The following is a 72089-nucleotide window of genomic DNA, read 5'->3' on the forward strand; positions in this document are numbered from 1 at the left end:
CAGCGTGGGAGAATTCTCCTGCACTCAGCACTTCAGCGTGAGAATTTTCCCACGCTGTCAGTGACGTGCATGAGGTGAGCCGAGTTCATTGGACATGACCTCGGCTCATCTGGATGCCGTCACAGCGAGACAGTGAGGAGCGCAAGCATGCCTGCGCTTCTCAGTGTCTGCGGGATGACAGACTGGATGGCAGCGTTCTGCTGCGGTCCAGCCAGTCATATCGATGTAGCAGAGCTGAAGCTGTCGTGGGAACCATGGAAAGGTAAGGATGAGGTTGGTTTATTATTTTTCTTTTATTGCAGGAGATCGTTGGCTTCAGCTGGAATGGGTGTGATGGTAAGTATGGTTTAATTTAGAACAATAAAGAATTGTGTCTTTATTTCAATTAAAGGACTTTATTCTGGGTGTTGTGTTTTTTTTAAATACTTTACTAGAAATTCATGGCGGTCATGTCTAATACTGGCGTGACCCCATGAATTTTGGGCTTGGGGCCAGCTGATAATACCAAGCTGGCCCTAACCCCTTTATTACCCAGTGAGCCACCGCACCAGGGCCCTGGATGAGTTGGGTACAGCGCCAGAAGATGGCGCTTCTATGAACGCGCCATTTTCCGGGGTGGCTGCGGACTGCAATTTGTAGCGGGGGGGGCCCAGAAAGCTTGGGCCTCCCTGCGCTGCAGATTCCAGCCCCCAGCTGCCTAGTTGTACCTGGCTGGACACAAAAATAGGGCGAAGCCCCACGTACTTTTTTTTTTAATTATTTCATGAAATTCATGAAATAATTAAGAAAAAAAGGCCTTCCCTATATTGTTGTGTCCGGCCAGGTACAAATAGGCAGCTGGTGGTTGGGGGCAGCCCGTTCCTGCCTGCTGTACCTGGCTGGACACAAATATAGTGCGAAGCCCCACTTCAATTTTTTTTAATTATTTCATGAAATTCATGAAATAATTAAGAAAAAAAGGGCTTCCCTATATTGTTGTGTCCGGCCAGGTACAAATAGGCAGCTGGTGGATGGGGGCAGCCCGTTCCTGCCTGCTGTACCTGGCTGGACACAAATATAGTGCGAAGCCCCACTTCAATTTTTTTAAATTATTTCATGAAATTCATGAAATAATTTAAAAAAAATTGACGTGGGGCTTCGCCCTGTTTTTGTGTCCAGCCAGGTACAACTAGGCAGCTGGGGGCTGGAATCCGCAGCGCAGGGAGGCCCAAGCTTTCTGGGCCACCCCCGCTGCAAATTGCAGTCCGCAGCCACCCCGGAAAATGGCGCGTTCATAGAAGCGCCATCTTCTGGCGCTGTACCCAACTCATCCAGGGCCCTGATGCGGTGGCTCACTGGGTAATAAAGGGGTTAGGGCCAGCTTGGCATTATCAGCTGGCCCTAAGCCCGAAATTCATGGGGTCACGCCAATATTAGACATGACCACCATGAATTTCTAGTAAAGTATTTAAAAAAAACACAACACCCAGAAAAAAGTCCTTTAATTGAAATAAACACACAATTCTTTATTGTTCTAAATTAAACCATACTTACCATCACGCCCATTCCAGCTGAAGCCAACGATCTCCTGAAATAAAAGAAAAATAATAAAGCAACATCATCCTTACCTTTCCATGGTTCCCATGACAGCTTCAGCTCTGCTACATCGAGATGACAGCCTGGACCGCTGCAGAACGCTGCCATCCAGCCTGTCATCCCGCAGACACTGAGAAGCGCAGGCTTGCTTGCGCTCCACAGTGTCTCTCTGTGAGGGCATCCAGATGAGCCGAGTTAATGTCCAATGAACTCGGCTCACCTCATGCACGTCACTGACAGCGTGGGAAAATTCTCCTGCACTCAGCGCTTCAGTGTGGGAGAATTCTCACACTGAAGCGCTGAGTGCAGGAGAATTCTCCCACGCTGTCAGTGACGTGCAGGAGGTGAGCTGAGTTCATTGGACATGAGCTCACCTCATGCACGTCACTGACAGCGTGGGAAAATTCTCCTGCACTCAGCGCTTCAGCGGGAGAATTCTCACGCTGAAGCGCTGAGTGCAGGAGAATTCTCCCACGCTGTCAGTGACGTGCAGGAGGTGAGCTGAGTTCATTGGACATGAGCTCACCTTATGCACGTCACTGACAGCATGGGAGAATTCTCCTGCACTCACCGCTTCAGCTTGAGAATTTTCCCACGCTGTCAGTGACGTGCATGAGGTGAGCCGAGTTCATTGGACATGAACTCGGCTCATCTGGATGTCGTCACAGAGAGATGCTGAGCAGCGCAAGCAAGCCTGCGCTTCTCAGTGTCTGCGGGATGAGAGGCTGGATGGCAGCGTTCTGCTGCGGTCCAGCCTGTCATCTCGATGTAGCTGAGCTGAAGCTGTCGTGGGAACCATGGAAAGGTAAGGATGAGGTTGCTTTATTATTTTTCTTTTATTGCAGGAGATCGTTGGCTTCAGCTGGAATGGGCGTGACGGTAAGTATGGTTTAATTTAGAACAATAAAGGATTGTGTCTTTATTTCAATTAAAGGACTTTATTCTGGGTGTTTGTGCTTTTTTTAACTTTGACTATGGGGTTAGTAATGGGGGTGTCTTATAGACGCCTCTCCATTACTAACCTGGGCTTGATGTCAGCTGGCATTATAAGCTGACATCAACCCCAACCCTATTACCCCCTGCCACCGCACCAGGGCAGCGTGGAAGAGCGAGGCTAAGTGCCAGAATTGGCGCATCCTATGAATGCGCCATTTCTGGGGCGGCTGACGGCTGGTGTTTCTAGCCTGGGAGGGGGCCAATATTCATGGCTCCCTTCCTGGGCTATTAATATCAGCCCCCAGCTGTCTGCCTAGCCTTTGCTAGCTATTAAATTAGGGGGCACCCCACGTCATTTTTTTGGGGGGGTCCCCCATTTTAATAGCTAGTAAAGGCTATGTATTCAGCTGGGGGCTGATATTAGTAGCCTGGGAAGCTCCGTGGGTATTACCCCCTTCCCAGGCTTCAAACATCTGCCCCAGCCGTCTGCTTAACCTCCGCTAGAGCCTAAAATTAAGGGGAACCCCACGCCAATTTTTTTAATAATAAATCCTTTATTTTAATACTAAATGACAAGTACAGTAACCAACACTATCACTGTACTTCATATATATGTGACTGACATGTTTCTATCTATCTAATCTATGTGTGAAGCTCTATTCTGTCTGTTATAAATTGTCGGGTACCGCTGCTGAATTGCCGGCCGGCTTTCTTAAAGAGACGGTGCATGAAAACACTATTATTTTTTTTGATAAATCCTTTACGCTAAATGACAAGTACAGTAATCAACACTGTCACTGTACTTCATATATATGTGACTGACATGTTTCTATCTATCTAATCTATGTGTGAAGCTCTATTCTTTCGGTTCTAAATTGTCGGGTACAGGTGTATGCCGCTGCTGAATTGCCGGCTTTTCATGTTTCACTGTTGGCACTGTTCCCATCGATTTGGGCAATCACTGTAATGCCACAACCACCATGGCTGTGGCATTACAGTGAGTGGCAGACAATCCCTGCATGATTGGTGCTCTAAATAGCGCCAGACATGCAGGACACGCTTTTGGTGCACGAACAGTTATCGAACATAACCTCGAACAGCCGAATTTTTGCAAATCGTTCGGGTTCGTCGAACAACTCGAACACCGCCCAAAACAGCTCGAATTTGAGATTGGCGAACAGTTCTAGTCGAACACCGCTCATCTCTATTAATGACCAGTCCAAATTTTACAATTCTGACCAGTGTCACTTTATGAGGTAATAACTCTGGAACACATCCCACTGATTCTGAGATTTTTTTCTATGACATATTATACTTCGTGATAGTGGTAAAATTTATTTGATATGACTTGCGTATATTTGTGAAAAAATCGAAAACTTTACGAAAATTTTGAAAATTTCACAATTTTCTAACTTTGAATATTCATGCCCTTAACCACTTCGCGCCAGAGCCTGTTTTTGCCTTTGTGACCGGGCCAATTTTTTCAATTCTGACCACTGTCACTTTATGAGGTAATTACTCTGGAATGCTTCAACGTATTCCCCTGATTCTGAGACTGTTTTTTCGTGACATATTGTACTTCATGATAGTGGTAAAATTTCTTCCATATAACTTGCGTTTATTTGTGAAAAAATCGGAAATTTGGCGAAAATTTAGAAAATTTTGCAATTTTCAAACTTTGAATTTTCATGCCCTTAAATCAGAGAGATATGTCACACAAAATAGTTAATAAATAACATTTCCCACATGTCTACTTTACATCAGCACAATTTTGGAACCAAAATTTTTTTTTGTTAGGGAGCTATAAGGGTTAAAAGTTGACCAGCGATTTCTCATTTTTCCAACAAAATTTACAAAAACATTTTTTTAGGGACCACATCATATTTGAAGTCACTTTGAGGGGTCTTTATGACAGAAAATACCCAAAAGTGACACCATTCTAAAAACTGCACCCCTCAAGGTGCTCAAAACCACATTCAAGAACTTTATTAACCCTTCAGGTGCTTCACAGGAATTTTTGGAATGTGGAAAAAAAAAATTAACATTTAACTTTTTTCACAAATATGTTACTTTAGACCCAATTTTTTTTATTTTCACAGGGGTAACAGGAAAAATGGACCCCAAATTTTTTTGTGCAATTTCTCTTGAGCGTGCTGATACCCCATATGTGAGGGAAAACCACTGTTTGGGCGCACTGCAGGGTTCGGAAGGGAAGGAGCGCCATTAGACTTTTTGAATGTAAAATTTGTCTGAATAATTAGCAGACGCCATGTTGCGTTTGGAGAGCTCCTGTTGTGCCTAAACAGTGGAAACCCCCCACAAGTGACACCATTTTGGAAACTAGACCCCTTAGGGAACTTATCTAGATGTGTGGTGAGCACCTTGAACCCCAAGGTGCTTCACAGAAGTTTATAATATTGAGCTGTAAAAATAAAATTTTCACATTTTTCCCACAAAACCGTTTTTCATCCCTTAATTTTGCATTATCATAAGGGTAATAGGATAAATTGCACCATGAAATTTGTTGTGCAATTTCTCCTGAACACGCTGATACCCCATATGTGGAGGCAAATTACTGTTTGGGCGCATGGCAGGGTTTGAAAGGGAAGGAGCGCCATTTGACTTTTTGAATGTAAAATTTGTTTGAATAATTAGCAGACGCCATGTCGCATTTGGGGAGCCCCTAATGTGAGTAAACAGTGGAAACCCCCCACAAGTGCCACCATTTTGGAAACTAGACCCCTTAGGGAACTTATCTAGATGTGTGGTGAGCACCTCGCACCCCCAGCTGCTTCACAGAAGTTTATAATATTGAGCCGTAAAAATAAAATTTTCACATTTTTCCCACAAAACCGTTTTTCATCCCTTAATTTTGCATTATCATAAGGGTAATAGGATAAATTGCACCATGAAATTTGTTGTGCAATTTCTCCTGAACACGCTGATACCCCATATGTGGAGGCAAATTACTGTTTGGGCGCATGGCAGGGTTTGAAAGGGAAGGAGCGCCATTTGACTTTTTGAATGTAAAATTTGTTTGAATAATTAGCAGACGCCATGTCGCATTTGGGGAGCCCCTAATGTGACTAAACAGTGGAAACCCCCCACAAGTGCCACCATTTTGGAAACTAGACCCCTTAGGGAACTTATCTAGATGTGTGGTGAGCACCTCGCACCCCCAGCTGCTTCACAGAAGTTTATAATATTGAGCCGTGAAAATAAAATTTTCACATTTTTCCCATAAAAAATGTTTTTCATCCCCTAATTTTGCATTATCATAAGGATAACCGGAGAAATTGCACCATGAAATTTGTTGTACAATTTCTTCTGAGTACGCCGATACCCCATATGTGGGGGAAAACCACTGCTTTGGTGTACGGCAGGGTTCGGAAGAGAAAGGAGCGCTATGTTGGCTGGGATAGGCAGCAGACACCATGTCACATTTGAAGAGTCGCTGACATGCCAAAACAGCAGAAACCCCCACAAGTGACCCCATTTTGTAAACTACACCTCTCAAGGAATTCATCTAGGGAAGTAGTGAGTATTTTTTAATTTTTAAATTTATACCATTGGGCAGTGAAAAAATCATAATTATATTTTTACCACAAAAAAATGTTTTACCCTCAGATTTTACATTTTCACACAGGGCAATGGGTAAAAATGGTGCCGAAATGTGTCACACAATTTCTTCTAAAAGTGTCAATACCCCATATGTGGCTGTATCGTACCGCTTAGCCATACGGTGAGATCTGGGGGGGACGGAGTGCTATTTGACAATTGGAGAACAAATTATTGTAGAATAGGCATTTGGATTTGGGAGCACAAAATTTTCTGAATTTCTTTTGGGGGGCAAGGGTCATTTTGCTTTTCCAGAGCCTTTCTGCTACCAGTAACTTGGAAGTCCCTTATATTTTTAACAGATGACGGACCTGAGTGGGGACTAGCTTTTTTTGAGGACTGAGTTGAAGCTTTTATTGGGAACATTTTACGTAACATTTATCCGGCGCTCTAGGCTGAGCACTTACATCGGGGTTTCCATCTAAATTTCCAAGTGATGTAATTCAGATGAAACCCCTGCAGGATCCATTCACTGTAATGAGGCAGCAGAGTTACTCTGGACACTGTCTGGCCTCTGTGTAGCGGTGTCCTTTTTTTCAGAAGTGCACAAAACTGTGGCCAACCGCACTTTTATGCACGCCTAAAACAAATGACACAGTGGGATCCCAGGCTAGACGGCGTCCACAGTGGCCTATATCTGTCTCATTACAGGGAATCTTCCGTCTTGGGTTCCGGCTGAATCATGTATTTCAGAGATTTACACGGAAACTCTGGTGTAAGTGCTTAGCGCAGAGCACAGGATAAATGTGGGCAGAGCCTTACTGGGATCTTTGGGGACATAATAAACAAATCAGTAGCAGGTGAAGAATTGGTTTTATTTATTTTTTACGCCGTTCCTAGTGTGATATAACTGATTAGATTACTTTATTCTTCGGGTCGGTATGATTACAGAGATACCAGATTGATATCGGGTTTTTATGACTGACAGCTGTCACACACTAAAAGACGCTTTTTTTGCAAAATCTAGTTTTTGCATCACCATATTTTGAGAGCTATAATTTTTCCATATTTCGGCCGACAGAGTCATGTGATGGCTTGTTTTTTGCGGGACGAGTTGACATTTTTATTGGTACCATTTTTGGGGATGTGACATTTTTTGATCGCTTTCTATTACGTTTTTTGGGAGGTAAAATTAACAAAAACAAACAATTCAGGAATTGTTTTTTGAGGTTTTTTTTTATGCCGTTCTGCGTGTGGTAAAAGTGATCAGGCAGCGTTATTCTTCGGGTCAGTACGTTTACAGCGATACTACACTTACTGTATTTTTTTTATGTTTTGGCGCTTTTTCACAATAAAACTATTTTATAGAAAAAAATATTTTTTTTGCATTGCTTTATTCTGAGCGCTATAACTTTTTTATTTTTCGGCTGATGGAGCTGTATGGCGGCTTTTTTTTGCGTAACAAGATGACGTTTTCAGTGGTACAATTTTTATTTCTATTTTGTTTTTTGATCGCATTTTTTTCCACTTTTTGTTTGGCAATATGATGAAAAAGCATATTTTTTTGCTCTGTTTTTTATTTATTTTTATTACGGTGTGCACAGAAGGAGTTAATTAGTGTGACAGTTTTATAGCTCGGGTTGTTTCGGACGTGGCGATACCAAATATGTGTACTTTTTTTGGTTTTGTAAAAATATACGGATTTATTGGTTTAATATTTTATTTATTTATTTTTATTTATTTTGTGATTTTTTTATTAATAGTTTAAAAACTTTTTTTTTACTTTTTTTCACATTTTTTCTTAGTCCCTGTATGGGACATTAATTTTTATTTTTCTGATCTCTGATCTCATGTAATGTAATAGACATATATTACATTACATGAGATCTTCCCTGACTGTTTCAGTCAGAGTCTCCTGTCTGGCTACAGCTGCAGCTGAGCCAGACAGGACACCATATATGGCAGAGCTGGAGGCGGTCATGTGACCTCCAGCTGCCATAGCAACCCCAGGTCCTGGAAGGACTCGGAGGTCTTCGGAGAGGTAAGTTGACGACCCCCTCTCCTCCTGCTGTCTCCTATATGCCGCGATCACTATAGATCACAGCATATAGAAGACAGCTAAGGGTTAACATCACTGGGACCTGATCTAATCAGGTCCCGATGATGTTCCCTGTCAGAGCTAACGCTCTGCACCGGAATCGCAGCGCTTGCAGGACCCTGGGGGTCCTGAGCGCTGCGAGACCACCCACCGTTTTTAAACGTCGGCGCTGCACAGAGCCCGGCAAGCGCCGACGTTTATCTACAGTGGGCAGTCGGGAACCGGTTAAATCAGAGAGATATGTCACTCAAAATAGTTAATAAATAACATTTCCCACATATCTACTTTGTATCAGCACAATTTTGGATTCAAAATTTTTTTTTTGTTAGGAAGTTATAAGGGTTAAAAGTTGACCATCGATTTCTAATTTTTCCAACAAAATTTACAAAACCATTTTTTTAGCGACCACATCACATTTGAAGTGACTTTGAGGGGCCTTTATGACAGAAAATGTCAAAAAGTGACACCAATCTAAAAACTGCAGCCCTAAAGGTGCTGAAAACTGCTTTCAACAAGCTATTAACCCTTCAGGTGCTTCACGGGAATTTTTGGAATGTGGAAAAAAAAATGAACATTTAACTTTTTTTTGACAAAATTGTTACTTTACACCCAAATTTTTTTATTATCGCAAGGGTAACAGGAAAAAATGGACCCCAAAACTTGTGCAATTTCTCCTGAGCAGGCCGATGCACACAGAAGTTTATAACATTGAGTCTTAAAAATAAAATGTTCACATTTTTCCCACAAAAATGTTTTTCAGCCCCAAAATTTCATTTTCATAAGGGTAACAGAAGGAATTGCACCATACCATTTGTTGTGCAATTTCTCCTGAGTAAACTGATACCTCATATGTGGGGGAAAACCACTGTTTGGGGGCATGGCAGGGCTCAGAAGGGAAGGAGCACCATTTGATGCTTTGAATGTAAAATTTGCTTGAATAATTAGTGTGCACCATGTTGAATTTGGAGAGCCCCTGATGTGCCTAAACAGTAGAAATCCTTCACAATTTACGCCATTTTGGAAACTAGACCCCTCAGGGAACTTATTTAGATGTGTGGTGAGCATCTTGAACCCCCAAGTGCTTCACAGAAGTTTACAATGTGGAGCTACGAATATGAAAAAATCCCATTTTTCCCACAAAAATGTTTTTTTAACCCCATTTTTTTTCCAAAGGGGTAACAGGAGAAAATAGACCCCAACATTTTTTGTGCAATTTCTCCTGAGCACGCAGATACCCCATATGTTGAGAAAAACTATTGTTTGGTTGGACGGCAAGGCTCAGAAAGGAAAGAGTGACATTTTGGAACACAGACGTTGATGGAATCATCTGTCGATGTCATATCACATTTGGAATGCCTCTGATGTGCCTAAATAGTGGAAAAACCCTACAAGTGACCCGATTTTAGAAACTAGATCCCCACTGAATTTATTTAGATGTATGATGAGCACCTTGAACCCACAGGTGCTTCGCAGAATTTTACAATGTTAATCTGTAAAAATGAAAAAAATTTTGTTTTTTGGGGCTGCGATGAGCCATGGGGCGCTTTTCCAGAACCTTTGTGCTACCAGCAATGTGGAAGCCCCTATATTGCTGATAACAGGAGAGGGACCTGAGTAGGGACTAGTTTTTTTGTGGATTGAGTTAAAGCTTTTGTTTGGAACATTTTACATAACATTTTGGATTACAGTTATCCTGCTCTTTATGCTGAGCACTTATATCAGGGTTTCCATCTAAATTTCCGAGTGGCGTGATTCAGATGAACCCCGAGGGATCCATTCACTATAATGAGGCAGCAGAGTTACTCTCGACCCGTTTAGCCTCTGTTCAACATTGTCCTTTACAGAAGTGCACAAAACTGTGGGCGACGGCACTTTTATGCATGCCTAATAAAAAGACGGACGCTAACAGATCATAGGCCAGACGTCATCCACAGTGCCTACATCTGCCTCATTATAAGGAATCTTCCACTGGGAGTTCTGCCTGAATCACATATTTCAGAGATTTACACGGAAGTCCCAGTGTAAGCACAGAGCGCAGTATAAATTTGAGCCGAGCCTTACTGCGATCTTTGGGAGGAAGAGTGAACAAATCAACAGCAGATGAAGAATTGGTTTTATTTATTGATTAGGCGACTTTATTCTTCAGGTCTGTGTGATTATAGCGATACCAGATTTATAGCTGTTTTTATGTTTGGCAGTTGTCATACACTAAAAAATGGTTTTTATTTTCCATTTTCGGGCACGTGAAATTTTTGGATTGCTTTCTATTCTGATTTTTGGGGGGCAGAATGAACAAAAAACAGCAATTCAGGAATTGTTTTTTTTTATGTCGTTCCGCGTGTGGTAAAATTGATAAGGCAACTTTGTTCTTAGGGTCAGTAGGATTACTGTGATACAACATTTATAGCTTTTTTTATGTTTTGGCGCTTTTACACAATAAAAATTTTTTAGAGAAAAAATAATTATTTTTGCATCTCTTTATTCTGAGAGCTCTAACTGTTTTATTTTTCCAATCATGAAGCTGCTTGGCAGCTTGTTTTTTGATGACATTTTTAGCGGTACCATTTTTAATTACATTCATCTTTTTTATCACGTTTTATTCCACTTTTTGTTTCTTCGTATCGTTTTTTGCCTCGTTTTTTATTTATTTTTTTACGGTGTTCACTGAAGGAGTTAACTAGTGGGGCAGTTTTATAGGTTATGTCGTTCCAGATGTGGCGATACCAAATATGTCCACTTTTTTTTTTTTTCATAAAAATATTATTATTATTATGGGTACAATTTTTTTTTTATTTTGTTATTATTATTCGTGATTTTTAAAAAATATTTTACTTTTTTTTTTTACTTTTACATTTTGTCCCACAATGGGAATTTCACTAATTGCAATCAGATCGCTTTTACAGTATAGGGATGCAGCAGCATTCCCATACTATACAAGCTGTCAGTTCTGCACCGAGAGAAAGTTGCCAGATCATGCACTGCACATAATCTGGCAACTTTCCTAGCTCTGGTGACCCGGATGTCATCATGAAGACATCGAGTTACCATGGCAACGATCGGGACCCTGCAATGATGTCGCAGTGTCTCCAATCCAAAGGCAGAAGGGCTTTCTTCCTTCTACCTGCTCGGTAAATGCTGCGATCGCAGTGATTGCACCATTTAGTGGGTTAAAGTGCCGGGAGCAGTGAGGGCACCTCTCCTGGCACTGATGCCGGGTGTCAGCTTTCAGAATCAGCTGACACGAGGAGGCGATCGCGCGCGCAAAATCGCCGAGACGTATACATACGTACCATGTCGGTAAGTACCTGGCCACAGAGACATATGGATATGTCTCATGTCAGAAAGGGGTTAATAGTCCCCTTACGACACTTGAAGCAGCGATTGTCCGGTTGCCTGTGCTGTTGATAGCACAGCTTCAGCTCTGCCATGTATAGTAAATATCACGATCTCGTATAAAGGACGGCAATGGAGTATCGTGATGACCGGCACAGGAGTCTTGAATAGGGATATGGCCTTACACAGAGCCATGGAGTAAGTTTGTGTGGCGCATGTTGTAAAGGATAGTCAGGTAGCCGTGTCAGATCCAGGAGTTGTAGGAGGTACTAAATTGTCAGGTAAGACAGACATCAATAAACTTGATGAGGTAGGGAATAGAATAAATCAGGATGAAACACCAGAAGCACGGAACACAAGTAAAGCCAGAAAACACAAACATTGACTGGCAGTGGGAAATGTAACAGTGGGAAATGTATAGTAACAGCCCCACTCAGCAGGAAAAAAACCAAACTAACAGGATTAACCCCATAGCTCCTAGACTAGACAGAATCACAAGTCCCAGGAATAAAATAGGACTGATGCTGTCAAACATCACCCACAACAATGGCGCTGCGCAGCCTAGCTGCCGAAGCAGAAACTGACACAAATGTTACCGTAGGTTGTTCAAGTAGCATGAGCAACATGCGTCCTGGTATTATTGTGTTCAAAATGGCTCCTGGAACACTCCTGGTGAAAAGGCCATGCCATTAGTTACAATGTAATGTTGAGTAGTTATTGTACCTAGAATGAAGACTAGGCAGGTCCAGTTGCTGTACATTATGCCACCTCACACCATAATTCTGGGAGTAGGGCCAGTGCGACAAAAAGCTGAATTAAAGTAGTAGTTAATTTTTAAAATGATCAAATAAGTTTTCTGTTCGGGAGACCACTTGAATTCTCAGCCTTGTTTTATGAGTTTTCTCAATAGTGCACTAATTGTTGAATTTTTTTTTCTATTGCTGAAGCTGTGCATTCCGATAAAGGAAGAGATATTCACTGACTTCTGTTATGACTAAGAGTAGACACACCTGAAAAGCGTAGGCTCTTAGAACTGCAGCATTTTGCTGTGTGTGCTTTAAATCTTGACTGAATAAAGGATTGTAATGTTTACACTAGTTGCACTAGATTTCTAGTCCTACTCCTCTCTGAAGAGGATATTTACATACACCAGGTGCTAGAATTTTATTGACTTTTTGGATTTGCTACCATTGCTCTATGCTCCAGGAGCTTCCATGAACCGGACCTAAGGATCATAAAATAAGTAGACAGTTGCTCTGTTTAGTAGGTGGATAATGTCATTCATTGTTAGAGAGATGTCAGAAAAATCTCTGAATGGCAATATTTAGAATGTGCATATGAACCCTGAGGCCACGGCCCCACTATCAGTATTTGGTCAGCATTCTGTCAGTATTTTTTCACAGGAGTGGGTGATAAATGCAGAATTGATGACTTGTTTCTATTATACCTTTTCTCTGATTGTTCCTCACCTGGTTTTTTCTCCCACTCCTGAGAAGAAATACTGACCAAATACTAATATTGGGGCTGTGTCCTAAGACTTACCTTGTCAAGATTTTTTAGATTCGGAAGCACCATAATTAGGGAAACCTATGGTGTAGGTTTGGAGAGTCTTTGGAGTTCTGGAGCTCTTGTTTCACTATTTTTCTCTGATAAAATGGAATGTACAATCTTGATCAAATGTATAATAAAATGTACTTAAAACATTTTCATTTTCAAACTTTACCAAGTAAAGAACACAATCCATTAAACACATCTGTTGTGCACATACACAAACGTACACACACAAATATGTATATGATTTTTTGTCAGCATTTACAGTATGAATGTTTTGTAAAATGGTACTTTCACATGGTTCTGTGACACTGATCATGTCACTATAATTATTTTGAAAAGTTGGCTATCAGATGTTTTGAAGCATTCACAACCATAATTTGTTACTTTAAAATTTTTATCACAGATCGCAAATTTAACCCTAACTGATTTTGAAAGAAATCAAGATTTACTGCAAGATCTGTATTCCCAATAAAACCACTGTATTTGCAGTACCTTGCTATAACCACATAATATCACCATATTGTGATGGAATAATGCCATCATATTGATAATTACCAACACGAATGTACCAAGACCGATATTACCATCAATACTGCAATATAAGAGATAAATAATACCACCACATCATAATCATATGTTAGCAGTATACAGTAGTGATAATAACACCATACCGATTAACGAAAACTACTGTACTAAGAGCGATTTTACCACCATATGGTGAACATATAGTTGTAGATATTAATTCTGTATATATTGTACAAATATATTCAAATTATCACCGATGGCATTCTTGCTGATTGTTGTAATTCACTTTTCTTTGCAGAATGTAACACACAGACATCTTTGGCTCATTGCTTTTCCAACAGCCTTGTCACATTGCCCCACCACAACATACACCCCATATTAGTATAACCGGAGTCCTGGACAAAATTAATGTGTCCTGTGTTCCCTGTACAGTAATAGTATCCTCCTTTTGTGCCCAATACAGTAACAGTGCTCCCTATGTGCCCATAAGCAAAAATAATGCTCCAGCTGTGCTTCCACATAGTCACATAGTATTAGTGTTCTCCTTTGTGCCTTATGTTAATAATTATCCCCATGCTTCCTAATTTCATAGCTTCTTTTCAGTAGTAATGCCCTCTTGTGCCTCTTTATATATTTACAGCCACTTCAAATAGTAAAGCCGTCTGTATCTCTTTATTGTAATAATGCTCCCATTGTGCCTATTTTTAATAATTTCCCCCATTGTGCATCCTTATAATAATGCCTCCATTGTGTCTTCTCATAACAATGCCTTCAATTGTGCCTCCTTATTATTAAGAACCCTTGTGCCTTTTCATTGTCATAATGCCCCCCGTTTGCTTTATAATAGCACCTCAATTTTGTTTTACATTGTGCCTTTTTCTAATAATGCCCCCATTATGCCTTTTTAGAGTAATAGTAATGCCCCCTTATAGAAATATTGCTCGACTGCGCTTGTCAAAAAGAAAAATAAATCAATACTCACCTCACCCCACTCCCACACTGATCAGTGATGTGCTCCTCCTCACTGCAGCGTTTTGCAGGTTACAAAAAAGAAGTAGGTGAGTAGTAGAGCAAGGAGCTAATGACTCTCTGCCCTGACACAGTTCTTAATGGTATTTGTGTCCCAAAGTAGCAGACACTGTTAAAAATGTTGTGGGCTATGTGGTCCACTGCTGGACCAACCAATCTGGCATTTGCCAGATGGTAAGTCTAGCCCTGCTCAAGAAGAGAATGGCATTATGTTGAAGAATAGACTGGCTAAGCAATTTAGTCTAATTTCAATTGATAATATTAACAGGCAAATTGTAGGGAACCTTTTTTGACTTCACATTCATTTTTAATTTGTCCTAATTCTATTTTCATAACAGATAGCTGTAAATTTGTTGATCCTTTGGAAAACCAGAAGCTTCTAATATATAATAGATGATTAATATTAATCAGTTGAACAGAATGATCTTCCTGTACAGTGTAACCAATATCTTGTACACAAAAGGCTGAAATTCACATTTTTAAACTAGCTATACATAAAGTACTTTTGCAACAATTTTACATAGATTTTACTTTAGTGAAATAGTTATAGTGGCCTTTAAGAGGGTGTATTGATTACAGTGAAGTGAGTTATCGATGCCTAAAAATAAAGAGAACAATGAAACTGGTCAATATTCCAATGACCTTTATTCTGTAACATTTGTAGCTCAATATATCAGCCATGCTCATGGTTTAAAACGCAATTTTTGAACAATCAAAAAGTGTTGTGACTGTAAGATGCATTGTTAGAATCCAATATATAATAAAATAGGATAACAAGTCACTTTTCACAAAAAGAGGTAAAAAAGAATCTTTGAAATTGGTTGTTAAATGGGAAAAATAATTAAGGGACAAAGAATAGCTTATGTTTTACATTATTGTAAGTAATTAGAACACCAAGAGGCTGTTTGTACTGACTTTATAATGACAATTTACTTCTGACATGAAGACAAGGAGGTAAATAATTCACTATTTGTAGCCATAGACTAGACACTGTCTATTCTTTATCAAATATGTGTCTTCTATTGACCTTTACCGCCAAGCGTTGTCCTTTAACGTTTCTTGTAGACCCATGTTGTATAATATAACTAACTTCCTAAAGAGTCGTAACTCGTAAGTGGCAGTTCAGAAACTTAAGACCTAGAAAGAACAATACAATATCAGACAAACGAAATGTAAGATTTATGTCTATAGGTAGTAATTACTGCAGGAATTGTAAATACTTACAAAGAAATATATGCGTTAATAAGTTATACCATTTTACAGACTGATGTTTGCTCCAAACAGGACTGCTATTGGCAGGTTGTCCTTTTTGTACTTTTACAATGAACAGTCCCCTAACAATTGGTATATCTTTGATTTTTAATGAAGAAATGACTGCTAGCTGTCCAACTTCCCTGCAAAAATGATGCAGGGGATATAAAGTATTACAATATGACAATAAAAATCAAAAGTCTAAAGGCCGTCATACACATTAGATTAATTTGAGCCAAACGCACTGATATGTAAGGGTTCGACTGAGACTCTAGTATATATAGGAGCTCCAGGCAATTTATTGTCAGGGGAGATATCAATGGGGCATGTCTGATCGGAGTGAGTCAGACAATGACAAGTTGGGGCCATTGTGAAAGAAGTCAGTCCAGGCCTCTATTCTTTTATGGTGAAAAAACTATGGAATATATACTGTTTATAAATAACTATATAAATGAATGTGTATATATATATATATATATATATATATATATATATATATTCCATGGCTGAATGTGTTGGCACCTGTGATGAACCGCACCTCACAACCCTGACTGACATCACTATTACTTGGTGTGGGGATCACATGGCATTGGGATCACACAGTACGGTCTCCCCACTTTCACCAACATGATGTTCCGCACCACCTGGTGATATGTAAGGCCAGCTTGGTACAGTTTTAGACAGACACCTTCTGTCCTCTCTGGCACATGGAGGCACGTAAAGTGATAGAGGATGGTTCATGCAGCTGCTGGCATGGCACAACACTCACTCACAACCCTGACAGGCTGAGAGGACCCTTTCACTAGCACCAGTGAAACAGCCTTTCCAGCCTGGAAAGACTGCCACCAGTTCCTCGTTAGATATAAGCCTGTCCGTTAACGGGATTATATCAGGCTAGAAACTAGCCCCATGTAAAGTTAAACTGAGAACACAGACTTGTAGATTCATAGATCGAGATAAAAAAACAGCCCAAGGTTAAATTAGATATTAAATTGCCTTAAGGGCACTCTAGACAAAACAGTATATTCACAATGGTTATACATATACAATGGTCAGATATGCAAATACAGGTGGTAGTACGCAAGGTACGAGTAGATGAAACATGTCCATTACAGGGTTGATGTTAGGCCTTGGAGCTGGAAACATGAGGGATGTGGGGTGCCAGCTGTTTCCGGTTCCTTCAAACACGATGCACGTCGTGACTCGTGACGCCCCTCAGAAGTGAACAGTAATAAAAAGAAAGAGAAAAAGCCACATGGCCTCACACGAGCATTTAACCCCTTGGTTTGTCACTCCCTTTTCCACCCTCAGGATGGTTCTAGTCACCCCTCCCCTCGAGCTTTGGCAGCTGAAACGCTAAAACCTATGATGAATCATAACTTCTCCACGGAAAGTCATAGGGTAGCGGTTTTGGTGCCATCGGATCCGGCCAGGCTCCTGTTACACTTGGAAACCAAACACAGCTTTGCTACCTGGCTTCTATTAGCCATTCTACGTATCTCCCTACCCTGGGGTGCTAGAGCGGATCGAGACCCTAGCAGACATTCGGCCCATTCATGTGGTCTAAAAAATGTAACTGGGGTACAGCTAAGATATACGATAACTCCATAATCTCCTTAAATCTCCTTATGAAATTTCCATCTGGCTGTGGAATTTGAATGAAGCAGAAAGACAACCTGGACTCCCGGCAGGGGGTCATTCTGTTCTTTGTACAAGCTAAGTTGCTGGGGAAGGAGAGTTTTCCCTTTGAAGCTGATGAGGCTGGACCACCTCCTGAGCCAAGTGTCCTACTTCAGCTTCACATTTTGAAGTAGGATTGTAATCTCGGACCGAATATAATACAGTTGATTGGCATGACATTAAATTCACCCCATATTCTTCACAGCAACCTTGAAAATGTTCCAGAAAACGAAGAATTTCTCCCAGAAAATTATTGCAATTACACATGTTTTGATATACACGTTTATTTTCTTTGTATATATTAGAAAAACACAAAAAAAAAACAGAAAAAAGGCAAATTGGATATAATTTCACACAAAACTCCAAAAATAGGCTTGGCAAAATTTTTGGCACCCTCAACTTAATATTTGGTTGCACTCCCTTTGGAATAAATAACTACAATCAATCGCTTCCTATACCCATCAACATGCTTCTTAACCCCTTAAGCCCCAGAGCATTTTTCGTTTTTGCATTTTCGTTTTTGCTCCCCTTGTTCCCAGAGCCATAGCATTTTATTTTTTGGTCAATATGGCCATGTGAGGGCTTATTTTTTGCGGGACGAGTTGTACTTTTCAACGCCATTACTAGTTTTACCCTATCCTGTACGGGAAAATGGGAAAAAAACTCCAAGTGCAGTAAAATTGCAAAAAAAGTGCAATACCACAGTTGTTTTTTAATTATTTTTTTTACCACGTACACTGAATGCTAAAACTGACCTTCCCTTCTTATTCTACAGGTCATTACGAGTTCATAGACACCAAACATGTATAGGTTCTTTTATATTTAAGTGGTGAAAAAAAATTTCAAAATTTGGTAAAAAAAAAAATAAAAAAGCGCCATTTTCTAAGACCCGTAGCATCTCCATTTTTCATGATCTGGAGCTGGTTGATGGCTTATTTTTTGCGCGCCGGGCAAACGTTTTTATTTATAACATTTGGGGTAGATCCGATGTTTTGATCGCCCGTTATTGAATTTTATTGCAATTTTGTGGCGACCAAAAAAAATTAATTCTGGCGTTTAGAATTTTTTTCTCATTACGCCGTTTACCGATCGGATTAATTCTTTTTTTATATTGATAGATCGGGCGATTCTGAACGCGGCAATACCAAATATGTGTATGTGGGTTTTTTTTTATATATATTTTATTTTGAATGGGGCGAAAGGGGGGTGATTTAAACTTTTATATTTTTTTATTTTTTTTTATATTTTTAAAAACTTTTTTTTTTACTTTTTGCATGATTCTATAGTCTCCATAGGAGACTAGAAGCAGCAACTATCCGATCGCCTCTGCTACATACAGGGGACGAGCAGGTCCCCTGCATGCAGCAGAAATGGTCCTGTGCTATAAGCGCCGACCACTAGGTGGCGCTCATAGCGACAAGATCATGACAACCACAGGCGTCTGCTGCAGACCCTGGGTTGTCATGCACGCCCATCGGCGACCCGCGATCACGTGACGGGGTCGCCGGTGGGTGGGGCTTATGACGCGCTACCCGGAAGCGCGCGTTAAATGCTGCTGTCGGAGATTGACAGCAGCATTTAACATGTTAACAGACACGGGTGGATCGCGATTCCACCTGCGGCTGTTGCGGGCACATGTCAGCTGTAAGAATCAGCTGACATGTGCTCCGTTCAGTGAGGGCTCAGCGCAGCAGCCCTCACTGAACGGGGGGATCGCAAATATGCGTACTAATACGTCCCCGGTAAGTAAGGGGTTAAACCTCTCAACTGGCATTTTAGATCACTCTTTAGATTTGACTCATTGCTGGCCACTTCAGAACTCTCCAGTGTTTTGTTTCCATCCATTTCTGGGTGCGTCTTGAAGTATGTTTGGGGTCATTGTCCTGCTAGAAGAACCATTGATGCAAACCCAGCTTTCTGACGCTGGGCATTACATTGCAACCCAAAATCCTTTAGTAATCTTCCTATTTCATAATGAATTGCACACAGTCAAGGCACCCATTGCCAAAGGCAGCAAAACAACCCCAAAACATCTTTGAACCACCACCATATTTGACTGTAGGTGCTGTGTTCTTTTCTTTGTAGGCCTCATTACATTTTTGGTAAACAGTAGAATAATGTGCTTTACCAAAAAGCTCTATCTTGGTTTCATCTGTCTACAAGATGCTTACCCAAACGGATTTTGGTTCTCATTTCCTCTGACTGTTCTCTTTTTCTCTTTCTGTTCTCTATGCTTAATGTGGCACACTCAAACAATATAAAGATTGAGTCAAATTCTCCCCTTTTTATCTGGTTTCAGGTGTGATTTTCATATTGCCTAAAATTTTTACTTGCCACAGATGAGTTTGAACAAGCATCACCTGCTTGAAACAAGTTTTTACCCACAATTTTAGAAAGGTGCTATCAATTTTGTCTGGACAATTTTGTTTTTTTTGTGTGAAACTAGATCCAATTTGCTTTATTCTCAGTTTTTTTGGGCTGTTTCAATACACACAAAGAAAATAAACATGTGTAAACATATTCTAGGAGAAATATTTCACTTTCTGGAACAATTTCAAGGGTGCCAATACTTTCGGCCATGATAGTATACATGTAGTCACATACATTTATATATATATTTATATTTAAGTGCCTCACAATATATATATATATATATATATATATATACATATTTATTTATATAGTGAGTCATCTGAAAATAAATATGGACCATTATTAATATACAGTATATCTATTGTGACTGAGTTTTTTGTGTGTATTGTTTCTAATTGTTTCTAAGCATTAAGCCCAGCACTCGGATCAGCAGCAGGACATTTCGTGATAAGAGAGATTGTATTGAGAACATACAACTCTGATTCAATGTGGCTCCTTCACGTGTGCTACATTACTGCACGGAGGAAAAGCCTGGCAACCTAGTTCCATATCATACCAAGAAAACTTGATGGAGAGTACAACTAAAAGATATATTATCTTGTTGAGTGCCCCTAGATTGCAATGAACTCCACAATCTACTGTTGAAGAGCCAATGGTCAACCTGAGTATTATCAATGCTCATGACGCACTAGGATCAAAGCCGCAAAGACATATTGAGAAGGCTGTCACTTATTCGAAAGAGAAGATCAAAAGCTCCAGAGATATCATAAAGCTCGGAACTTGGAATGAACAGTTAGGTCCATATATATTTGGACAGAGACAACATTTTTCTAATTTTGGTTCTAGACATTGCCACAATAAATTTTAAACAAAACAATTCAGATGCAGTTGAAGTTCAGACTTTCAGCTTTCATTTGAGGGTATCCACATTAAAATTGGATGAAGGGTTTAGGAGTTTCAGCTCCTTAACATGTGCCACCCTGTTTTTAATGGGACCAAAAGTAATTGGACAAATTAAATAATTGTAAATAAAATGTTCATTTCTAGTACTTGGTTGAAAACCATTTGTAGGCATTGACTGCCTGAAGTCTTGAACTCATGGACATCACCAGACGCTGTGTTTCCTCCTTTTTGATGCTGTGCCAGGCCTTCACTGTGGTGGTTTTCAGTTGCTGTTTGTTTGTGGGCCTTTCTGTCTGAAGTTTAGTCTTTAACAAGTGAAATGCATGCTCAATTGGGTTGAGATCAGGTGACTGACTTGGCCATTCAAGCATATTCCACTTCTTTGCTTTAATAAACTCCTGGGTTGCTTTGACTTAATGCTTTGGGTCATTGTCCATCTGTAGTATGAAAGGACGACCAATCAGTTTGGCTGTATTTGACAGGATCTGAGCACAAAGTATGGCTCTGAATACATCAGAATTCATTCGGCTGCTTCTGTCCTGTGTCACATCATCAATAAACACTAGTGACCCAGTGCCACTGGCAGCTATGCATGCCCAAGCCATCACACTGCCTCCACCATGTTTCACAGATGATGTGGTATGCTTTGGATCATGAGCTGTACCACGCCTTCACCATACTTTACTTTTTCCATCATTCTGGTAGAGTTTGATCTTGGTTTCATCTGTCCAAAGAATGTTCTTCCAGAACTGTGCTGGCTTTTTTAGATGTTTTTTAGCAAAGTCCAGTCTAGCCTTTTTCTTCTTGATGCTTATGAGTGGCTTGCACTGTGCAGTGAACCCTCTGTATTTACTTTCATGCAGTCTTCTCTTTATGGTAGATTTGGATATTTATACGCCTACCTCCTGGAGAGTGTTGTTCACTTGGTTGGCTGTTGTGACGGGTTTCTCTTCACCATGGAGATTATTCAGCGATCATCCACCACTGTTGTCTTCCGTGGGCGCACAAGTCTTTTTGCATTGATGAGTTCACCAGTGCTGTCTTTCTTTCTCAGGATGTACCAAACTGTAGATTTTGCCACTCCTAATATTGTAGCAATTTCTCAAATGGGTTTTTTCTGTTTTTGCAGCTTAAGGATGGCTTGTTTCACCGGCATGGAGAGCTCCTTTGACCGCATGTTTACTTCACAGCAAAACCTTCCAAATGCAAGCACCACACCTCAAATCAATTCCAGGCATTTTATCTGCTTATTTGAGAATGACATAACAAAGGGATTGCCCACACCTGTCCATGAAATAGCCTTGGAGATAATTGTCCAATTACTTTTGGTCCCTTTAAAAACAGGGTGGCACATGTTAAGGAGCGGAAACTCCTAAACCCTTCATCCAATTTTAATGTGGATACCCTCAAATGAAAGCTGAAAGTCTGAACTTCAACTGCATCTGAATTGTTTTGTTTAAAATGCATTGTGGTAATGTCTAGAGCCAAAATTAGAAAAATGTTGTCTCTGTCCAAATATATATGGACCTAACTGTATGAAAAATGAGCCAAGACAAACTTGACATTGTCAAAGCTGAAACAGACAGAACAGGACGCAATTTACTCAGAATTAGTGAATTAAGATGGGCTCAATTTGGACATTTACAATCAAACATTGGGCCTACTATTCTTGCAATGATACATGAATACGAAATGGTGTCACTTTTATTCTCAACTGAAGATTGCCTTGCATTTCCAGTCAGTGATAGAGTCATCTTGATATGACTACAAGGAGCACCAATTCATGTCACAGTTATACAAGTCTACTGACCAACAAAAGATGCCGAGGAGGAGGACGTTAAACTATTACACAATCAGGTTTAGGAGGAAATCCACAAGACACAAACACAAAACTTACTCAAGATCATGGGAGTCTTGAGTGCCAAAGTGGCCCATGGCAAACATGGAATTATTGTTGTAAACTTTGGACTTGGTGAATGAAATGAGGCTGGAGGAAGAGTCATTGATTTTTTGTATGATACATCAACTGTCCATCTTCTTCCAAAATCCAAAACAGAGACTCTACTCACGCACATCCCCAAATGGGGTTTATAAGAATCAGGCTGACTACATACACTATGTGTTCACCAAAGATGGATGTCGCCGACCATTACTGTGAAAACAAGACCAGCAGCTGACTGTGGAACTGTTTATGAACTTTTGACATCAAAGATTAGAGTCAAGGTGCGCAAACAAACTAGACAACAGGCCGTTTCCAACTTTGATTTGACCAATGTTACGGATCCGGGTGGTGGAACCTCTGTGCTGTGGTGCAAGGAGGGACCAGAGGGGCGTAACTAGGTATCAACTCGGACTCACCAAGGTCGCACGGTGGCTCAATCGACTCCGTGAACCAGGGAAGGACCGAGCAGAGAGACCAGGTGCTACTCTGGACCAGTCCTTGTATGAGAGCAGGTGACTCCCATGGGTCAGAAGGCAGGGACTGACCGGTACAGCAGATAAGCACGACAGGCAGGCTGACGGTGATCCAGTTAGATGGACTGGCAGACACCACGGGTAACTGGCAGGAACCTCAAGGTAGGCTGGCTGGTAGGCACGGCAGATAACTGGTACGATCTCCGGGTAGGCAGGCAAGCCTTGCCCATAGACAGACTGGCGGGTTTGGACCGTAGGCAGACCATCAGGCTGGAGAGTGTACTTGGCTGGCGGAGACAGGTAGCAGGCAAAGGTTCCGGATAAGCGGACTGGTAGTCAGGCTGGCGGACTGGACTGGTAGTCAGGCTGGTTGACTGGACTGGAGGTCAGGCTGGCGGACTGGACTGGTAGTCAGGCTGGCGGACTGGACTGGAAGTCAGGCTGGCGGACTGGACTAGAAGTCAGGCTGGCGGACTAGACTGGTAGTCAGGCTGGCGGACTGAATTGGAAGTCAGGCTGGCGGACTCGGAGAACGGCGGTAAGGGGGACGGCGTCTCTGCCTGTCAGGGGGCAGAGAAGCCGATGCTACAAGCAACGTATCTGAAGTTTTTTGGAATGGTTTGCATTGCATAATGATGAAAGAAAGCCTGAGGAATCATGGACACATACAGTAAAGACCAAAAGTTTGGACACACCTTCTCATTTAAAGATTTTTCTGTCTTTTCATGACTATGAAAATTGTACATTCACACTGATGGCATCAAAACTATGAATTAACACATGTGGAATGATATACTTAACAAAAAAGTGTGAAACAACTGAAAATATGTCTTATATTCTAGGTTCTTCAAAGTAGCCACCTTTTGCTTTGATGACTGCTTTGCACACTCTTGGCATTCTCTTGATGAGCTTCAAGAGCTAGTCACCGGAAATGGTCTTCCAACAATCTTGAAGGAGTTCCCAGAGATGCTTAGCACTTGTTGGCCCTTTTGCCTTCACTCTGCCGTTCAGCTCACCCCAAACCATCTCGATTGGGTTCAGGTCTGGTGACTGTGGAGGTCAGGTCATCTGGCTTAGCACCCCATAACTCTCCCTCTTGGTCAAATAGCCCTTACACAGCCTGGAGGTGTGTTTGGGGTCATTGTCTTGTTGAAAAATAAATAATGGTCCAACTAAATGCAAACCAGATGGAATAGCATGCCACTGCAAGATGCTGTGGTAGCCATGCTGGTTCAGTATGCCTTCAATTTTGAATAAATCCCCAACAGTGTCACCAGCAAAGCACCCCCACACCATCACACCTCCTCCTCCATGCTTCACAGTGGGAACCAGGCATGTAGAGTCCATCCGTTCACCTTTTCTGCGTCGCACAAAGACACGGTGGTTGGAACCAAAGATCTCAAATTTGGACTCATCAGACTAAAGCACAGATTTCCACTGGTCTAATGTCCATTCCTTGTGTTCTTTAGCCCAAACAAGTCTCTTCTGCTTGTTGCCTGTCCTTAGCAATGGTTTCCTAGCAGCTATTTTACCATGAAGGCCTGCTGCACAAAGTCTCCTCTTAACAGTTGTTGAAGAGATGTGTCTGCTGCTAGAACTCTGTGTGGCATTGACCTGGTCTCGAATCTGAGCTGCTGTTAACCTGCAATTTCTGAGGCTGGTGACTCGGATAAACTTATCCTCAGAAGCAGAGGTGACTCTTGGTCTTCCTTTCCTGGGGCGGTCCTCATGTGAGACAGTTTCTATGTAGCGCTTGATGGTTTTGCAACTGCACTTGGGGACACTTTCAAAGTTTGTCCAATTTTTCGCACTGACTGACCTTCATTTCTTAAAGTAATGATGGCCACTTGTTTTTCTTTACTTAGTTGCTTTTTTCTTACCATAATACAAATTCTAACAGTCTATTCAGTAGGACTATCAGCTGTGTATCCACCTGACTTCTGCACAACACAACTGATGGTCCCAACCTCATTTATAAGGCAAGAAATTCCACTTATTAAACCTGACAGGGCACACCTGTGAAGTGAAAACCATTTCCGGTGACAACCTCTTGAAGCTCATCAAGAGAATGCCAAGAGTGTGCAAAGCAGTCATCAAAGCAAAAGGTGGCTACTTTGAAGAACCAAGAATATAAGACATATTTTCAGTTGTTTCACACTTTTTTGTTAAGTATATAATTCCACATGTGTTAATTCATAGTTTTGATGCCTTCAGTGTGAATGTACAATTTTCATAGTCATGAAAATACAGAAAAATCTTTAAATGAGAAGGTGTGTCCAAACTTTTGGTCTGTACTGTATAAAGACTATTATTACTGAAGAAGCCAGTGAGACAATAATCAAGAGGCAGAAAAGACCTCCACAGCCATGGTTAACAGAAGAGACCCTAAAGGCCATCAAAGAAAGTTGAATGGTAAAGGCTAACAAGAAGAACGCAGACAACATCAGTAAATGACTAAAGAGAGCCATTCAAGCAGTCAGAACTTTATCCACGAATGATATGGGTGTGCCGAACCATCTGACTAGCCTTAAAAGGAACCTTTACATTGACCAAGAAGCAACAGTCCGTAAGCAAAACATGGTGACACAGCATGATTCAAAGTAGAGAAAGGGGTCAGACAAGGCTGCATCATGTCACCATTTCTCTTCAATTTATATTAGGAAACTATTTTCAGGAAGGCTAGACCTGCCAAAAAAGAAGGAATCAAAATTGCTGGGTGAATCATCAACAATCTTAAATAAGCAAATGATACAACAATGATAGCAACAAGCATAGATGGAATGAAGGACTTATTACTGAGTTTCAAGATGGAATGCTCGAACCGGAGACTGCTACTCAATACAACAAAGACAAACATATTGACCACTGTCAGGTACATCCGTGACACATTTGAGATGGATGGTAATGAACTGGAAGTTGTAAAGAACTTCAACCTGCTAGGATCAATGATCACGCAAGATGCAGCGATGACATTAGGAGTCAATAGGAGAATAGCTATTAGAGATGAGCGAATGTTTTGATGTTCGGGTTCGGGTTCCGAATTTCTTCGTCAAATATTCGCCAAACATTGCCGAACGCCAAAGGATTCAATGGGGGGCAAAAAAAACACATATGCAACACCTTCAAATGGGTCCAAAAGCTGCCAAAACACAAACTAGGGGTAGACACCAGGAAAATGCCATCAATTGACCCAGAGTACAAGTACTATAATTATTATTATTATTACTATTATTATTATTATTATTACAGAGACATTTATTCCATGGGGCTTTACATGTGAAAAGGGGTCACCGACTGGTAAAAGAGGAGACAGGACCCTGCCCGCGAGGGCGCACAAGCAATCTACAAGGGATGGGTGAGGATACAGTAGGTCAGGGTTCAGCTAGTCGTGCAGTGGATGCTGGAGTGAGGGTTACCGCAGATTGTACACTTGTCACAAAAAGTGAGTCTTCAGCTTCCTTTTCAAGGTTTCCATGGTAGGTCCCAGTCTGATGTGTTGGGGTACAGCGTTACACAGTAGGTGAGATGCACGGGACAAATCTGCTAAGAGCCTAAATCACGGTAAGCTTGACTGCAGGAGTGGGAGGAATCAGACGCTGCAGTCTTCTGACTCCTCTCTGTCACCGTAAACCTGTGACACCTTGCAAGCTTCAATACAATGTTCACAAGGTAGACAGCAGAGGTGGTCGGTCTCCTACACAATGAACTAACTCCTTTGTGATGATAGAGGCAACCATCTCCTTAGCTTGCTGCTGGTACTTTTCTGTGGGAATGAGCTCATCTCCAACCAGCCTGGAATATTTCCAGTGAATTTCTGACACAATACCATGGTATTAGCAGTGCACCCAGTACCAGAAGCAAAGCCATCCACAATTTCCTCCTCAGGAATTGAATTTGGTAGACTGAGTGGCTTCCCAAACATTAGTTTCTCACAAAGGAGCTGAAGACACTGAGTGGCAGTAGGTGCAAGTTTATCCAGCATGTTAGATATCAGAGCCAGGAGAGCAGAGCAAGTGGCACGGTGGCTCAGTGGTTAGCACTGCAGCCTTGCAGCACTGGAGTCCTGGGTTCGAATCCCACCAACGACAACATCTGCAAGTAGTTTGTATGTTTTCCCTGTCTTTGCAGGGGTTTCCTCTAGGCTCTCCGGTTTCCCCCTCTGTAAAAAAGCAGCCATACAGGAATGTTCACAGTTCAAAAAATTAGAACCTGACACCACAATTTCCAGAGCCAACATATTGGAGTTGGTGGAGTTCAACCTCTTAGCTTTGTCATGTGATGTAGGAGGAAACAATATTTTACGTGACCACAACTATGAGACCGAGGTCTGACTGCTGTGCTGAGAGAGGGCGGAGTACGTGAACCAAACAAATTGCTGAACCATGAGTGAGATGCAGGCGGCGATGTTATGATGGATTGATATTGTTGTGGTGTGCTCATTTTCTGAGATCGGTCAAAAACATCAGGCATGTCCACTTTCGTTACAGGGACAGGCTCTCAGTCTGCCTGAATGGAGCGGGTAAAGAACCGGAGGTTCTGCGGTGGGAGACCTGCATGAAAATACTTGGCATGGTAACAGAGGTGGAGGAAGAAGATGCAGCTGCAGTTAATGGGGCAGCTCATGGTTGTTGAGGTCTGCATTTTATCACAGTGAGAATGCCAGAGTAACACACATTGATTGCATACAAGAAGGTTCATGCATGTAGTACTCAAATTACTGCACTTTTTCCCTCTACTGAGTTATTTCTCGCAAAGTTTGAAAATAACATGAGTTGGCTCATCCTTTGTGATCTCAAAAAAGGCCAGGCTAGGCAACCCTTGCTGTCCCTGCGAGCTGCAGACTTGCGACCACTGCTGGCCACAGCCACACTTGTGGCTAAGGATGCAGTGCTCGTCACGTTTTTATCACTCCATTTGTGCTCCGTAGGACACAACGTAACCTCCTCATCTTCCTCCTCCTCCACCTCCTCACATGAGCTACTCAGCTACGTGCCTCTGGATTCACACCAAGTGGGATCTACAACCTTATCATCATCCAATGTGTTATCTCATTCCTCACCCTGAGAGTCACCCTTCTCCTCTTCTTGCCCTGACAGCACAGTACAGTCGAGGGTCAGGAAGCTGCTTGGACCCAACCTTTTTTTTTTCCCCTGTATGGAGAACAATATCTGCCCCAAAGAAGTTTAAGCTCAGATGTAGTCTGCTTTCTATGCCAATTTTGAGTTTATCATGTCTGTGTACCCCTGTGTGGAGAACAATATCTGCACCAAAGAATTAAAAGATGAAATATAGCCTGTTTTATGTTCCACGGTAGAATGAAAACCAGTTTCTATTGTAAGCTGAGATGTAGTCTGCTTTATATACCAATTTTGAGTTTATCAGGTCTGTGTACCCCTGTATGGAGAACAATATCTGCCCCAAAAAATTTTAAGCTGAGATGTAGTCTGCTTTATATACCACTTTGAGTTTATCAGGTCTGTGTACCCCTGTGTGGAGAACAATATCTGCCCCAAATAATTTTAAGCTGAGATGTAGCCTGCTTTATATACTACGGTAGAAAGAAAACCAATTTCTATTTTATCATATGTTCTCCTGTGAGAACAATATCTGCACCAAACAATTAATTTAAATTGAGTATAAGTATTATTATGGGGATCGACACTTCATCCAATACAGCCAACCCAGCAGGTAGAAACACAATCAGGAGTGTTCACATTTAAAAAAAATTAGGGCCTAACATCATCATTTCCATGGCCAACAGATTGGAGATGGTGGAGTTCAACCTCTTAGCTTTGTCATGTGTAGGATGAAAAAATCTTTTATGTGACCACAACTGCGGGACTTAGGGCTTGCTGCAGTGCTGAGAGAGGGTGGAGTACGGTGAACCGGACAAACTGGTGGACCATGAGTGAGGTGCAGGCGGAGATGTTACAGTGGATTGAGAAAGATGTGGTGTGCTCGATGAAACAAGCACAGCAGGTATGTCTGCTTCCGTTACAGCTGATGGGCTCTCACTTAGCCTGACTGGAGCAGGTAGAGAGGTTCTGAGGTGGGAGACCTGCATTACAATACTTGGCACGGTGACAGAGGAGGAGGAAGAAGCAGCGGATGCAGTTGATGGGGCAGCTGATGGCTGTTGAGGTTCGCTGGTCTGAATTTTAGGGCAATGAGATTCCCAGTGTAATGCATGTTGTGTGCGCATGTAAAGATTCATGCATGTATTAGTCAAATTATTGCACTTTTTCCCTCTACTGAGTTTTTTATCGCAAAGTGTACAGATAACGTGAGTTGGTTCATCCTTTGCGGTCTCAAAAACGGCCCAGGCTAGGCAACCCTTGCTGCCCCCTTGAGCTGCTGACCCGTAACCGCTGCTGGCCACAGCCACACTTGTGGCTAAGGATGCAGTGCTCCTCGTGCTTGCATCACTCTGTGTCTGCACCATAGGATGCAATGTAATCTTCTCATCTTCCGCCTCCTCCACCTTCTCAGATGAGCTGCTCAGCTGCATGCCTATGGGTTCACACCAAGTGGGATCTACAACCTCATCATCATCCAATGTGTTATCCCATTCCTCGACTTGAGAGTCACCCTCCTCCTCTTCTTGCCCTGACAGCACAGTACAGTCCGCGTGACCCTCAGGTATCTGAGTCTCATCAGGATCACCTCCCCCTCCGGGGGTTAATGTCTGGTGACAAAGATCAGGAAGTTGCGGGGACCCTACTTTTTTTTCCCTGTATGGGAAATATTTGCACTAAATGTAAGAAAACCAATTTGGAGTTTTTCATGTCTGTGTACCCTGGGGTGGAGAACAATATCTGCACCAAAAAATTGATTTCACTAGAGTATAACAATTGTAATGGAGACCAAAACCTCTTCCACTACAGCCAATCCTGGAGATGGAGACCTAACCAGGATTGTTCACATTTCCCTAAATTAGGGTCTAACACCATCAAAGTGGCATCAATTTCACCAGAGTAGTAGTTTCATGTAGACCAAAATCTCTTCCACTACAGCCAATCCAATAGATGGAGACCCAATCAGGAATCTCCACATTTCCAAAAATTACTGGCAGACACCAGCAAAGTGGCATCAATTTCACTACAGTAGAAATTGTAGAATTAGGAACAACACCTCTTCGACTACAGCCAACCCAGCAGATGGAGACACAATCAGGAATGTTCTCATTTAAAAAAATTTGAGCCTAAAACCACCAAAGTGGCATCAATTTCAGAATAGTAGAAATGATAGAATTAGGAACGATGCCTCCTCCATTACAGGCAACCCAGCAGATGGAGACCCAATCAGAAGTGTTCACGTTTCCCTAAATTAGGGCCTAACACCACCGAAGTGGCAACAATTTCACCAGAGTAGAAGTAGTTTAATGGAGACCAAAACCTCTTCCACTACAGCCAACCCAGTAGATGGTGACCCAATCAGAATTCTCCACATTTCCAAAAATTTTTGGCAGACACCGGCAAAGTGGCATCAATTTCACTACAGTAGAAATAGTGTAATTAGAACCGACACGTCTTCCAGTACATCCAATCCAGGAGATGGATACCAAACCAGGAGTTTTCACATTTCCTTAAATTAGGGCCTAACACCACCGGAGTGGCATCAATTTCACTCGAGTAGAAGTAGTATAATGGAGACAAAAACCTCTTCCACTACAGCCAAACCAGAAGATGGAGACCCAATCAGGATTCTTCACATTTCCAAAAATTAGTGGCAGACAGCAGCAAAGTGGCATCATTTTCACTAGAGTATAAATAGTATAATGGGGACCGACACTTCTTCCACTACAGCCAACCCAGCAGATGGAGACACAATCACGAGTATTCACTTTTAAAATATGAGGGCCTAAAACCACCAAAATGGTATAAATTTCACTGGAGTATGAGTAGTATAATGGGAGCCGACACCTCTTCCACTGAAGCCAATCCAGCAGATGGAGACACAACATGAGTGTTCACATTTAAAAAAATTAGGGGCTAATACCACCATTTCCGTTGCCAACTGATTGAAGATGGTGGAGTTCAACCTCTTAGTTTTGTCATGTATAGGATGAAACAATCTTTTACATGACCCCAACTGTGGGTCCGAGGGCTGGCTGCAGTGCTGAGAGAGAGCGGAGTACGGTGAAACAGACAAACTGGTGGACTGTGAGTGAGGCGCAGGCGCAGATGTTATGGTGAATTGAGAAACATGTCCGCATGAGCCTCAGGTATCTGAGTCTCATCAGGATCACCTCCCTCCCCAGGGGTTAACGTCTGGTGATGAGGGTCAGGAACCTGCTCGGACCCTACTCCGTCCTGCCCCGAATCCAACTTAAAAAAATTTTGGGCATCAGTGCAGATGCTTTCCACCTCTTCTTGACTGTGAATGTTTGGAGTACACTTCTGATGCCCATTGTATAGAATGGGTGAACAGTTCTACAGACTCGCCCATCTGTAGTTCGCTACAGTCAGTTGGGCACTTGGACAGTTGTGACGTGGGGGAAAGCAAGGGTAATTGGGGTGCCACCTCTGTGGACTGTACTGTGTGTGATGTTGAGGTGGAGGAAGAAGAGGAGAGGCCACTTGAAGCAGCGCTTGCCATCCACTGGAGCATCTGCTCTTTCTGGCCCTTATCAACAAGGGGTATCGCTGTGCAGCTGCCAAAGAAAGGGAGTGGAGTAGTCCGTCCAGTAATAGAAGTTGTCAGTTGTGTTCGGATAGGACATGACGGTGTTAGTTCACTAGTGCTTTCACTAACATTACCACCTACCTCACGTATACCTTTAACACCAAGACTATTCCACCTTTGACCGCGACCTCTCTTTTTCCCACTCATGTTGCTCAGATAGTGTGGTAGTAGCACGCTATTAGCAAAACAAACATAGATTTTTTTTCTGTGCAACAGCTCTGCACACACCTGAATTTCAGCGGCACTAAATGATAAAGTAAGATATGGCTTGCTGTATAACGTTACTAACAGTAGAAAGTATTTTTTTAGTGTGGAACTGTGGATGAGGCCCATATAACATACGAGATATTCTCCAAACTATTTCAAACTGAGATGTCCCCTGCTGTATAATGTTAGGAACCAAACAAAGTATTTATTTTAGTGTGGATGAGGTCTATATACAGGTGCATCTCACTAAATTAGAATATCATCAAAAAATTAATTTATTTCAATACAAAAAGTTAAAATCATATATTATATAGAGTCATTACAAATAGAGTGATTTATTTCAAGTGTTTATTTCTGTTAATGTTGATGATTATGGTTTACAGCCAATGTAAACACAAAAGTCATAATCTCAGTAAATTAGAATACTTTATAACACCAGCTTGAAAAATGTTTTTAAAATCCAAAATGTTGGCCTACTGAAATATATGTTCAGTAAATGCGCTCAATACTTGATCGGGGCTCCTTTTGCATCAATTACTGCATCAATGCGGCGTGGCATGGAGGCGATCAGCCTGTGGCACTGCTGAGGTCTTATGGAAACTCAGGTTGCTTTGATAGCAGCCTTCAGCTCGTTTGCATTGTTGGGTCTGGTGTCTCTCATCTTCCTCTTGAGAATACCCCATAGATTCTCTATGGGGTTAAGGTCAGGCGAGTTTTTTGGCCAATCAAGCACAGTGATACTGTTGTTTTTAAGCCAGGTATTGGTACTTTTGGCAGTGTGGACAGATGCCAAGTCCTGCTGGAGAATGAAATTTCCATCTCCAAAAATCTTGTCGGCAGAGGGAAGCATGAAGTGCTATAAATTTACTGGTAGACGGCTGCGCTGACTTTGGTCTTCATAAAACAGAGTGGACCTACACCAGCAGATGACATGGCTCCACAAACCATCACTGATTGCAGAAATTTCACACTAGACCTCAAGTAGCTTGGATTATGTGCCTCTCCACTCTTCCTCCAGACTCTGGGACCTTGATTTCCAAATGAAAATTGGAACTCTGGGACCTTGTGGAGTGTGTCAATGACTGCCTTCTGGAAATTTGTCAAGTCAGCAGTCTTCCCCATGATTGTGGAGCCTACTGAAACAGACTAAGGAACCTTTGTAAATGCTTAGTAAGCCTTTGCAGGTGTTTTTTGTTAATTATTCAAATTTACTGAGACAATGACTTTTGTGTTTTTATTTCTGTCACTGTCTTTGTAATGACTCTATATAATATAGGAGTTTCACTTTTTGTATTGAAGAACTGTAATAAATTAACTTTTTGATGATATTATAATTTAGTGAGATGCGCCTGTAACATACGAGATATTCTCCAAACTATTTCAAACAGAGATGTCCCTTGCTGTATCACATTAGGAACAGAAGAAAGTATTTTTTTTACTGTGGATGAGGTCTATATAACATACGAGATAGTCTCCAAACTATTTCAAACTCAGAAATAGCCTGCTGTATCACGTTAGGAACAGCAAAAAATAGATTTTTTTACTTTGCATTACAGCTGAATTTCACCGGCACTAAAGGACTAGGTGGCTTATAGCAGAGTGTATCATGATTGCGACACTAAAAAATCTTTGGTGGATTCCGGCTAGCAACAGAAAAAATATTAGCATATTAGCTTCAGCACAGCCTGTTGCAGCTTAGCCGAAGCAGGGCTGCAGTGCTTCCAGCTTCTGACTGATGTGGGCATTTCGTAGATGGAGGCTGAAGAGGAGGAGGAGGTGCAGGAGCTGTTGAATGTAGGGGTAACCCTGATTGCCCCAGGGCCCTCAATCCTCGGCTTTTGGGAGTACATGTTCCATCCCAAAGTCTGACTGTGTCCCAGCTTCCACTATATTAACCCAGCGTGCCGTCAGCGAGATGTACCATCCCTGGCCACAAGCACTTGTCCATGTGTCTGTGGTTAGGTGGACTTTCCCAATAACTGTGTTGTTGAGGTTACGGGTAATGTTTTGGGACACGTGCTTGTGTAAGGAGAGGATGGCACACTGGGAGAAATAGTGGCGGCTGGGGACTGAGAACCGAGGGAAGGCCGCTGTCATGATGTTGCGGAAAGATTCCATCTCCATGAGCCTAAAAGGCAAGCATTCGAGAAATGTGGGAGGTTAGTATTGTGGCCTGTGGGGTGTTTGTTGCGTATTTGCACTTGAGTTCAAAAGACTGGGGTAGGGACAACTGAACGCTTCGCTGGGACAAGGACATGGATGTGGTTGCTGATGGTGGTGATTGCAAGTGTGCAACCATAGGTGCATGGCGTGAGGCATCTGTGCCTGTGCCATGGACAGGGGATTGGCATGCACGCACAACAGCGGAACACGCAGTGATGTCACCCACAGACATTGTCTCTGGAACCTGGCTTTTGACCCAACTAGTTGGGTGCTCTGCTGTCAGGTGCCAGAGCATGCTGGTGGTGGTCAAGCTGGTAGTTTTGCTACCCCTGCTGATGCTGGCATGGCAGAGGTTGCAAATGGCTTTTTGGGGTTATCTGGACAGTCTTTAAAAAAGGGCCAGACTCTGAAAGACCTAACAGTTGGACTGGCAACTTCTCTCATGTTGGTGTTCGGGGAACAGTTCCCAGCCTATTGTCACCCCACTGCTTGTTCCTGCCTGTTGTGATGCTATGCCTCCCTCCCTCTGTGTACTGCTGTCCTTGCTATGCATGTCACCTTGCCAGGTTGGGTCAGTGACTTCATCATCCACCACCTTGTCTTCCACGTACGCACCCTGGGCCTCCTCCTGACTTGGTGGCAATTGTGTCTCATCATCATCATCCACCTTTTACGACAGTAATTGCACTTTCCCACCATAGCCTTCATGTGACCGTGGTTGCTCAAATATTTGAGCATTGCTACATCCAATCTCCTCTTGCCCCACTTGAAGCGGGCTGGGCGAGAAGCCCGAACCTATAAATGGAAAAGTGAACAACTCTTCGGAGTGTCCAAGTGTGGGATCACTTGTCCCCGGGAACTCAGCTTGGTGGGAGGAAAGAGGATCAGGGTCAGGAATATGTGGTCCAGACTCACGACTACTGAGACTGGACCGTGTGGAAGACTGGGTGGTGGTGGTGCTGCAAAACTACTGGAAGCATTATCTGCTATCCAAGAAACAACCTTTTAATACTGCTCTGGCTTTAATAGTTGTGTTCCGCCCCCTAGAAATTTGGACAGGAAGGTAGTTCAACATGATGTGGGTGTTTGTTGTCCTCCCTCAGCAGTCACAGATTCATCTTGCTCATGGCCTCGGCCTTTGCGTGCACCATCAGCATCACGTCCACTTCCCCGTCCCTTGCCACACACCTTGCCAATTTAAAATGGAGTGTAATATTTGGCACGTTCCAAAAAATGTGACGATTATCACAGTAATATGGGATCACGTCTGATGATCACAGTTTTAAACAGTGGCCTATTAGTTTGATATTAGTCAGCAACCAACTTTGAATAGGTTTGAACAACACACAACTGGCAGTCTTTAACTGGAGTGTAATATTTGGCACGATCCCAAAAAATGTCAGGATTATAACCGCAGTAATATGGGATCACGTCTGATGACCAAGGTTTTAGGCAGTGGCGTTAGAGATATGGTATTGGTCAGCAACCAAGTGTGAATAGGTTGAACAACACACAACTTGCAGACTTTAACTGCAGTGTAATATTTGGCACGCTTCAAAAAATGTGACTGCTGTAATATCAGATCACGTCTGATGATGGACAAGTCTCTCTGCTTCCACAATACAGCAATGCGAATAAAAGAAAAAAAAATCTGGCTGTATACTGCTAACAAGTAACTGGAGCAGTAAAATGGTGTACTTTATTGCTTTTTAAGCAAATAATCAGGATTAAGAGCAAAAAAAAATAGCCCTGATATCTAGGGCTATGGATATCAATAACAGCAGCAGACAGGATGTGCAATGGACCCTATTCTGCTGTATACAGTGTCCACAAACTCTGCCTGCCTAACTCCTGCTATCATCAGTAATAATATATGTGTGGCACCCCAGGGGTCTGGTTGCCACAGTGATAGAAATATCACGTCTGGGAGCAAGTGGGAGGTTCCCTGGTCAGGAGCCCTTGAACATGCAACACCTCCTGTCCCAGACCAGATAGGGGAGGAATCTGCCCTATATAAACTGGATCTGGGGCGGGGTTAGAGCAGAAAGGAGAGAAAGTGAAGCAGAGAGTGAGATAGAGTGAAGTTCCAGACACAGGGGAAGCAACAGCTAGGAGCTCTGTAGGAGTAGGAGCTGAGTGCCAGGGACTGGAAGCAGATATTGCTCGTCCTGGTTGAAGACACTACGACCGGACAACGGAGTCCGAGGCTGTGAGGATCTCTAAGTCCAGCAGCCGAAACCAGCCGGCAGGGGATTCCAGGTCCTCTGGTCATAGAAGCCCGGAGGCTCAGTCACGAGCAAGGGACCAGCACCGCCATCGAGGAACGGAGGCTACCAGAAGGCCCCAAGTCACCAGCCATACGGGTGAGCACTACACGGTATACTCAGGGACGTGGGCTACTTCAAATTGCTTACAGCAAGGTAGCCAGGAACAGTGCAGACAGACGGGGAGGCCTACAACTTCACCTGGCCAGGGAAACTCCTGTTTGTTCACAGACTGACCAGGCCTCTTATGCTAGCCAGTACTCCTGGGAGGGTCTGCCTTATCATCATCAGTAAAGACCCTGAACTGCACTGCAAATACTCTGAGTCATTCTTGCTTTAACCGTGCACCATCGCTCCCATCAATCACACTCACTGCCCTGAGGCTATACTCCTCCCATGGGGAGTTGTCCCATCCTCTGCTGCGCACACAACACCAGCCTCAGCGGTCTGCCTCGCAGCGGCGGAACACCCTGACCTCAATCCACGGGTGGCGTAGTCGGACATTAACTTAAAACATATAAAAGACTGCCACTAGTTTGACCACCCTGAGCCACGGGACCGGGTCGCCGCCACGGAGACTACAACCCCCCAGAGACCCGGCTCCGGGTAACCCACATGCGTGCACACACGGGCCAGGGGGCGAGTCAACTTTGGCATAGTCGGCAGGATCTCGTGCCCGCAACCACTGGGTACTGCGTGCCTTCAAAGGACTGTCATACCTGCCGTGGTGAAGTTTCCCGCCATCCGCAGTCGTTTTCCCACCATTGGGCGCCATCTTCGGGACGCCGCGCGGGAAGAAGAGGGGCGTGGACGCCGAAAACGCGCGAGAGCTGAAGCCTCGCCCTACGTCTTGACGCTGCACAAGGTCCTGGAAGAAGCCCATCGGACGCCGACGTCATCAGCACGCGACGCAAGGTCCTCAACCCCGACGATCGCTTGTGGAGCCGCCGCCTACGGAGGAAGAGCAACAAGAGGTAGGCCACGGTTAACTAGGGTGGCGGAAGATACCAGTAATGGAGGGAGCTCCCACCGACAGCGCGGTTGCTGCCGCAGTGATGCCGCTCACGATGCCATATATCCCCTGAGCGGCATGGCTACCCCAGTACTCAGGGGAGTCACACACCCTAAGTGACTTTAAGGAAAGACTAAACAGCCTCTTCCAAGTATATCCCCTGACAGAAGAACAGAAAGTGAGCATCTTGGTGGGCCAGTTAATCGGAGCAGCCCAATGGGAGGTAAAGTCCTGGCCACCACGGGAGAAGGGGACTGTCAGAGAAATACTGGCCCGTCTAAAGGACACTTTTGATACCCGCACCTCAGCAGAGATTAAACTAAGATTTTACGGGTGCAAGCAACGGGCACAGGAAAGTATAAGGGATTATGCTTTGAACTTGCAGGAGGCCCTGAGAGCCATTAAGCAGGCAGACCCTGACAGCATGCGGAATGAAGATAAGCTGCAGGGCCTGTGGGAGCTGATGCGCAGGTTTTGGACAACAACCCGGCTACAGACCTGCACAATCAGGTCCAAGAGCTAACCAAAAGCGTTGCCGCGCTAACCAGAATTGTGCAGTCTTTACAGGTCTCTCCTCCAGGAAAGATCCAGCTGGCATCTGGACCGGAGGACGTCCCGTGGCGCCGACAGAGGAGGATCCCATCATCCAGAGGAAGACCCAGCAACCGATACAACGAGGACGGACAACCCATCTGCCGCTGCTGAAATCAACCCGGACATATGGCAAGGTACTGTCATTTAAATGGGCACAACCTGGGGCAGAGGGCCAACCCCCAGGCATAAGATCATCAGGCCCATCGAACTGGCGTGATGAATACGTAGGGGGACGTCCCGTCTTGCCTGTGGTACTGGATGGCATTCCTATGAGTGCCCTACTAGACACCGGGTCACAGGTGACTACCATCCCTTATGTGCTCTTTAAGCGGTACTGGAATGACTCGGACATAACCCGCTACCCAGATGACGACCTGAACATCATCGCCAGCAATGGTCAGCCCGTGCCGCAGGTGGGATTCAAAGAGGTGACCATTAAAATCGGTAAAGTTGAACTGGCGGCACAAGGACTGATTATTGTTGACATTGACCGTCGTGAGAGTCACCCTAAAATAACCTTGGGTACTAACGTGATTGAAAATTGTCTTGCAGAGATAATTCTCATTTTACAGCAGGTTGCCATGAACGCCAGTTCCAGCCAGCAGCGTGTCCTGCAAAAGGAGATCCGGGCGCTGATGAAACGGCAACAGGTGGAACTATCTGGTGGTGAGATTTGTAGCGTGAGAATGTGTGACCCGTTCCCTTTTGCCATGCCCCCGAAAAGTGAGATGATGATATGGTGCCGGGCAGCTATTGGTCTAAGAGGTAGAGACTACCAAGCAATGGTCGAACCCCTCCACTCGGACAGTAGGCCCACCATTTTGACAGCACGGGGGGTGGTCGATGTACGCCATGGGAGGGTGCCCGTCCGCATCATAAATATCGGGGAGAGAGAAGTATACCTGCCCTGGTATGCCACGCTAGCCAAATTGTTCACCATAATCCAAAATTCTGTAAAGGCCGTAGAACCCTTGCCTCCGTCTCAACCAGAGGAAGGTAATGGCTCTAAGAAACAAATGGAAGACTGGTGTCAGCAGCTGCATTTGGGTACTGACTCCACTCCCTCACACCAAAAACAGGGAGTCTACCGGGTGGTTCAGGAGTACGAAAGAGTCTTTAGTAAACACCCGCTAGACTTCGGGAGAGTAAAGTGGGTAGAACATCACATCCCCACAGGAGACCATCCACCCATAAAGGAAAGATACCGACCTGTACCCCCTGCACACTATCAGCATGCAAAGGGGATGTTGCGAGACATGAAGGAGGCTGGGGTAATCAGGGACAGCTGTAGCCCCTGGGCAGCTCCACTAGTTCTAGTGAAAAAGAAAGACAACACCATGAGAATGTGTGTAGACTACAGAAAGGTCAACCGAATCACACACAAAGATGCGTACCCGTTACCTAGGATAGAAGAATCTTTAGCTGCATTAAAATCTGCTAACTTCTTCTCCACTTTGGATCTTACTAGCGGGTACTGGCAGGTTCCTGTTGCAGAGGCAGACAAGGAGAAGACTGCGTTTACCACCCCGATGGGTCTCAGCGAAATCAACTGTATGCCATTCGGGCTTTGCAACGCACCGGGAACCTTCCAGCGGTTGATGGAATGCTGTCTGGGACACCGGAATTTCGAGATGGTCCTGTTTTACCTGGACGATGTCATAGTTTATTCCAAGACCTACGAGGACCATCTGAAACACCTGGCAGAAGTGTTTGACGCCCTGGCAAGCTACGGCCTAAAAGTGAAACCCTCCAAGTGTCATCTACTGAAACCAAAAGTACAGTACCTGGGACACGTGGTGAGTGCTGACGGAGTGGCTCCCGACCCCGATAAGATCACCGTGATTAAGGACTGGCCAAGCCCCACCAGTGTAAAGGAAGTGCGGCAGTTCCTCGGGTTCGTAGGCTACTACCGAAGATTCATTCCCGGTTTCACCAGAATTGCAGCTCCTATGCAGGACCTCCTGATAGGCCAGTCCAAGAAGGCCAAAAACCAGAAGCCACCCTTCAGGTGGGAAAAGCTGGAAGAGGAGTCCTTCCGCCAGCTGAAGATGGCCCTCATGGGGGATGAAATCCTGACGTACCCTGACTACGGCCAGCCCTTTATCCTCCACACGGATGCAAGCAACATCGGGCTAGGAGCCGTACTGTCCCAGATCCAGCAGGGGAGAGAACGGGTAATCGCTTACGCCAGCCGGAAACTACGGCCCACAGAAAGGAACCCTGAGAAGTATAGCTCCTTCAAGCTAGAGTTCCTGGCAGTGGTGTGGGCAGTGACGGAACGTTTCAAGCATTACCTTGCCTCTTCCAAGTTCACCGTGTACACGGATAACAACCCGTTGACACAACTGGACACTGCAAAACTTGGTGCCCTGGAGCAGAGATGGATGGCCCGCCTGTCCAACTATGAATTCACCATCGAATACCGGGCAGGACGCTCAAATGCCAATGCGGATGCCCTGTCCAGAATGCCAAACTTACTGGATGTAGGAGAAGATCCAGAAGAACTAGAAGAGATCGAACTCCCTGCTTTCCACCTTCGTGGGATTACCCAGTATTCCCACCGTGTAAGGGACAGGCGCTCTGCTACGTTCAATCCCTTACCCCACTACGGATGGGCGGAGACGCAAGACAGTGACCCCACAGTCCGTCTGGTGAAGGAAATGCTGACACAGCCTGATGCCCGCCTTGACCCAGACGCTCCGGAGGAGACCAAGCAACTGTGGAAAGAGAAAAGTAAGCTGTTTCTTTACAAAGAGAAGCTGTGCCGGAGAGTGGTCAACTCCCGAACACATGAGCTGACCTGGCAGGTAGTGGACCTGAGACGAGACGCGGCTATGGTCCTGAAGGCATACCACGATGGAGCAGGGCACTTCGGATGGAAGAAGCTGGAGTTCCTGTTGCGTGGACGGTTCTTCTAGGTAGGCATGAGAGGAGCCATCGAGAGATGGTGCAGAGACTGTGGCCCGTGCAACCTAAAAAGGAAGAACCGTACCAGCCAGAAGACTCCTCTGCAGCCCATCATCACCAGGCAGCCACTGGAGCTGGTAGCTCTGGACCATGTGAAACTGGCTCCGAGCAGATCCGGGTACATCTACGCCCTCACCATCGAAGATCACTACTCCCGGTTCCTGGTGGTGGTCCCTGTCAAAGACTTGATGGCTCAAACAGCAGCCAGAGCCTTCCAGCTGCACTTCTGCTGTCCACACGGGTATCCGGAGCAAGTGTTGATGGACCAAGGACCAGCCTTCGAAGCGGAGGTCTTCCAGGAGTTCTGCAACCTGTATGGCTGCAGGAAGATAAGAGCAATGCCCTATCACCCTCAGACCAACGGACTATGTGAAAAAATGAACCAGGTGGTGATAGACTTGCTAAAAACGTTGCCCCTGGAAGAACGTAATCTGTGGCCTGAGAAACTGCCTGATCTGGTGGACCTGTGTAACCACATCCCAGTAAGTTCCACCAACTCTACCCCGGCTTACCTAATGAGAGCAAGACCTGGTAAGCTGCCTATTGACCTGGATATGGGAGTCCTGACACCTGAGGACACCTCGCCAGCGGCAGACTGCCATACAGAGCGGCAGCAGCAGTACCGGAAAGTACAAGAGAGCGTCGAGCGAAGTCTGTCTCAAGCAAAAGAAAGGCAAGAGAAGACTTATAACCAACATACTCCTGCTGTTCCCCTGGTACCTGGAGAGCAGGTCTTGAAGAGAAAGAGGCGGCTCCATAAGTTGGACGACCAGTGGGAGAAAGAACCGTACACCGTACTGTCTTCACGCCATGAAAACCCAAAAGTATGTGTCATCAGTAAGGATGGAGGAGAGACCACAGCCACTGTCTCCAGAGACCACCTGAAGAAGTGTCCCGAGCAGCTACAAGGTGCTGAAGAAGACCAGGATATCCTTCAACCCGCAGAGGAAAAGGAAGAAATGATCAGTACCGTACTCGGAGACTTTCCCCGGTCCTGGACTCAAATCAACAAAGCAGTCGTGGTACCCGTCATCACCTTTCTCCAGCCAGCCCCTCAAGGGCCTACAGAAGAACAGGGAGTGTCGGGAGAGCAGCCAGCCCAGGAGGCAGAAGGATCCATACAAGAAGCCCAGGAGAATCAACCCTCTGCTAGTAGTGATCCTGTCGTGCCCCTAGTAAGCCAAAGAGTACGCAGGAAGCTGCAAGGCCTTCCTGCAACACCTCCTACACCCTGTACTGCAGAGCCAGATGGTGGTTTACGTAGGTCCACCAGGAGCACTAGAGGACAGATGCCCGCTCGCTGGAGAATCTAGAATGTAATGTGGATTAACCTGTAAATTGCAAATGCTGAAAATGGTTTATGTTTTTGTTACCTGTTTATTAATTATGGTCCTCTAGTTACCCTTCAGGTTTATTTGGACTGTCAGGTTATAGACGCTGAATAACCGGAACTACATTGTAAATAGTTGCACTTGGTGCCTCTTGCGAAGACGGCTACGGAAGAAAAACCTGTCTGGCGTGGCCCTGTGTGGTCCAAAGTAGTTCGCTTCTCCTTGTAGCCACGCCCAGGGCCAACATTTGGGGTTTGCTTTGGACAGGTCCTCGCACAGTTCAAGACTTAACCTCGTTGGGTGACATGGACACCAGGTCATGGACGCTCCGTGACCTCTAAAGACTAAACCTCTTGTACATATGTTGTTGTATTATTGTTTACTCCCTGTTATATTATGTTTCAAAAATGTGTTTAGTCCCGGAGTACTAAAATTCACTAGGGGGGAATGTGACACCCCAGGGGTCTGGGAACCATAGTGATAGAAATATCACGTCTGGGAGCAAGTGGGAGGTTCCCTGGTCAGGAGCCCTTGAACATGCAACACCTCCTGTCCCAGACCAGATAGGGGAGGAATCTGCCCTATATAAACTGGATCTGGGGCGGGGTTAGAGCAGAAAGGAGAGAAAGTGAAGCAGAGAGTGAGAGAGAGTGAAGTTCCAGACTCAGGGGAAGCAACAGCTAGGAGCTCTGTAGGAGTAGGAGCTGAGTGCCAGGGACTGGAAGCAGATATTGCTCGTCCTGGCTGAAGACACTACGACCGTACAACGGAGTCCGAGGCTGTGAGGATCTCTAAGTCCAGCAGCAGAAACCAGCATGCAGGGGATTCCAGGTCCTCTGGCCATAGAAGCCCGGAGGCTCACTCACGAGCAAGGGACCAGCACTGCCATCAAGGAGCGGAGGCTACCAGAAGGCCCCAAGTCACCAGCCATACGGGTGAGCACTACACGGTATACTCAGGGACGTGGGCTACTTCCACTCGCTTTCAGCAGGGTAGCCAGGAAGAGTGCAGACAGACGGGGAGGCCTACAACTCCACCTGGCCAGGGGAACTCCTGTTTGTTCACAGACTGACCAGGCCTCTTATGATAGCCTGTACTCCCGGGAGGATCTGCTTTATCATCATCAGTAAAGACCCTGAACTGCACTGCAAAGACTCTGAGTCGTTCCTGCTTTACCTGTGCACCATCACTCCCATCATCCACACTCACTGCCCTGAGGCTATACTCCTCCAGTGGGGAGTTTTCCCATCCTCAGCTGCGCACACAACACCAGCCTCAGCGGTCTGCCTCGCAGCGGCGGTACACCCTGACCGCAATCCATGGGTGGCGTAGTTGGACATTAGCTTAAAACATATTAAAGACTGCCACTAGTTTGACCACCCTGAGCCACGGGACCGGGTCGTTGCCACAGAGACTACAACCCCCCAGAGACCCGGCTCCGGGTAACCCACACGCGTGCACACAGGGCCCAGGGGGCGAGTCATATGCAGCAGGATTAGTCCTTAAAAGTACTGTTAATTCAGATGTATATATATCTTGCTGTGGAATACCTATACCTAACCAATAAACCATCAATTCTCTCCCTTACTCAGCTGCAGCTCTCCCTACTCTGCCTGTTTCCGTCATTTGGTCTTATATATACCCAATGATGCTATGCGGCCAGCCAATCACAGTAATGCCACAACCAACACGGATACGGCATTACAGTGAGTGGCAAGCAGTTCCCACATGTTTATTCGCTGTCTAAAGAGTGCCAAACAAGCGGAGCAGGGACCCGAGCTCCCGCCCGAGCATCCTAGAAGTATTCGCGGAGCGCTGAGCGTCTCGAGCAGTGAGATGCTCAGGTAAGTACCGAGCAGTTGCGAGCAAGCTCGCTCATCACTATTAGCCTCCTGTTACCCTTGTGAAAGTAAAAGAAAATTGCGTCTAAAGTAACATTTTTGTGAAAAAAAGTTAAATGTTAATTGTTTTCTTCCACATTCCAAAAATTCCTGTGAAGCACATGAAGAGTTAATAAACTTCTTGAATGTGGTTTTGAGCACCTTGATTGGTGCAGTTTTTAGAATGGTGTCACTTTTGGGTATTTTCTGTCATAAAGGCCCCTCAAAGTCACTTCAAATGTGATGTGGTCCATAAAAAATGGTTTTGTTGGAAAAATTAGAAACTGCTGGTCAACTTTTAACCCTTATAACTTCCTAACAAAAAAAAAATTTGGTTCCAAAATTGTACTGTTGTAAAGTAGACATATGGAAAATGTTATTTATTAACTATTTTGTGTGACATATTTCTCTGATTTAAGGGCATGAAAATTCAAAGTTTGAAAATTGCTAAATTTTCTACATTTTCACCAAATTTCCAATTTTTTCACGAATAAACGCAAGTCATTTCAAATAAATGTTACCGCTATCATGAAGTACAATATGTCATGAAAAAACAGTTTCAGAACAATTGGGATCCATTGATGAGTTCCAGAGACATTACCTCATAAAATGACACTGGTCAGAATTGTAAAAATTGTCCTTGTCATTAACGTGCAAACAACCTTTGGGGTTAAAGGGGTTAAAGAGCTTTCCCCATTGTCATAGATGGCTATTGTTTGATTGACAGTGCTTGTAAAAGCTAACACTTTTGCAATTTACTCTTTGTTAAAAAAAAGTTCATCCTTTCTTGAATGATTAACACTTTTCTTTTAATTTGTTTACAGGACATTTCCAAGGAGACTGAGCACTGCTGTCTAGCTTGCAAACATGGCACTGAAGCTGACCGGTATCAAGAGCTAACAGCACATTTATTAGCTTACTTAGGGAACTTGAACCTTGATTGTCTGATTGTTCGTTCTGTGTACTGCAATACAAATAATGAAAAATAATGTAATGCGAACAAATTCACAGTCCTTTATTACAGAGTAGATGGGAAGCCTTTAATCCATGCTGCATCCAGCATGTAGGTTTCAGGTATCTCCTGTCTCACCTAGCACAAAAAGAGATAGAATGGGGAAATATACTCTTGACTTTCCATGGAAATTTGTTTACCACAAAAAAGCTTTTATTATTCTCACAGGATAAATACTTGTTTCATTGCACATATAAATTTGTGGATAGGTCAGTTGCCCGACACAGAGCATTATAGTTTATTTCAAAAGCAAGTTAGCGCCACAAGCTACAGTAAGTCCAATTTGTTGCCACTGTTTTATTTTTCAATTGACATTAAGTTTAACCAACTTGACAGTGCTATTGCACTGTGACTTTATATGACTTATTGTTGTTATAAATGCCGTCTTCTCAACTTTCCTTGTTGGTTTATCTGCAATACAACTCTAATGCAGTATTGTGGGCTTCACAAGAGTAGCAACATGGCAGTGATGAAGTCATGAGGTCATCAACAGGCCCCTGACTGCCATGGCAGCTCATTGGCACCCAATGATCGCCTCACTGGGGAGGGCTAATGGGTGTCTCAAATGGCACACACCCAAGATCACACAACTTAAATTCTGTTGTAAGGGATTGACACTGGCATTTAAGGGGTTAACATTATTTAAGGGCTTAATAGCAGAAATAATAGCTTAGCTCTGATCACAGCTGTTACATGCATATGTTAGATGTATAACATATCCAGTATCTGCACGATATGGTGTGGATTCAGCTCCCGAGTCCTTTCCTTTCACATGCTCTTGGCGGGTGATGTACTTGTATGTCACACAATTCTGTTCCGCCCCTTAGACATATTACCATGGTAATGCCATCATAACTGATGGCTAAGTAAGGACTACTATACTATTGCTTTCACTAGAGATGAGCGAATCTTTTTGAAATTCAAAATTGGCAGCTTAGTAAAATTTTTCTCCAAAATTTGATTTGCCACAAATCACAATGCTGCAAAGCCTCAAAATACCTGGAAAATAATGGACTTTGATGTCTCTTAGGAATGTATTAAATCTTTTTCAAGCTTTTTAACGCAAACTCAGCCTTAATAATGTCCAAGTCACGTCAACATACAATGGCTTGCGAAAGTATTCACCCGTTCCCTTAGCATTTTTCATGTTTTGATACCTCACAACATGGAATTTCACAATCTTTTTGAGGTTTTGCAGCAGTTCATGTAGAGAACATGCCTATAACTGTGAACATTTGGTTTTCATTATATTGTAAAGCAAACAACAAATAGGACAAAATAACTGAAAACTTCAGTATGCATAACTATTCACCCCCCTAAAGTCAGTACTTTGTAGAGCCTTCTTTTGCCTCAATTACAGCTGCAAGTCGCTTTGGATAAGTCTCTATTAGCTTTTCACATCTTGCCACTGGGATTTTTGCCCATTCCTCACTGCAAAACTGCTCCAACTCCTTCAAGTTAGATGATTTCTTCTGGTGAAAGGCAATCTTCATGTCTGACCACAGATTCTCAATTAGATTAAGGTCTGGGCTTTGATTAGGGTACTCCAAAACATTTACACGTTTTCCCTTAAACCACTCGAGTGTTGCTTTAGCAGTATGCTTTGGGTCATTGTCTTGTTAGAAGATGAACCTCTGTCCCAGTCTCAAATCACTGACAGACTGAAACACGTTTACCTTAAGAATATCCCTGTATTTCGTACCATCCACCTTCCCCTCAACTTGGACCATTTTCCCTGTCCCTGGTGCCAAAAAACAACTCCACAGCATGATGCTGCCACCACCTTGTTTCACTGTGGGGATGGTTTTCTTGGGATCATGAGCTGTGTTGGTTTGGCGCCCGCATAGCGTTTACCTTGGTGACCAAAAAGTTCAATTTTGGTCTCATCTGACTACAGCACCTTCCTCCATACATTTGAGGAGTCTCCCACAAGTGTTTTGGTAAGCTCAAAATGAGCCTTACAATTTTTGTGAGTAAGTAAAGGCTTTTTTCTGCCCACTCTTCCATAAACCTCACCTCTATGGAGTGTATGGCTTATTGTGATCGTATGGACAGATATTCCAGTCTCTTCTTGGAAACTGTGCAGCTCCTTCAGGGTAACCTTTGGTCTCTGTGATGCCTCTTTAATTAATGCCTTCCTTGCCTGAGTTGAGAGATTTGGTGGGTGGCCCTCTCTTGGCAGGTTTGTTTGGTACCATGTTCTTTCCATTTGATGATAATGGATTTGATGGTGCTCTGGGAAATCATCAGAAATTAAAATATTTTTTCATAACCCAAACATGACTTCTCACCAACTGTGTCCCTGACTTGTTTGAAGTTCTTCTTGGTCCTCATGATGTTGTTTGGTTAGTGGTGTCTCTTGATTAGTGGTGTTGCAGCCTCTGTGGCCTTTCAGAAAAGGTGTGCATATTCTGACAGACCATGTGACACTTAGATTACACACAGGTGAACTTCCTTTCACTAAATAGGTGGCTTATGAAGGTAATTGCTTGCACCAGAAATTTTTAGGGGCTTTGAATACATATGCAAGTGTCAATTTTTAATTATTTGATCCCATAAATTTGTTTATGCACATATTTTTCTCACTTCACTTCACTTCACCAACGTAGACTATTTAGTGCTGATGCATCACACACAAATAGGATTACATAAATATTTTAACACGGGTTGTGATGTGACAAAATAGGTAAAAAGTACAGGTCTGTGAGAGCCAGAAATCTTGCTTGTTTGTAATTGACCAAATATTTATTTTACACCAAAATTTGATAATAATTTCTTTCCAAATCAGACAATGTGATTTTCAGGATTTGTTTTCTCATTTTGTCTCTCATAGTTGAGGTCTACCTATGATGTCAATTACAGGCCTCTCTCATCATTTTAAGTGGGAGAACTAGCACAATTGGTGGCTGACTAAATACTTTTTTACCCCACTGTATGTACTGTATATGAAAGCCATCATATGCAACAGGGCTCTAAAATTTTAATAGTAAAACAGATGTGAAAAAAATTCTTATTACATTTACAGTTATATGTCTGGATTTTGGTACATTTTCTTTTTTACTTTTAAATAACAATTTTTCCTCCTTTCGCAAAAAAAGGATTGCAAAAACAAATGCAAATACTCAGTACATTAGACTATGATAAGTATGTGGTTTGTAAGAAATTTATTATACTTTGAAATGAGTCAAGAAGTAAGCACACAGTGTATGACTAACAATGATTTCAAATTTTTTTTCTGTAAAATATATTGTGCTGACTTGCTACTAGTTTTTAGTGTATTAAGAATGAAGAAAAATGAGCAGCAGGACAAATGCCAGTTATACCATGTCACTAGTAATTCTCCAACGATATAGGCCTTTCTCTCTCTATGTCTATTGTCAAACTGTGAGCTCTGACATCATCTCTATAGCCTGAATCACTCTAAAATGGCTGCTGCTTTCTCTGTCTTAGTGTTTATAAAAGCTCTGATAGTCCTTCCTGATTGGGTAAGCTATACCATGTGAGCATTATTGGAAGCCCACACGACTGTGCCAGAGATTATGGGACCCTTTTGAGGCTGATGCAATCTTCTGAAATATCTTAAATCATGGTGGCTATTTTTTGGCAACTTGAGCTAATCAAAATGCAGATAGCTTACATTTGCAAGGAACTGCAAGTTTCATGAAATTCAAATGAATTCAATTCACATCTAATGTATTCACACATTTACAGTATATCTTTCATACATTATCCTTATCCTAATTTTTACAACACAACAGGGCTAGCAACAGGTGAAGGGAAGTATCCAAAGTAAAAATGTACATATTTAAGTCAGAGAATTTATTAATACTTGATACAAAGTATATAGGATCCATATCATCCGAACTGTAAACATCATTTCATACATTTTGCATGGCCATAATCCTCAAACAATGGCCAAGACAAATCATCCCAATGGACACTCCTAAGCTAATATTTCTTACAAAAAACAAGGAGTACAAGTTCACTAATGTTTCAAAATTATGAAAAAGTTTATTGATAATTACAAAAAATAGGCTATATTACATATCAACAATTTATAAAAAGTCAATTACAAAGACACAGGTGTTTGTGGCTGCCGATCCACAATAAAGTAGCAGGCAAGGGTAATATAGATCCTCAATATATGCCAAAAAATTCACCCAGAGGACTAATGTCACTATATGTACTCATGGAAGATTAAGATCATGATGGTGGGTGTGTACTGTTATGTAAATATTCCAATTATTCACAAGTAGAGATGAGCGGTATTCGACTCGAACTGTTCGCCAATCTCAAATTCGAGCTGTTTTGGGCGGTGTTCGAGCCGTTCGGCGAACACGAACGATTTGAAAAAATTTGGCTATTCGAGGTTATGTTCGATAACTGTTCGTGCACCAAAATCATAACTGGATTTTTTCTCAGTAATGCTGAAAATTAATGTTAATACGCAGTTTGAGTGTACAGCGGGGTGGGGGGAGGGGCAGGGGATGGATCTCTGCAGAAATAATGAAGATCTCCATTTTTTTTTCTCTTTCCCGCATTTACAGTGGAGAGGTGCAATCTGTCAGCCTATCAGCAGCGCACACACGGAGCGAACTGATTTTTTTCACACAAGCAAGGGCATGTGTCTTTGGCAGTGTATGTCACATGTCCTTGCCCTATAAGACCCAGCCATTTTCCCCGTCGCCACCATTTTCTCACTGCTGCTGCTGCGTGTTAGACGGCAGCGCTGTTGCTGTGTGAGCTATACTTTGTTAATTTCAAGCCAATTTTTGCACAAATCTACAGATAGCTTGGGAGTAGGGAATAGTTGTGATTGCAGTCCTTTAAGGACTAGGTTACTTCATTTCCTACGACTTTTATCAGGCAGGTCTGTGCTCTTAAATAGATAGCTTGGGAGTAAAGACTAATTGTAATTGCAGTCCTTTTCAGGGCTAGGTTACATCAGTTCCTATCACTTTTATCAGGCAGGTCTGTGCTCTTAAATAGATAGGTTGGGAGTAAAGACTAAGTGTAATTGCAGTCCTTTTCAGGGCTAGGTTACATCAGTTCCTATCACTTTTTTCAAGGCAGGTCTGTGCCAGTGCTGTGCAAGTTTTTTTCACAGCATTTGGCTAAATCTAGCAAAGCTAATCTTTTTGTCCTCTTGCAGTGTGTGTTAGTCAGTGGAGAAGACTATCTGTGTTGCAAGCTACACCACCTGTGTATAGAATACAAATTTTTTTACTGCACCTAGTGAAGTAAGACCTTTTGGGCATAGCATCATTCTATTAGTCCATCTATACTAACCTCCATCAAGTTGCATATTCAATATAATTTTTTTCTGCATCTAGCTCTGAAAAAATATTTCGGCTTCTAGCAGTGTGTGGGACTTGTTCTATAATTCCATCTATACTAACCTCCATCAGGTTGCAAATTCAATATAATTTTTTTCTGCATCTAGCTCTGAAAAACTATTTCGGCTTCTAGCAGTATGTGAGACTTGTTCTATTAGTCCATTTATACTAATCTCCATCAGGTTGCAAATTCAATATAATTTTTTTCTGCATCTAGCTCTGAAAAAATATTTCGGCTTCTAGCAGTGTGTGGGACTTGTTCTATAATTCCATCTATACTAACCTCCATCAGGTTGCAAATTCAATATAATTTTTTTGTGCATCTAGCTCTGAAAAACTATTTCGGCTTCTAGCAGTGTGTGGGACTTGTTCTATTAGTCCATTTATACTAATCTCCATCAGGTTGCAAATTCAATATAATTTTCTTCTGCATCTAGCTCTGAAAAAATATTTCGGCTTCTAGCAGTGTGTGGGACTTGTTCTATTAGTCCATCTATACTAACCTCCATCAGGTTGCAAATTCAAAATAAATTTTATCTGCATCTAGCTCTGAAAAAATATTTGGGCTTCGGCTTCTAGCAGTGTGTGGGACTTGTTCTATTAGTTCATCTATACTAACCTCCATCAAGTTGCATATTCAATATAATTTTTTTCTGCATCTAGCTCTGAAAAAATATTTCGGCTTCTAGCAGTGTGTGGGACTTGTTCTATAATTCCATCTATACTAACCTCCATCAGGTTGCAAATTCAATATAATTTTTTTCTGCATCTAGCTCTGAAAAACTATTTTGGCTTCTAGCAGTATGTGAGACTTGTTCTATTAGTCCATTTATACTAATCTCCATCAGGTTGCAAATTCAATATAATTTTTTTCTGCATCTAGCTCTGAAAAAATATTTCGGCTTCTAGCAGTGTGTGGGACTTGTTCTATAATTCCATCTATACTAACCTCCATCAGGTTGCAAATTCAATATAATTTTTTTGTGCATCTAGCTCTGAAAAACTATTTCGGCTTCTAGCAGTGTGTGGGACTTGTTCTATTAGTCCATTTATACTAATCTCCATCAGGTTGCAAATTCAATATAATTTTCTTCTGCATCTAGCTCTGAAAAAATATTTCGGCTTCTAGCAGTGTGTGGGACTTGTTCTATTAGTCCATCTATACTAACCTCCATCAGGTTGCAAATTCAAAATAAATTTTATCTGCATCTAGCTCTGAAAAAATATTTGGGCTTCGGCTTCTAGCAGTGTGTGGGACTTGTTCTATTAGTCCATCTATACTAACCTCCACCAGGTTGCAAATTCAATCTAATTTTTTTCTGCATCTAGCTCTGAAAAAATATTTCGGCTTGTAGCAGTGTGTGGGACTTGTTCTATTAGTCCATCTATACTAATCTCCACCAGGTTGCATATTCAATCTAATTTTTTTCTGCATCTAGCTCTGAAAAAATATTTCGGCTTCTATCAGTGTGTGGGACTTGTTCTATTAGTCCATCTATACTAACCTCCATCAGGTTGCAAATTCAATATAATTTTTTTCTGCATCTAGCTCTGAAAAACTTTTTCGGCTTCTAGCAGTGTGTTGGACTTCTTCTATTAGTCCATTTACACTAATCTCCATCAGGTTGCAAATTCAATATAATTTTTTTCTGCATCTAGCTCTGAAAAAATATTTTGGCTTCTAGCAGTGTGTGGGACTTGTTCTATTAGTCCATCTATACTAACCTCCAGCAGGTTGCAAATTCAAAATAAATTTTATCTGCATCTAGCTCTGAAAAAATATTTGGGCTTCGGCTTCTAGCAGTGTGTGGGACTTGTTCTATTAGTCCATGTATACTAACCTCCACCAGGTTGCAAATTCAATCTAATTTTTTTCTGCATCTAGCTCTGAAAAAATATTTCGCCTTCTATCAGTGTGTGGGACTTGTTCTGTTAGTCCATCTATACTAACCTCCATCAGGTTGCAAATTCAATATAATTTTTTTCTGCATCTAGCTCTGAAAAACTTTTTCGGCTTCTAGCAGTGTGTTGGACTTCTTCTATTCGTCCATTTATACTAATCTCCATCAGGTTGCAAATTCAATATAATTTTTTTCTGCATCTAGCTCTGAAAAAATATTTTGGTTTCTAGCAGTGTGTGGGACTTGTTCTATTAGTCCATCTATACTAACCTCCAGCAGGTTGCAAATTCAAAATAAATTTTATCTGCATCTAGCTCTGAAAAAATATTTGGGCTTCGGCTTCTAGCAGTGTGTGGGACTTGTTCTATTAGTCCATCTATACTAACCTCCACCAGGTTGCAAATTCAATCTAATTTTTTTCTGCATCTAGCTCTGAAAAAATATTTCGGCTTCTATCAGTGTGTGGGACTTGTTCTATTAGTCCATCTATACTAACCTCCATCAGGTTGCAAATTCAATATAATTTATTTCTTCATCTAGCTCTGAAAAAATATTTCGGCTTGTAGCAGTGTGTGGGACTTGTTCTTTTAGTCCATCTATACTAACCTCCATCAGGTTGCAAATTCAATATAATTTTTTTCTGCATCTAGCTCTGAAAAACTATTTCGGCTTCTAGCAGTGTGTGGGACTTGTTCTATTAGTCCATCTATACTAACCTCCATCAGGTTGCAAATTCAATATAATTTTTTTCTGCATCTAGCTCTGAAAAAATATTTCGGCTTGTAGCAGTGTGTGGGACTTGTTTTATTAGTCCATCTATACTAACCTCCACCAGGTTGCAAATTCAATCTAATTTTTTTCTGCATCTAGCTCTGAAAAAATCTTTCAGCTTGCAACAGTGTGTGGGAATTGTTCTATAAGTCCATCTATACTAACCTCCACCAGGTTGCAAATTCAATATCATTTTTTTCTACATGTAGCTCTGAAAAAATATTTTGGCTTGTAGCAGTGTGTGGTACTTGTTCTAATAGTCCATCTATACTAACCTCCATCAGGTTGCAAATTCAATATAATTTTTTTCTGCATCTAGCTCTGAAAAAATATTTCGGCTTGTAGCAGTGTGTGGGACTTGTTCTATTAGTCCATCTATACTAATCTCCACCAGGTTGCATATTCAATCTAATTTTTTTCTGCATCTAGCTCTGAAAAAATATTTCGGCTTCTATCAGTGTGTGGGACTTGTTCTATTAGTCCATCTATACTAACCTCCATCAGGTTGCAAATTCAATATAATTTTTTTCTGCATCTAGCTCTGAAAAACTTTTTCGGCTTCTAGCAGTGTGTTGGACTTCTTCTATTAGTCCATTTATACTAATCTCCATCAGGTTGCAAATTCAATATAACTTTTTTCTGCATCTAGCTCTGAAAAAATATTTTGGCTTCTAGCAGTGTGTGGGACTTGTTCTATTAGTCCATCTATACTAACCTCCAGCAGGTTGCAAATTCAAAATAAATTTTATCTGCATCTAGCTCTGAAAAAATATTTGGGCTTCGGCTTCTAGCAGTGTGTGGGACTTGTTCTATTAGTCCATCTATACTAACCTCCACCAGGTTGCAAATTCAATCTAATTTTTTTCTGCATCTAGCTCTGAAAAAATATTTCGCCTTCTATCAGTGTGTGGGACTTGTTCTGTTAGTCCATCTATACTAACCTCCATCAGGTTGCAAATTCAATATAATTTTTTTCTGCATCTAGCTCTGAAAATATTTTTCGGCTTCTAGCAGTGTGTTGGACTTCTTCTATTAGTCCATTTATACTAATCTCCATCAGGTTGCAAATTCAATATAATTTTTTTCTGCATCTAGCTCTGAAAAAATATTTTGGCTTCTAGCAGTGTGTGGGACTTGTTCTATTAGTCCATCTATACCAACCTCCTGCAGGTTGCAAATTCAAAATAAATTTTATCTGCATCTAGCTCTGAAAAAATATTTGGGCTTCGGCTTCTAGCAGTGTGTGGGACTTGTTCTATTAGTCCATCTATACTAACCTCCACCAGGTTGCAAATTCAATCTAATTTTTTTCTGCATCTAGCTCTGAAAAAATATTTCGGCTTCTATCATTGTGTGGGACTTGTTCTATTAGTCCATCTATACTAACCTCCATCAGGTTGCAAATTCAATATAATTTATTTCTTCATCTAGCTCTGAAAAAATATTTCGGCTTGTCGCAGTGTGTGGGACTTGTTCTTTTAGTCCATCTATACTAACCTCCATCAGGTTGCAAATTCAATATAATTTTTTTCTGCATCTAGCTCTGAAAAACTATTTCGGCTTCTAGCAGTGTGTGGGACTTGTTCTATTAGTCCATCTATTCTAACCTCCATCAGGTTGCAAATTCAATATAATTTTTTTCTGCATCTAGCTCTGAAAAAATATTTCGGCTTGTAGCATTGTGTGGGACTTGTTTTATTAGTCCATCTATACTAACCTCCACCAGGTTGCAAATTCAATCTAATTTTTTTCTGCATCTAGCTCTGAAAAAATCTTTCAGCTTGCAACAGTGTGTGGGACTTGTTCTATTAGTTCATCTATACTAACCTCCACCAGGTTGCAAATTCAATATCATTTTTTTCTACATGTAGCTCTGAAAAAATATTTTGGCTTGTAGCAGTGTGTGGTACTTGTTCTAATAGTCCATCTATACTAACCTCCATCAGGTTGCAAATTCAATATAATTTTTTTCTGCATCTAGCTCTGAAAAAATATTTCGGCTTGTAGCAGTGTGTGGGACTTTTTCTATTAGTCCATCTACACTAACCTCCATCAGGTTGCAAATTCAATATAATTTTTTTCTGCATCTTGCTCTGAAAAACTATTTTGGCTTCTAGCAGTGTGTGGGACTTGTTCTATTGGTCCATCTATACTAACCTCCATCAGGTTGCAAATTCAATATAATTTTTTTCTGCATCTAGCTCTGAAAATATATTTTGGCTTGTAGCAGTGTGTGGGACTTGTTCTATTAGTCCATCTACACTAACCTCCATCAGGTTGCAAATTCAATATAATTTTTTTCTGCATCTTGCTCTGAAAAACTATTTCGGCTTCTAGCAGTGTGTGGGACTTGTTCTATTAGTCCATCTATACTAACCTCCATCAGGTTGCAAATTCAATATAATTTTTTTCTGCATCTAGCTCTGAAAAACTATTTTGGCTTCTAGCAATGTGTGGGACTTGTTCTATTAGTCCATCTATACTAACCTCCATCAGGTTGAAAATTCAATATCATTTTTTTCTGCATCTAGCTCTGAAAAAATATTTCGGCTTCTAGCAGTGTGTGGGACTTGTTCTATTAGTCCATCTATGCTAACCTCCATCAGGTTGCAAATTCAAAAGAATTTTTTTCTGCATCTAGCTCTGAAAAACTATTTCGGCTTGTAGCAGTGTGTGGGACTTGTTCTATTAGTCCATCTATACTAATCTCCACCAGGTTGCATATTCAATCTAATTTTTTTTTGCATCTAGCTCTGAAAAAATATTTCGGCTTCTATCAGTGTGTGGGACTTGTTCTATTAGTCCATCTATACTAACCTCCACCAGGTTGCAAATTCAATATAATTTTATTCTGCATCTAGCTCTGAAAAGCTATTTTGGCTTCCAGCAGTGTGTGGGACTTGTTCTATTTTTCCATCTATACTAACCTCCATCAGGTTGCAAATTCAATATAATTTATTTCTGCATCTATCTCTGAAAAAATATTTCGGCTTGTAGCAGTGTGTGGGACTTGTTCTATTAGTCCATCTATACTAACCTCCATCAGGTTGCAAATTCAATATAATTTTTTTCTGCATCTAGCTCTGAAAAACTATTTCGGCTTCTAGCAGTGTGTGGGACTTGTTCTATTAGTCCATCTATACTAACCTCCATCAGGTTGCAAATTCAATATAATTTTTTTCTGCATCTAGCTCTGAAAAAATATTTCGGCTTGTAGCAGTGTGTGGGACTTGTTTTATTAGTCCATCTATACTAACCTCCACCAGGTTGCAAATTCAATCTAATTTTTTTCTGCATCTAGCTCTGAAAAAATCTTTCAGCTTGCAACAGTGTGTGTGACTTGTTCTATTAGTCCATCTATACTAACCTACACCAGGTTGCAAATTCAACCTAATTTTTTTCTGCATCTAGCTCTGAAAAACTATTTTGTCTTGTAGCAGTGTGTGGGACTTGTTCTATTAGTCCATCTATACTAACCTCCACCAGGTTGCAAATTCAATATCATTTTTTTCTACATGTAGCTCTGAAAAAATATTTCGGCTTGTAGCAGTGTGTGGGACTTGTTCTATTAGTCCATCTATACTAACCTCCATCAGGTTGCAAATTCAATATAATTTTTTTCTGCATCTAGCTCTGAAAAAATATTTCGGCTTGTAGCAGTGTGTGGGACTTGTTCTATTATTCCATCTACACTAACCTCCATCAGGTTGCAAATTCAATATAATTTTTTTCTGCATCTTGCTGTGAAAAACTATTTCGGCTTCTAGCAGTGTGTGGCACTTGTTCTATTAGTCCATCTATACTAACCTCCATCAGGTTGCAAATTCAATATAATTTTTTTCTGCATCTAGCTCTGAAAAACTATTTCGGCTTCTAGCAATGTGTGGGACTTGTTCTATTAGTCCATCTATACTAACCTCCATCAGGTTGAAAATTCAATATCATTTTTTTCTGCATCTAGCTCTGAAAAAATATTTTGGCTTCTAGCAGTGTGTGGGACTAGTTCTATTAGTCCATCTATACTAACCTCCATCAGGTTGCAAATTCAAAAGAATTTTTTTCTGCATCTAGCTCTGAAAAGCTATTTTGGCTTCTAGCAATGTGTGGGACTTGTTCTATTAGTCCATCTATACTAACCTCCAGCAGGTTGCAAATTCAAAATAATTTTTATCTGCATCTAACCCAGCCAATACTTTTGGGCTAATACCACAGTTTGGCCACTCAGCTCTGCTCGGTTCCCATCCATTGTTTTTTGTGACAACAACTCCAGAGTTGTAAATTAGTTAACCACCAAAATGAGTGGAAAAAGGCCTGCTGCTGGTGGAAATGGGAATAGGCATGTTGGGAAGGGAAAAAAAGGTTGTGTCCGTGGGGTAGGTGTTAAAGCAACAGTAACATCTGCAGAAGAAAGACCATCTTCCAGCCAAACTAAGATGTCTACTTCTTTTAGTGGACAATGTGATAAGATTCCTTTCTTACGGCCACGCCAATCGCTACAAATTCCAGATGAGGCACAAAAACAGCAGGTGCTTCAACGGATATCAAGTCCTCCTTTAAGTGGGCTCTCCTCCACCTCAACTTCAACATTACAAATACTCCAGTCCTCAGAGGTGTCACCACAATCGCACTTGCTTCCTCACAGCTCCCAAGTCTCCAGCTGCCCGTCTGAGTATGGGGTAGAACAGATGGTTGAGTCTGCAGAGCTGTTTACTCATACTATAGCCTGGGAATCAGAGGTCGGCTCCAGAGCTTCTGTGAATCCAGACGAGGAAATGATCTGCACTGATGCCCACAATCTTTATGAGTCGGATCCAGGACCAGACGCAGAAGGTTCTGACCATAATGTAGACCCTCATTCCCAAACTGTAACTCCTGTTGGTGGAGACAATGAGGAAGACGATGATGAGACTCAAATACCTGATTGGAGTGACAACTTTAGTTTTTTGTCAGGGCAGGAAGAGGTTGGCTCTGAGGACGACGGGTGTGATAACACACAAGGTGATGATGACAAGGTTGGAGATCCCACTTACTGTCAACCCACAGTCAGCCAAGAGATGAGGTCAGCAGAGGAGGTGGAGGAGGATGCTAGTGATGACGAGGTCAGGTTGCGCCTTCCTGGACAGAGACGTAGTATTGGAAGCACGTCAACAACTGCATCCTCAAGCACAACTCTGCCTCTGACCCAAAGTCGTGGTGGCTCTTCAGGTGGCATGGCTGCTAAGCCTTGCATAGCCTGGGCATTTATTCAGATCGATAAAGATGACCCAACTAGTTTTATCTGTAACATTTGTCAGCAAAAGCTAAGTAGAGGCCAAAAAATGCATAGTTTGAGTACTTCATGCATGAACCGGCACATGGATATGAAGCATAAGTTGCAGTGGGAAGCTCACTGTGCTACAATGCAGCCTAGCCGGCCGGGCCAACCACCGTCTACCACATCTTGTGCATCCGTGGCCTCTTCATCCTCTGTGACTGGGGGGACAGCAGTCACACCTGTTTTGGGACGCAGACCTGCCGCCTCTTTACCCGCAACAGCCAGCGTAATTGGCAGGTCATCATTTTCTTTGGAGGTGGAAACACCAGCTGGTTTTGAGCGCTGTCCGACATCGATAGCACCACCTTTGGATCAAGGCAACCTAACATGTCCGCCTGCACCTTCCTCACAAACCGGCAGTTTGCCGGGGACACCCTTCTCAACCCAGTCTAAGTACAACAGCCAGCCCTCGGTCCCTCAGATGTGGACAAGTAAAATACCATTTCCTCCTAGCCATGACAAAGCTAAGAGGTTGAATTTCACCATCTGCAAGCTCTTGGCTACAGAAAGGTTTCCTTTCCGCCTGGTGGACACAGAGGATTTTCGAGACCTTATGTCCGTCGCAGTGCCCCAGTACCAGATGCCCAGTCGGCACTACTTCTCAAAGAAGTAGTATAGAAGTGTATAGATGGTAGCAGTGGGGCTTGCCACTGCGCGTCTATTCTCACTGATCTATGTCCGGCTTCCCACTGGGTAATATGACTTAAACAATATATAAGAGTTTTTCCATCTGGGAATCCCTTTCTCTGGCAGCCATTACCCTTCTATTTTGGAGTGTATCTATGGATATGTTTGATATGCAGCAATATATACACATATGACCTATATTATTAAATAGTCTTATTACCTGTTCTATTGTATGCATCATTCTGCCTTTTGAATTTTGGGATCATGGAGATTCTTACAACTTGCTGTCTTTTTCAGTGATTTTTTTGCTACCATCTATACACTGTCACTTTTTATCGTACTTTCTATATGTACTTTTAAATGTTGTAATAAAATTTGATTTTTTTATGCCTACAAAAAAAACTCTTTGTTTCTCAAGTTTATTACAGGAGACAAGAAGTCTGACACGTAGTCAACGCCTAGAGATGATGGTACAGGAGTATCTCCAAGTAAACATTGAAGCCATGACTGTGTCACTGGACCCTTGCTCTTTTTGGGCTTTCAATCTGGATAAATAGCTGGAGCTCGCCACTTACGCCTTGGAGATCTTGTCATGCCCCGCAGCCAGCGTTCTGTCTGAACATGAGTTCAGCGCTGCTGGTGGTGTGCTGACAGATAAGCGCATGCGGCTCTCCACTGATAATGTAGACAGGCTCACGTTCATAAAGCTGAACAAATCATGGATCCAAAATGACTTTTCTACCCCTGTGTCATCCTGGGGAGAGTAAAAGCTTGATGATTTGTTAAAATCACCTCACCAACCGTTTTAAGCTTTAAAATTACTAATCATGTTTATCTGTATCTTGCCTGGAAAATAATTTGGGCCTTACAGCAGTTTGCAGTACTGATTCTATTAGGCCATCTATACTAAGCTCCACCAGCTTTCAAATTAATAATAATTTTTAGCTGCATCTTGCCCGGAAAATAATTTTGGGGCTCCTAGATGCGCAAGACTCATGAGTTCCTTCTTGCTGCACTACCTGCAACATGACCCTCAGATTGTTAGAATTCGAAGTAATCCTGACTACTGGGCTGCCACACTATTAGATCCCCCACACTCTTCGATCAACCTTTTCATTTTAAAAAAGAACAAAAAAATGGTCATTTTTTAAATTATAAGCATTATCAGGTTATTAGAAACTGAAATCGAACAGTTTTCAACTCAAAACTTTATTCTAGGTGATGTTACATTTGCACATAGGACCCCTTGTTCGAAATGAGCTTCTGAACACTCTCATTCATTGAATTTGTCAGGTTTTGGATGGTTTCTGCTTCAATTGTTTAGCATGAGGACAGAATACCCTCCCAGAGCTGTTGCTTAGATGTGAACTGCCTCCCGCCATCATAGACACTCCTTTTGATGATGCTCCAGAGGTTCTGAATGGGGTTGAGGTCAGGGGAGCATGGGGGTCACACCATAAGTTTGTCCCCTTTTATGCCCATATCAGCCAGAGATGCAGATGTGTTATGTGCAGCATGAGACGGTGACGTATTGCGATACAGGGCCGTGATTTTGCATATAAAAGGGTCCCCCGGTCCCCTACCCAAAGCTTTTTAAGGGAATAATATATGGCGTGCCAGGAGACTCTATGGAGTGCTTTCTCAGCATCCAACGAGAGTATCTAATTACAAATTTTTAACTGCATCTAGCCCAGGAAATACTTTGTGCCTAGTAGCAGTGTCTGCTAGTCAGCGGATTATCCCAGCTGTTAAGCAAGCTACACCACCTGTAGTTTGGAGACTTAATTTTTTCAAAGGAAATGGTTCAGGCCCCCGGGACACTCAGTGAAGACCATCGGGGAGGCACCCCAATGCATAGGGGCTGGGACTTGCGGTAGGACGCCTTGCGGTGGACCGTCGAGCTCGATCCTTATAAAAGCATTTTAACTGCAGCAGCTTTAGTGGACGCTACTGGAGCTGGAATTATGCGGCTGCTGGCATGAGACTTGCCCTCCAATAGATCCTTGTAAAAGGATTTCAAGTGTATTCATTCAAATTAGAGAGACAATTTAAATTTAAAAGCTTAGACCTGCCTCCACCGCAGGGGGGCTCACTCGACCCACCTGCGGACAGGAACCAGTATTGGGAGAGGGGCGCTGGCCGTGAGGGTCCACCGCAGCTCTGGCACAAACCCGGCGACACGGAGGTCGCACGGGCAGGAACGGACTGGCCGTGTTGGCTTCGCACTTTTTTGGTTTTAGAAGGGCATGACATGCCTATATCTGTGTCTCCCCCTCCTTTTACTCCTCCACCTCTTTTCTTTTCACATGACTATATGTACTTGTCACTTTTCCATGTGTTAGTTGTGTCTTCTGAGCAGTTTGTCAGCTTTTGGACACCTTTGAAGGTGTTTTCTTTGTGTTACTATGTGTTTTTGTTTGCCTGCCATTGGTTTTAACGGTGTTCAACGGTGTTCGACGAACAGTTCGACGAACAGTTCGGCGAACATACGGGTGTTCGACGAACCGAACCGAACTCGAACACTACGGGGGTGGCTCAACACTATTCACAAGCTTGAGGGATCAGTTCATAAAGTGCTAGTGCATAAATCAAGTGCTTATATCAGACATATACACTGTGTTCCAAATTATTATGCAAATAATATTTTCTCAGATTTTCCCAAATTACCTATATGAATTGCAGTCATTGTAATTTTCCAGTCAAATAACTATTAGAGTACAATTGAAAGGGTTTTGTACAAACTGCCTATGAAAACAGTATAGTTTTAAAAAAATAAAACACTCAAACTGCACTCAAAATGCATGTTCCAAATTATTATGCACAACAGAGTTTTCAACCTTTTCATTTTAATAAAGAACAAAAAAATGGTAATTTTTGAAATTATAAGCATTAGCAGGTTATTACAAACTGAAATCAAACAGTTTTCAACTCAAAACTTTATTCTAGGTGATGTAACATTTGCACATAGGACCCCTTGTTCGAAAGGAGCTTCTGAACTCTCTCGTCCATTGAATTTGTCAGGTTTTAGATGGTTTCTGCTTTAATTGTTTTGCATGAGGACCAAATACCCTCCCAGAGCTGTTGCTTAGATGTGAACTGCCTCCTGCCATCATAGACACTCCTTTTGATGATGCTCCAGAGGTTCTGAATGGGGTTGAGGTCAGGAGAGCATGGGGGCCACACCATAAGTTTGTCCCCTCTTATGCCCACAGCAGCCAGAGATGCAGATGTGTTATGTGCTGCATGAGACGGGGCATTATCATGCATGAAATGATCTCGATGGTCCATATAGATGGAGTGGAGGATGGCTGGTTGATGGACACCCCATGCAAACACCGCTACGGCGCCAACAAGGAGGAGGTGAAGTAATGTTTTGGGCTGGAATCATGGGGAGAGAGATTGTCAGCCCTTTTAGGATCCCTGAAGGGGTAAAGATGAACTCCATAATGTATGTGGAGTTTCTCAAACAGCATCTCCTGCCATGGTTCAAAAAGAAGAACCGTGCATTCCGCAGCAAGATCATTTTCATGCATGATAATGCCCCGTCTCATGCTGCACATAACGCATCTGCATCTCTGGCTGCTGTGGGCATAAAAGGGGACAAACTTATGGTGTGGCCCCCATGCTCCCCTGACCTCAACCCCATTCAGAACCTCTGGAGCATCATCAAAAGGAGTGTCTATGATGGCAGGAGGCAGTTCACATCTAAGCAACAGCTCTGGGAGGGTATTCTGTCCTCATGCAAAACAATTGAAGCAGAAACCATCCAAAATCTGACAAATTCAATGAATGAGAGAGTTCAGAAGCTCCTTTCGAACAAGGGGTCCTGTGTGCAAATGTTACATCACCTAGAATAAAGTTTTGAGTTGAAAACTGTTTGATTTCAGTTTGTAATAACCTGCTAATGCTTATAATTTCAAAAATGACCATCTTTTTGTTCTTTATTAAAATGAAAAGGTTGAAAACTCTGCTCTGCATAATAATTTGGAACATGCAGTTTGAGTGTTTTATTTTTTTAAAAATATACTGTTATCATAGGCAGTTTGTACAAAAAACTTTCAATTGTACTCTAATAGTTATTTGACTGGAAAATTACAATGACTGCAATTCATATAGGTAATTTGGGAAAATCTGAGAAAATATTATTTGCATAATAATTTGGAACACAGTGTACATAATGTATGGTAATAAATATCATTATATGACATGTAACCAACAGGATTAACCTAAACACCAATATCCCACTACTAAGATCATAGATTAAGTTATATAAACTGGAAGCACAACAATCAGCACATCTCTTAGTATATAGAAGGGTTCATCTTACCCATCACTATCCTGTGCAAATCAGCTCTGCTTACAGCCCCAAAGTGTGTTTTGCGTGGGCTTCCTCAGGTGGCTGTAATTCACTGGGTGTCACTTCCACTCTAAGTAGGTACCCTCACCGCTGTCTTCTATTTGGCGTTTCAACTTGGCGCATGTGCAGGCATTGCACACCCCGGATGCCAACTTGCTTCAGGCATTCACAATGACGGCGCGAGTCAGAGGGAAATCCCCTGTGATTTTAGTATCCTGTCATTATTGAGCGATGTTGGCAAGATGGCAGCGTAGTGTGCATAACGTGCAAGGACGCGCCATCTTAGATGTTGGCATGTATGAAGGGCAAGGAAACCATCAATGTGGTATATATATGCTCATAGATTATAATATACATATCACATAGGGGCATCAAAATATAAACATTCAAAGGAAAGTGTTGAATATAAGGCAGAGATATCATACCCAGATATTGAGCACACTAGACAAATACATATATAATGGTCTGTGTGACCTGCAATTTATTTCTTTCACCCATTGGCGAGTCTTGTCTACTCACAGCTCGTTGCGATTTTTTTTCTCAGCCCAATCCGATCTGAGAAAAAAATCTCAGATGAGCACATAATCATTCAATAACATCACTCAGGGTGCAATCCGATTTTTTTATCTGATTGCTCTCCTCCAATTTAAACGCAGATGAGTGTGAGCCCTAACACTCAACCATATATCCCTGGCATTATTTTAGGATTTCTGCCCTGCATAAGTAAAAGACATCACAATATTTAAGACCATAATAGATTCCAATAAACATAATTGCCAAAACTATTACACTTAAAATAATGTTTTGGATGTTATTTGCATCTAAATATTCATTCTTTAGCTGTCATTCAAACAAAAAGGTTTCGAGAACTTGAAATAAAACTAATCATTTTGTCAGCTCCATTCAGAATCACCATGGAGATAATGATGACAGATGAAATTCTCACATGGAATAATAAGCTCTGTATATCAATTCAATCAAAGTTTACTTCGCTTTGTCATTTAGCAGCACAAAACTAGTAGCACTAGCAGAGGAAAGTGACAATTTCATAGTCTGAGGTCCCTTTGTGCATTTTTTTCAAATACTATTCAAATAATGAAAGCTAATATAAAATAATGTACTGACTTATGTTACAGAGATTTCCAAATTATCAGCTCTTTTCCTTTTGAAAGTTGCCTTTGGTTTTACTCAAGAGTTTATCCCTTTGGGACTGGCTGAGTTTTTGTTTTTGAGGTTTTATTTTTTCCCCTTCTCTTCTTCCAAGGGCCATACTTTTTTGTCAATCTAGCTGTATGGGGACTTATCTTTGCAAGATAAATTTCAGTTTTAAATGACACCATTCACTTTATGATATTATCTACTTAAAAATGTGAAAACATGTACAAGTTGGAGAAAATTCTGAAAAAAAAACCTAAAGTCTCCAATTTTTTTTCAGGTTTTGTTTTTACTGTGTTCATTGAGAAGTAAAAGTGACCTGGCAGCATGATTCTATATGTCAGTAGAATTACAGCAAAATCAAAATTTGTATGTGTTATTTATGTGTAATTGGAGTAAATTTTCTGGAAAAAATGCAAAATGCAAAGCCAAACTAACAAAAATGTGAAGAACCATAATATTGGAAAATTTGATAAGTTCCCAAATACTCAAGTGCTAAAATTCAAATGATTAACATGAAAGGCATTTTTTTTATTGTAACTATTGATTTATTTAAACATTTCACACTTTTTATTCTTTTTACTAGTAAAGCCATTTATGTTTGTAACCCATTGAAATACCTGTTTTATTACCTGCCCTATAAATTGTATAATGTGTTAATGAAATAGAAAATGTAGAATTACATAATTAGACAGATTTGGTGTACAGAAATCCAAGTAAGGCCGCTGTCATACGTTGGGTATTTGGTGAGTTTTTTACCTCAGCATTTGTAAGCCAAAACCAGGTGGTGCACGTGTTTCTATTATGCTTGTCCTCTGATTGTTCCACTCCTGATTTTGGCTTACAAATACTAAGGTAAAAAATTTACCGAATGTTCAACATGTGCCCGTGGCCTTAATAATTTAACAGCAGCCATGTTACCATACTGTCCTCCGCTCTGCTACTGAGTGATGGTTATAGAATATATCTAGCAGACTTAAAGATTTATTGTAGAGATCTGAGGTTGTGGGTTGTAAGTAATCACCTAGGCAGGTTAACGATGCAACAATATTTTATTGATCACAGCCATGGTAATAAAGCAATTCCAGGTAAATTGCCAAAATACAGTTCTCTCAGTCCTCAAGTTCCCAATCTGGATTCAGTAGTTCCACTAGCTTTGTATAAGGCCATACTCACTGTCTCCCAACTTTTGGTTGGACCACAGATTTCGTATCTCCAGCCAGTATAGTCTGTAGCCACAGTCCATGATCCTCTAGAAGGCAGATAAAACGATGAAAGCACAGGTATCCAGTAGCAGCAGTCCTTTTAAGAAAGTTTAAATCCAAACAACATAATCCATAATGGTAACATGTTTATCCATCCATCCTTCCAAGTCCACGGTCTCCATCCTCTTCCTTCAATCCTTCCACACCACTCTCACTAAAACATGTCTGCCCTTTCTTTCACAGGGATCAGTCCCCTCCCAGGTCAGAAGTGATCACCCTCCCCCTTAAGCATTTACTGTTAGCTAAAAACAATGAAGAATATTCTACAAGCCTTCATCTGAGACTGCATGTAAGACCCCCTATGGTGACGGCTCTACTGTGTCTACACACACATAATGAGATTATTGGCTGTTGAAACAATGGTTAGATACTCCTGAGATACAGATATTCTGAGATACAGATTAGTGGAATGCTGGACATTTCACAAGTGAATCTAGTGCACATACTGACAAGTTAGCAGAACTATATAAAACATAACAAGTAAATCACTAATAAAACACAATAATAATATTGACAAAAATGGTGGTCCATTGCTGGAAAAGTATCATAGTCTTTAGTAAGTGGGCAGCTCCTCACATTTATCATTCAATTTATCCAGAACACTCATTAGACACTTGGAAATACCCAGCAAACACTTAGCAGGGAACACCCAGCAGACACATATAGACGTTTAAACTGTTTTTTTTTTCACATCTAGCATTGTCAGCAGATTCATCATAGAGGGGTTTCTTTTCTGCTGTCAAAAACTATATGTTTTCTAGTGAAATCTTTTTCAGTAAATTCTCCTTCTTTGGGGAGTTTTTAGAGAAGTTTTTCTTTTCCTGATGCATTTCCTGAAGAGTCAGAAAATATGCAATGCAAATATACTCTAAGCTTAGGGTCACATGACCATAGATTCTCTCATCCGAGAGAAGGGCTTAAAGCACCTCCACATATTTTCACTGCTTCAGTTGCTGGTGCTGACAGCTCTCTTTTCTGCAAGCTGTCAGATTCATGGAACCAGAAGATAAATGAATATAATAGTAAGAAAATCATAAAATCTCTTGCTTATGATATACCAATGTCAATCTAATGGAGACATCAAACACCTGATATAAAGATCTGGTATATTTGCCTCGTTTGCCTAAATGGCATTGATACATTTCCCCCTTTATGTTTGCAATAATAAAATATTCTCAATTCTTGAATCCTATGTGTTTAAAGAGTGTTGGGTTGTACATTTTGTTACAGTAAAAGAGGACCAGTTACCAAGACAAAAGTGACTAGTTTTTCCTCTTATTTTATTCTCGCTGCTCACCTGAGTGTTCCTGTCATTGTTTTTTGAAAATGTGCTATATGGTTCAAGATATACAGACCTTTTTATTTAGAGCTAATTTTTATTGTCTACGAAAGGGCGTCACGCACAGAGTAATAAAGCAGAGAAGCCTACATACATGCCCCCAGAGAATCCTGCCTGCCCCCTTTGGGGAGATAATTAAAAATAGCACTGAATGAAAAGGACCATATCTCTGAAACAATATGGCATATTCAACAAAAAAAAACAACTACAACTAAAAACTGAAATACTTATGGGAGCAGCAAGAATAAAACAAGAGCAAAAAAATGGCCACTTTTGACCTGGTGACAGATTGATTCTCTTTAAAGGTTATTTAAAAACTATATTTTATAATAGTTCACAGGGTAAGATTCAGACTTTTCATTATGAATAATGAACTTTAAAGTGAGTCTGTCGGCACGGAATGACTATTTATACCAAGTACAGGAACATGGTTTACCCTTGGCATCTCCAAACATTTAAAGAGAATCTGTCAGCTACCTCATCTGAGAACAGCATGGTGTAGTCAAAGAGACCCTGAATCTAGTGATGTATCACTTAATTCACTGTGTTTGGATACAATCAGTGTTTTTAGATTTAGCAATGCAGCAGAGCTGAGAAAGCTAACCCCACCCCCACCAGGCTCTATATACACTGTTTATAGACAGTGAGCTACTCATCACAGGAGGGGGCGCAATCAGACTAAAGCTTACTTGGCAAGCTAGCCACAGCAATGATAATGTCCTAGTGATAAAACCTTAGTAAACAACAGCACACAGCTCGATAAGTGACACATTTTTGAATTCTGTATTTTAACTCCTACCTCACGCAGTCTTCATATTACATAGCAAAAAACTGCTGACAGATTCCATTTAAGTGCACCTTTCCACCTACTTTTTTACCTCTATCTCCACCCCCTTCCCTACCTTCTGCTTTGGCTTTATAGAGTCATAGAAGTGTGGAAATAGATGGAAAGCAAGTAGGAAAGGCGCACTTAAATGTTTGCTCACCCCAGGGTGTACCAAGCACCTGTACTTGGTTTGAATAAGTCATTCTGTCCTGGCAAACTCTCTTTAACTTGTAATCAAAGAGTATTAATTTTCAAGAATACCTAATTATTTTTAAAGGGGTTTGTCCAGCCTCTTATTTTTTCTTTTCTATTGAAGGCTTAGAATAGTATAAAATGACACACTGAATAATATTTTCCTAACCAAACTTCTACTGCTTCTGTGACACTGTTTCAGGATCCAAGTATGTCTGTCTGCATCCTGGCTTCCAGTGATGGAGGTTCAAAACACATGCATGTGACATTTGCAGAAAATCACTGGTTGCCGAAATTATATGTGCAAAGATAAAGACTGGGCCAAAGCGGAGAGGGGTACTTAACCCACCGTTCCCCTAATGACTGTTCAGTGCCACTGTACCTTGCATTAAAGGGAACTTGTAACTTCAGATAACGCTATTAGCCTACAGATATAGCTTTAATCTGCATGAAGAAGGTGCCCGGTTGCTGTACTGAAATTGCGGCACAGAGGAAAAAATAAAATGTATTCCTACTGAGAGCCACTGGCTTTCAGTCATACAGTCGTGCTGGCATGGCTGCAGTCACCGTTCACAGCAATGAGAGCATACCCCAGCAGTTTAACAGACAGCTGGCTCTACAGTTACCTAGCAAGTTAGGTTAAAGTGATTTGAACATTCAGGCTATGTGCCCACGATGCAGAAATGAAGCAGAAAATTTCTGCAGCGTTTCTGCATGTTCTTGGCAGTCAAAAACGCATGCGGATTTTACAAGCGTTTTTTACGTGTTTTTGCAGCGTTTTTTACATGCGGATTTGCCATGCGTTTTTCTAGTGCATTGGGACCTCAAATCCGCATGCAGAAATGCACAAATAATGGACATGCTGCGGATTTTTGAGCGCATCAAAAACGCTGCGGAAAAATCCGCAGCACGGGCATTGAAATTGTGGATTCTCATTGGGGACCATGGGGGACGGATTACCAAGCGTTTCACAAGCGTTTCCGCTGCGGAAATTCTGCAGCATATACACTTGGAAAACGCTACGTGGGCACATACCCTAAAAGGGATGTGTTTGCATTACAGAGCTTAAAATGTGTTCATTTCACTCCTAGGGGAACTCACAGTGTTCTACACAAATTTTCCATGTATTTAAAGGTTTTTTTAACAATTCGATTTTCCGGAATTTATTCTCCACAAATCCTATTCCTTGGGAAAATTTGGTGAAAGCAGTGAATCCCAATTTTAAATGATCCACTCATCTCTGCTAATTACTAAATACAAAGGTCGATACTGACTGCAGAATCTAAAGGATTAAACAGGCAGGAAACGATTATCTTTGATACTGTTTATTACGAGATTTTGGATGTTAGTTACAGATGGCACCGCCTGGATATGTCATGGGTATAGCTTCTGTGCCAGTAAGATCAGTAAGTTATCTTGTAATGATTTTTAAAAGGAACCTGTCATTAGACTAATGCTGCCTTCATCACATTAAGCAAGAAGGAGAGCCTGGCTATGTGATTGAATCCAGGTATGTCTCACAATAAAATGCTTCAACATTTCGGAGAAAGCTTAGTTTGAAAAACTGTCTAGGGACCTTGCCACGTTTCAATAATTGACAGGTCTCTCCCTATGTTAAAAATGATAGACCTGTTAATTAACTGGAGTAGGGCAGGGAGGAGCCGACTGAGGACGTCATTGGGCAAGTCAAGTGACTCCCTATATTCCCCATCCAGCTTTTCAAACTATGTTCTCTCTGAAACAAGACAGTACTTAAGAGGAGTAGCATGCATGAAAAATGTGGAGATAACTGGAGTCTATATACTGGCATGATGAGAACAAGATAAATGTTTTTGAAACTGATGGCTTCCACGCTCTTTGGCGACACAAAGGTTAAGAGTACAATGAAAAATGCATGATGCCTAAAGTGAAACATGGTGATGGAAGTGTCCATATGTAGAGCTGCCTGAGTGCTGCTGGTGTCAGGGACTGATAGTATCATGAATTCGCAGATGTACTGTTAGAACCCTCCTGTTTGTTTTTTCTATCTTGTGGTTTGCGGTCAAGTGACCATCTGCCTTTATATTCCAGCTCCGCCCTTCTGACTGTCCTGGATTTCAGTGTTCTACTGTCTCTCTAGCCTGGTGCTTCTGAGCCTTAATCTGTCAAGTTCGCTTGGTCCTCTGGGACCTCTAGTACTTTTTGTCAGTTTGTCTTTTTGTGTTCTGCAACAACTTCTGTTTAGGAGGTGTCCCTTTTTTGTCCCAGTCCTTAGTTCTTTTAGGGACCCCTCCATTAATTCTATAGGTCTTCGTTCAGACTAACCGAGGACTAAGGCGGGTCTGTTCACTAGGAACAGGCAGCCCGCTACATCGTAGGGATTCAGTTAAGTCCTACTGTAGGGACAGCTTTCCCCTATCTTTCCTTAGTACATGTTGCAGATCATAACAGTAAGTCCAGCCCAAGAAAAAAACTAAAAGGAAAGAAATTCGGGGATCAGTATGGTTTCCGTCCCGGATTTGGCTCAACGCCTGTAGGGATTGTCTCTGGAGGTGGCCGAGCTTCAGCAACACATGAGTAACTGTTCTGGAGCGCATTTTGTGGAGCCCAAGGTAGGACTGCCTGATGTTTTTTATGGTAAACAGCAAGATATTTTTTTCCTTTTAAAATGCTTGTTTGTTATATTTTCGTCTGAGACCAAGTTCTTCTGGGAATGAATCACAGCGCATTGGTTTTATTATGTCACTTTTGCGCAATGAACCACAGAGGTGGGCCTTTCCTCTCCAGTCTAATCATCCGTGTTTAAGGTCTGTTGAAGAATTTTTTTCTGCTATGGGGCTATTATATGACGGTCTTGATTGAATCTCATCTGCTGAATCAGAACTTAGACGTTTGAATCAGGGGTCAGATGATGTTGAAAATTATTGCACACACTTCAGGAGATGGGCTTCAGAAGTTAAGTGGAATGATCCAGCGCTGAGATGTTTATTTCTTGCTGGTCTGAGTGAAAGGGTTAAGGATTTGCTTATAGCATTCCCTGCACCTGAGACTCTGCAGGAAGCTACGCAGTTAGCTGTTCGTATAGACTGGAGACTGAGGTGCAGGCTCAATGAAGTAAAGACTCCTGTAATGTCAGGTCCAAGTCCCCAGAAAATCTGCTCTGATGGCGGGGAACCGATGGAGGTTGGGGGAATGTCCCTCCGCTCTCAGGAAAAAGACCGGACATTCGCCGAGGGATTGTGTCTTTATTGTGGTAAAGCTGACCTTTGATTAAGTATTGTCAGCGTCGTTTAAGTAAAGAAAAAAAAAAGGTCAGTTACACCCGTATAGCTTGTTTACGCTCTGCAGGAGTATTTCTTTCTGGGAGTACTACTCTGCAGGGAGATTTGATTGAATTTCAGGTATTTGTGGATGGTGGTTCAACACTTAATGTGATTGATAAAGGGTTTTTGGAAAACCTTAAATTGAAATCCAAACCTTTGTCATCACCTATTTCTGTGATTGCAATTGATAACACTCCTTTGAAATGTATTACTGACAAGACTGCTGCATTTCCTCTCACTATCAATGGAGTTCACCAAGAAATTTTGGACTTGGTTGTTTTGGATAATTTGCCTTCTCCAGTTGTTCTAGGATTGCCTTGGTTAAGACTGCACAATCCTTTATTGGACTGGTCTATGAA

This window comes from Phyllobates terribilis, unplaced genomic scaffold (assembly GCF_046119375.1).
Source record: "Phyllobates terribilis strain yellow unplaced genomic scaffold, ASM4611937v1 Scaffold_11__3_contigs__length_659146591, whole genome shotgun sequence".
Taxonomy (NCBI): Eukaryota; Metazoa; Chordata; class Amphibia; order Anura; family Dendrobatidae; genus Phyllobates; species Phyllobates terribilis.